Genomic DNA, 72,089 nt, shown 5'->3' on the forward strand with positions numbered 1-72,089 from the left:
CCCGGGTTCGATTCCAGCCTCGGACAACTGTCTGTGTGGAGTTTGCACATTCTCCCCGTGTCTGCGTGGGTTTCCTCCGGGTGCTCCGGTTTCCTTCCACAATCCAAAGATGTGCAGGTCAGGTGAATTGACCATGCTAAATTGCCCGTAGTGTTAGGTGCATTAGTCAGAGGGAAATGGGTCTGGGTGGGCTACTCTTCGGAGGGTCGATGTGGACTTGTTGGGCCTAAGGGCCTGTTTCCACACTGAAGGGAATCTAATCTAATGAATGGGAGTCGGTACAAGTTCATGTACAAAGACACTGAAGCAACTCCCTATCTATTTGTACCCGAGAGTAATGCTTTGGATTTCAATCCTTGGTGGTTTAAGATCACTGAAGCAAGAGGCACATTATCATTTGACCTGGACATATTACTGAGCAAGTCTTACTTGAGAAACCAAAGAAAAGTGTGTGAGAAACGTATGGCACTGTACAGTCAGGAAGTGCTAATTTTGAAGGAGTAGCATACAGAGGACAGTACCCTGCACCTCACTTTGTGATATCTCAGCTCAGTGCTGTCTCTGAGCTAAGAAAATGCACCATTTCCCCTCTCTTGTACCTTCCAGCAAAGTTGAGAGTGTCAATGTTGGTGAGTGGAACTCAGCATCCAGTTCAGTTTTGAGCGATGTCAATCTTTAGCTAGACCACCTTTGGAGGAGTCTGCCCAGATCCTGCCGCCACATTATATAGAGGCAGCGGTGAAGGTGCAAGTAAAGGTTTATATGTACAAAACAGAGCTGACAGGTTAAATATAGAAGGAAAGTTACAACTGCATGGGACTCTTATGGGACTCAATGAGGCAGAAAACTCGGAAAGAGATCATGCTGTAAGGTTGAGTGAAATAGGGGTTGATGGGAAGGGTGAGAGCAGTAACAAATTAAAAATACTATACATGAATGCACGAAGCATTAGACATAAGATGGATGAGCTTGAGGCTCTTTTGGAAATTGGCAGATATGATATTGTGGGGATAACTGAGACGTGGCTTCAAGTGGACAGGGTCTGGGAAATGAATATTCAAGGCTACACATGCTATTGTAAGGACAGACTGACGGGCAGAGGGGGTGGGGTGGCCTTGTTGGTAAGGGAGGATATTCAGTCCCTTGCGCGGGGGGACCTAGAGTCAGGGGATGTAGAGTCAGTATGGATAGAGCTTCGAAATACTAAGGGTAAAAAGACCCTCTTGGGAGTCATCTACAGGCGCCCAAACAGTAGTCTGGATGTCGGATGTAAGTTGAATCAGGAGCTGAAATTGGCCTGTCGCAAAGATGTTACTACAGTTGTTATGGGGGATTTTAAAATGCAGATAGACTGGGAGAATCAGGATGGTATTGGACCTCAAGAAAGAGACTTTGTGGAGTGCCTCAGAGATGGATTCTTAGAGCAGCTGGTGCTGGAGCCGACCAGGGAGAAGGCAATTCTGGATCTGGTATTGTGCAATGAACCAGAATTGGTCAGGGACCTCGAAGTGAAGGAGCCATTGGGAAGTAGTGACCATAATACATTGAGCTTCAATCTGCAATTTGAGAGGGAGAGGGTACAGTCGGAAGTGACAGTACTTCTGTTGAATAAAGGGAACTATGGAGCTATGAGGGAGGAGCTGGCCAAAGTTCAATGGTGCAATACCTTAGCAGGGATGACCGTGGAGGAACAATGGCGGATATTTCTGTGTATAATGCAGAAGTTGCAGGATCAGTTCATTCCTAAAAGGAAGAAAGATCCCAGGAGGAGGCATGGGCGGCCGTGGCTGACGAGGGAAGTTAAGAAACATATAAAGTTAAAAGAGAAAAAGTATAACACAGCAAAGATAAGTGGGAAAACTGAGGACTGGGAAGCTTTTAAAGAGCAACAGAGGATTACTAAGAAGGAAATACGCAGAGGAAAAATGAGGTACGAAGGTAAATTGGCCAATAATATAAAGGAGGATAGTAAAAGCTTTTTTAGGTATTTGCAAGGCAAAAAAAATGGTTAGGACTAAAATTGGGCCCTTGAAGACAGAAACAGGGGAATATATTACAGGGAACAAAGAAATGGCAGAGGAATTAAATGGGTACTTCAGATCTGTGTTCACTGGGGAAGACACAAGCAATCTCCCTGAGGTAACAGTGGCTGAAGGACCTGAACTTAAGGGAATTTAGATTTGCCAGGATTTGGTGTTGGAGAGACTGTTAGGTCTGAAGGTTGATAAGTCTCCGGGGCCTGATGGTCTGCATCCCAGGGTACTGAAGGAGGTGGTTTGAGAAATCATGGATGCGTTGGTGATTATTTTCCAGAGTTTAATAGATTCGGGGTCGGTTCCTGAGGATTGGAGGGTGGCTAATGTTATACCCCTTTTTAAGAAAGGTGGGAGAGAGAAAGCAGGAAATTATAGATCAGTTAGTCTGACCTCAGTGGTGGGAAAGATGCTGGAGTCTTTTATAAAGGATGAAATTACGACACATCTGGATAGTAGTAACAGGATAGGACAGAGTCAGCATGGATTTATGAAGGGGAAATCATGCTTGACTAATCTTCTTGAATTTTTTGAAGATATAACTCTGAAGATGGACGAGGGAGATCCAGTAGATGTAGTGCACCTGGACTTTCAGAAAGCTTTTGATAAAGTTCCACACAGGAGGTTAGTGAGTAAAATTAGGGCGCATGGTATTGGGGGCAAAGTACTAGATTGGATTGAAAATTGGTTGGCTGATAGGAAACAAAGGGTAGTGATAAACGGCTCCATTTCGGAATGGCAGGCAGTGACCAGTGGGGTACCGCAGGGATCCGTGCTGGGACTGCAGCTTTTTACAATATATGTTAATAATATAGAAGATGGTATCAGCAATAACATTAGCAAATTTGCTGATGATACAAAGCTGGGTGGCAGGGTAAAATGTGATGAGGATGTTAGGAGATTACAAGGTGACCTGGACAAGTTAGGTGAGTGAGCAGATGCATGGCAGATGCAGTTTAATGTGGATAAATGTATGGTTGTCCACTTTGTTGGCAAGAACAGGAAGGCAGATTACTACCTCAATGGAATCAATTGAGGTAAAGAGGCAGTACAGAGAGATCTGGGTGTTCTTGTACACCAGTCAATGAAGGTAAGCATGCAGGTACAGCAGGTAGTGAAGAAGGCTAATAGCATGCTGGCCTTCATAACAAGAGGAATTGAGTATAGAAGCAAAGAGGTGCTTCTGTAGCTGTACAGGGCCCTGGTGAGACCACACCTGGAGTACTGTGTGCAGTTCTGGTCTCCAAATTTGAGGAAAGACATTCTGGCTATTGAGGGAGTGCAGCGTAGGTTCACGAGGTCAATTCCTGGAATGGCGGGATTACCTTACACTGAAAGACTGAAGCGACTGGGCTTGTATACCCTTGAGTTTAGAAGAATGAGAGGGGATCTGATTGAGACGTATAAGATTATGAAAGGATTGGACACTCTGGCAGCAGGAAACATGTTTCCGCTGATGGGTGAGTGCCGAACCAAAGGACACAGCTTAAAAATACGGGGTAGACCATTTAGGACAGAGATGAGGAGAAACTTCTTCACCCAGAGAGTGGTGGCTGTGTGGAATGCTCTGCCCCAGAGGGCAGTGGAGGCCCACTCTCTGGATTCATTTAAGAAAGAGTTGGATAGAGCTCTCAAAGATAGTGGAATCAAGGGTTATGGAGATAAGGCAGGAAGTGGATACTGATTAGGAATGATCAGCCATGATCATGTTGAATGGCGGTGCAAGCTCGAAGGGCTGAATGGCCTACTCCTGCACCTATTGTCTATTGTCTATTGTCTATTATCTATTGTCTTTTATTGAAGGAAGAGAAGGCAGGGATTGTGTGTTAAAAGTCTTTAAACATATGAAAGTATCTAACAAAGTAGTTGTGGGGAAGATTTTTCCATTTGTTCAGGTTGTAAATCCAACTGGAAAATTGAAGAGCCTTTTCTTTGTAACTCCAGAGAGTGGTGAGCATCCAGAATGTACTACCATTTGGAGTGAAGGACAGAGAGAAACTTGAGAGGGATATCCGGACTCATGGAGGAGAAAGAAATGGAAGATCCAACTGATAGATTGAGAGGAAGAGGAGGATTGCGTGAAGCATCCAGACAGGGCAGGCCAAATCTTCGAATACCTACAGCCCATACCTCCACCCAGACCCACACCTCTACCCTATCTCTGTAACCCTGCATTTCCCATGGCTAATCCATCTAGCCTGAGTATCCGTGGACACTACAGGCAATTTAGCATCGCCAATCCGCCTAACCTGCACATCTTGGACTGTGGGAGGAAACCAGAGCATCCAATGGAAACCCACGCAGACACAGGGTGAATGTGCAAACTCCACACAGAATTTACCCAGGGGTAGAATCGAACCAGGCCCCTGGCACTGTGAGGCAGCAGTAGTAACCACTGAGACATCGAATCACCTCAGTCTGCTGTAGCCGGCTGTAAATTCGATGTGGGAGTGGACATTTGTTCTGCTCCCAGTGTCTCAGCAGTTGTCAGATTATAAAGCAAATCCTGACTGCCACCATTAATAATCAGGGTCCAAGAATGGCTGTCTTATCAGCCAGTTACAGGCTGGGGCTCCTTTCCTTGTAAGCAGCCGGTGTGTAAAGTGATCTGACTGCAAGCAGCAGGGGTGGGGTGTGTGAAAGGATTCAGCCCAGCACAGAAAGAGTACTGTGATTCCCCCTTCTCTCCTGTGCTTGGATCCTGGGAAAAGAATGAATGATTGTGGCAGTTTGTGCTGAGGCTGATTGTAACGGAGGCCAGTGTTTTCATTCCATCCACCTGTCACGCTCCCCCTGCCCCTCACCCTACAAAATCCTTTCCAAACAACACATTGCCCGAATAGCTCGATCATAACTGAAATGATGTGAAATCACAGCGAGGGCTCATATTGTGGCAGATCTTTGGCCCAGCCGAATACAGAAAGCATTTCTGCTTCTCTCAGTTAACGTGGTAATTAACAGCTGGTTGTTGAAAGACACTTGTCCAGGCTACATTTCTTTATACTTCAATGTTTTCGCTATCTCTGGGGAGAAGTTAGATTAGATTCACTTGACTAGCAGCCTCAGTTAACTCTGTCCCTTTTTAGGAAGGGTCTGTGACATTGCAATGCAGCCCTGGAGTGGTCGGTGCAATAAGAATGCAGTGTAACAAAAAAAAACAGAAACTGCTGGAGAAACGCAGCAGATCTGGCAGCATCTGTGGACAGAGAAAGCCGAGTTAATGTTTCGGGTCCAGCAACCCTTCTTCAGAACATTCTGAAACCCAGCACCTGTCGTTTGTTGGTTTTTTTTGAAATATAGTCTTTCCTGTTTCTTCCCCCATTCAGACAGATTGTGGATGGTTTTTACAGCCTTTTTCCACTCTGCTCCTTAGAGGAATGTTTCCCAAACTACTTTGTTCCCCTATAACCCTGTTTTGAGGCTTTCAAGTTGTGGTGACTCCTGGGCAGGATCTGTGAGAGTCTGCTGTAACTCGGTCAGAGTTCCAAGGGGACATTGCTACTGTACTGATCGTAATCCCAGGTCACCCACCTTCCCACTTTGGGAAGACCTGCCTTAACCCTTAACACCTGTGCTTCACAGAGAAACAAAACTATTAGTCACAGATCTAAGCAACTGTCATCAATATCCTTTAATGAAAGAGTTTCGGATTTTCTGCCATCCTTTGTCTGTAGACCTGCTTATTGAAATTTACTGTCACCAGCTACTGCTGGACCTCCTGGCACTACTGCTTGAGCTCCCCTGCTTGGTGTTCTCTCTCACTGTCGCCACCTGGTGCCACTATGCCATAAAATTAGATTAAAATAGTTAGGTGCTTGGGTTTAACCTGTGAAGAAACAATGAGCTGAAGGATCTTTCCTCTGTGCTGTGGAGCACAAAGACTCTATGACTTTGTACACTTACTTGATTGAAACTTGCCCTGCTACACATTGTGCACAGTGACTGTTTATAAACCAGTTACATGATTATGCAGCTTAACTGTGCCAGGATAGCTGGAATACTCAAGACCACACTTGTGGCAGCACTCACTTCCTGTCTCACCAATCTGGGCAAATAGTAAGGGTCAGGATGAAATGCAGTGTTCACCCGAAAAGATCTCCTCAGTCTCATACCTGGTCTGGTACCTTACCTGGGGATCCAGGCTCTGTGACAGGTCGCCCATGTTGTGATCTGGACTGACCAAGTTTTCAGGAGGCATATTATTGACAGCATTCGCTGTTCCAGTTTCCAGTTTCCAGGTGGTCAATTCAGCTCCATTTTCCTGGGCATGTGTCGATCTCCCGACACTGGATGTGGATTCACAATCTACAGGTCATTCCAGGATTCCACATCGCTATCAGCCAAGCTGTCACACACTGACATTTCAGATTCAACAACTCCACCGAGTGAGCTGCTTGCCCCAACATCACCCACCACAGTACTGGCCTCAAGCAACTCGCTTCCTCTGTGAACTATTTCCTGTGGCCGTTCCCCAGTTATTGGCTCAATATTAATGTCCCCTGCTACTTGAAGACTCTGTGAGGTTCAGGGTTCCACCCATCCTGGACCTTATTCCCACTCCTGATATTCCCATTTCAGAGGAATCCCCTGGTGCTGATTGGGAGCTCAGTTCTGTCTGTCTTACCATCACTCAATGGTTTTCTTCTCAACATTTCTTGGCCAGTCTATTGGACTCCATCTTGAATGGCTAAACGTCATGTGATGCTCAGCTCTCCACTCATTGAGCTGACCATTTCCAACAGGGAGCCTGAGGAGATGGTCCACAGGAAGGACCGGGACTTGTGCAAAAACAAGATCATGTGAAGAACACTCTGTGGGTGAGTGTCGGGGTACTCCTATAAACATAAGAAAGTACTCAGGCCAATTTTGCTTCCTCTCAGGAGGTAACTTGCCAGACTGTCACGCAGACTATGATTAAGTAGTTCACACAGTCCATTCCCCTCTGGGTGAAAGATATAATGCAGCTCTTGGCAATGCCTAAACCTTGTAGGATCCTGTCTTCCAGGCTGTAGTCCCTGGTCACTGTGAATCCGATATAGAACACCAACACAGACAAACCAATCACACGCTATGCACTCCGGCCTTTTGGCACACGTGGGAACAACTTGCATGAACTTGGTGAAGACACGTGGGAATGTGCTCAGTCCTGTTATTACAAGGGCCAGGGACCCTGAAATCCATTGCAAAGACCTTTAGATATCTCTAGTAACCAGGGATCCAACGCTGAGGTGAATCACTTTGCTGCTTTACCAAAGGACAACCCTCACAATTTTGACAGCAGCCATCCTGGGCCAGTAATACCACCTTCTGTTCAGGGAGTTGTCTTTTCCATCACTTGATGCCCTGCTTGACTATGAACTCCGACCAACACTTGACACTTGAGGCTGTTGGGAAGGATAAGTTGCTGAACCTCCTTCCCTCCTTGTTGTGAACCAACTGATAGATGACTCGATTCTCCTCCCTCTTCCAGCACCTTCAACCGTTCCCACCCCGGGTTAGACTCCCTCACCAGTTGATGCTGGGTTCATAGACATTGGACCTGCCAGTAATGGTGCAGTCCAGCAATGACCATGTCAATCTGCTGAGGCTAGCTGAGGTCCTCTTTTGAGATAGATGGCAAAGCTGAAACCACATCTCATTCTACCTGTCTGGACCTGGCTTGTATCTCACTCATAAGCACATTAGACACATTCTGCTGAATCTTTGTCTGATTGGCTTTGAGAATTGGGGTCAGAATTCTGAGTTTGACATGGGGTTTCCACAGCCCCCTCCAGATGGGAAGGGGGTAAGTTTCTTCCAGTTGTCAGTCTGTCAAGTAAGGGCATCAGTATTATTAATACCTTTGCCCAGCCTGTGTCAGATTTGGAATCGAACATGTTTGGGTTCTGCAGCCCCAATGGGCCCCCGTTGCTCCAAAACTGGTCATGTACAATCAGAGTTGTCTCTGAACTTTGGAGAAGTAGCCAACCTGAAAGTGGAACGTTTGACTTTCATGCTGGAGTAATTCACCATTTCCCTCTTGTCTTGGTTTGCGGTTCCAACTGACGTAAATGATAACCATTCTGCTCTTCTTTTGAACCTGTGACGCTCTGCTCCTATACCAAGACACTCTTAGTTTCCAGAGAGAAAGGACCTTGGAGATCTGGACCTTCCAGGATAGGTGCTTAAAAAAGCTTTTGTTCCAAGGTATAAAAGGAGTCTTCACGTGCTGGGCTCCAATTCCAACCACCCTCCATCTGGCCCTCACCCACCTGGAGAAGAAGGACACCTACATCAGATTACCATTCATAGATTTCAGTTCTGCATTTAACACAATCGTTCCTCAGCACCTGATTGGAAAGCTGAGTCTGCTGGGTGTAAAGACCTCCCCATGTAACTGGATCCTGGACTTCCTGACTGGCAGACCTCAGTCAGTCTAGATTGGGAACAGAATCAGCAACACTGAGCACGGGGTCCCCCGCAGGGCTGTGTGCTCAGTCCACTGCTGTTCACCCCACTGACACACGACTGTGCAGTGATGCACAGGTCAAATCACATCATCACGTTCGCTGATGACACGACTGTAGTGGCTCTCATCAGCACGAGCGGGGAATCAGCATACAGAGAGGAGGTGCAGCAACTAATGGACTGGTGCAGAGCCAACAACCTGACTCTGAATGTGGACAAGACGAAAGAGATGGTTGTTGACTTCAGGAGGGCACGGAGCGACCACTCTCCGCAGGACATCGACGGCTCCCTCGTGGAGATCGTGAACAGCACCAAATTTCTTGGTGTCCAGCTGGCGGAGAATCTCACCTGGACCTTCCACACCAGCTCCATCGCCAAGAAAGCCCAGCAGCATCTCTACTTTCTGCTCAGGTTGAGGAAAGCCCACCTCCCACACTTTCATCCTCATCACATTCTATAGAGGGTTCATTGAGAGCACACTGAGCTGCTGCATCACTGCCTGGTTCGGGATTTGCACCGTCTCAGATGGTAAGGCCTTACAACGGATAGTGAGGACAGCTGAGAAGATCATCGGGGTCTCTCCTCCCTCCATTACAGACATTTACACCACACCCTGCATCCAAAAGGCTGAGAGCCCACATACCAATCACTCAAAGTCTTCTCCCTCCTGTCATCTGGCAGAAATACCGGAACATTCAGTCTCTCACAGCCAGACTGTGCAACAGTTTCTTCCCCCAAACCATCAGGCTACTTAACACTGTATTATCCGACTCTTGCCCATATGAAATTCTTTGCACAACTTCGAATTGTTGCTAGAAAAATGTCTATTATTTATCATTCTTCCATAACTTGTAATGTTTTGCGCTTCTTATGCACTTTATTCCGTGTACGATTGTGTAGTTTGTGCTGTCCATGTAGCACCCTTGGTCCTGGAGGAACGCTGTCTCGGTTTTACGGTATCAGTTGCATTTAGTAGAAGTGACAAATAAAAGCTACTCTACTTTACTCTACTCTACTCCAACTCCCTGTCATGCTCTTTGAAGTATCACACCTTATTTCCCAACATCATCTTTAGCTGTCTCTGATTTCCTCAGCAAATGTGGAGTGGGGCAGCCAACTGTATAGAGCCTTACCCAGGCCCCCAATGGTAACCAGCTAGTTGCAGTTCCATCCCTGCCTTAGGCCGAAGTCACTCCTCTATTCACGGATTTTCTCATCATCTGGAACAATGAAGTGCCCAAAGTACAATACCTTTGCCCAGAAAAGTTGGCATTTGTCTGGTTTGACTTTCAAATTAAACTGCAACAAATGCTTAGTCTTACAAGGGTCCACCCAAATATTGAGCCAGAGATGGCACAAGGAAGGTTTGGAAAATAAGGTCACCAACAGACTTACTAACACATGGGTGAAGGTGACAGGGGCATCACAGAGGCCATACGGCATTCTTGTATCAGGAAGTAAAATCCCGAGGTGCCTGTTCAGAATGTTGTCTTTCCAATGATCTTGTTTAGCAAATAGCTGGTTATAAATGCGGGCTAACTTGAGACTTCAGAAATATTTTGTACCTTTGAGAACCTGCAATGCTCCCTCAATCCTAGGTAAAGGGAATGATTGTTATAAGTCTTTGTGGAGAGCACCTGATAATCAAAACAAATCATCAGTTTTCGGTCTTTCTTTCTCACATGACTCCCTTTCTCTGATGAATCTCAGATTGCATTTCACTCCAAAGACTTCTGCACGTGGCCCCAGACATCCTGTCAGTGATGGGATGAGATTCTGGAGTGAATAATTTTTACTGGATGGTCATCTTTAGTCACAAACCTGTGGCTTAGTAGTTCACAATACACAATTCAGCACCACCTTCACGGAAAGTTATGTACTTGGTGACAGTGCAAACAAGATACCTTCTCCAACTCACCATTGCCCATTCTGGAAATTACATTTGCAGTGTCTCTCCCAGTCAATCCACTAACTGTGCAAGGTTTACTGATGTCTACTAGCATCCTTGGTTGGAGATAAACATCTCTGTCACTGAGATTGACAATCCAAATGGGACCCTCCCCTTTTCTACCGAAGTCAGGGCAACTCCCACTGTTCCACCAAGTGGATACTCTGCGGCACGTGCCTGATATTGACCAGTTGAGACGGCTGATATGAAGTTTTAAGAACAGTGATTCCCCACTACTCAAACAGTTCCAGGGTTGCATACAAGCTGATACGTCTGAATGTGTGGAGCAAGGAGAAAGTCTCCACTGTCCCATCAGCCAATTTTGGTCACCGTACATGTTTTGCAAGGACACCCAGATATCTCTTAACACATTTGATGCCAACACCTCTGTATTCCCATTATCCTTGATTCCACTGGAGTCGGGTCACAGATTATCAGAAATCTCAAACTGACAGATTAAGGACAGATAGTGAGGGGAGAAAGTGAGGACTGCAGATGGTGGAGATCACAGCTTAAAATGTGTTGCTGGAAAAGCACAGCAGGTCAGGCAGCATCCAAGGAACAGGAGAATCGACATTTCGGGCATGAGCCCTTCTACAGGATTCCTGAAGAAGGGCTCATGTCCGAAACATCGATTCTCCTGTTCCTTGGATGCTGCCTGACCTGCTGTGCTTTTCCAGCAACACATTTTCAGCACAGATAGTGAGGGTCCAACATGGCCATGAGAGGGATTGTACAACCCATGTGAAACAGAGACATCAATCAGCTCACACTCCTCAGTCAGATGCTCATGGAGGAAGTGATAAGAAGTGGTTGATACCTCCGTTCTACATCAAAGAGGCAGGGTGTCTCTACCTTGTCGAATTCCACCCTCACTGCATGGCAAGGCCCTGGCACTTCACAGAAAACAGAGCTTCTTCCTCAAGGAGCCTGAACTCACCCACCTGGCTCTCAGTGGGAGGCCCAGTCAGTTTAACATCTGGGAAGGACAGAAGGCTGTTACACTGAGTGAGTGCCCAATGACAGTGGTAGCTGCCTTTGTTGAGAGCAGTCTTGCTTCAAGTACCCAGTCCTCTCACAATTCCAACAACAACTTTGAGCATTTCCTGGGTGAGGCTGACTGTAGAGATCGGACGGCAAGGACTGGATTGGTGCTTGCTGTACAACAATGTGCCCTGACTGCTACCTCAGGTGGAGATCTACATCCCTGTCCAAGCCAACAGTTACCTCCTTCCCAGTCTTGGGAGTCCAATCTTTCCAAACAACCTAGAACATGGAACATAGAATGTTACAGCGCAGTACAGGCCCTTCAGCCCTCACTGTTGCACCGACTTGTGGAACCAATCTGAAGCCTGTCTATCCTACTCTATTCCATTTTCATTCATATGTTTATCCAATGACCATTTAAATGCCCTTAAAGTTGGCAAGTCTACTGCTGATCTGAATGATGTGAACCCACACTTCTGAGAAATATGAGTTCAGTGCGATTGAACCTCTTCTAACTTGTCTGGACATTACCATCCGTCACTGCTTCTGCAAGGCCTTCCTTCACTATCCTGTATCAGATCAGAAAGCAGAATCCAGAAGGACAAATGTGGGTTGAACAACATCACCAACACCATGGATACAGAAACCAGGCTTCTCCCTTCAGCTGGCTTGTCACTTAAAACCTCAGCTGAAGTTGTGAAGGGGCTGAGGACCGAGATGAGGAGAAATGTCTTCACCCAGAGAGTGGGGAGCCTGTGGAATTCTCTGCCACAGAAAGCAGTTGAAGCCAAAACATTGAATGCTTTCAAGCAGTTATATCATTCTTCGGGCCAAAGGGATCAAAGGGTATGGAGTGAAATCAGGTACAAGGCATTGAGTTGGATGATCAGCCATGATCATATTGAATGGTTCAGCAGGCTCAAAAGGCTGAATGGCCTATTCCTACTCCTTTGTTTTTATCTTCCTATACAACTCCTTCACATTCACTTTATCTCAGCCAGGTGCTTTTCAATCGTGTCTATCATGCCTTGACGCCTCTGCCCATGAAACATTCCGCTATGCTAGAAACCTAACATGAGATTTGAACACATGGAAGTCCCAAACATCCCATATTTTGATTCCACTGGCATCAGGTCCTTTCAAACATGAAGAGAAATTATGTTAAACAAGGAAGTCTGACAGTATACACATGGAGTGAAACCTGTAGGTTACAGTGGATTGAGGAATCATTTGTCTGTCTATGCCTCCTTTCCAAAAGACATCTACCTTTTCAGTTTGACAGATTTAGTTGCACCCCCCCTCACTGTCAACACAAGTAGGTAGACATTTGTTGCACTTCAAGATCTCATAGAATCCCTACAGTGTGAAAACAGGCCATTGGGCCCAACAAGTCTACATGGCCCTCTAGAGGGTAACCCACCCAGACCCATTCCTCTACATTTCCCCTGACTAATGCACCTAAACCACACATCCCTGAACACTATGGGCAATTTAGCATGGCCGATTCACCTAACCTGCACATCTATGAATGGTGGGAGGAAACCAGAGCACCCTGAGGAAACTCACGCAGACACGGGGAGAATGTGCAATCTCCCCATAGACAGTTGCCTGAGCCTGGAATCAAACCTGGGTCCCTTGTGCTGTGAGGCAGCAGTACTAACCACTTAGCCACCTCTTTCCCTTTTGCCAAACCAATGGCCTACTTTGGAGTCAGGATTTGTTCTGAAGTGGTTGATAGATACTACCAAGCTGGCAATCAGATGTGCAGCTGGGGTCAGAGAGTGTTAATATTTCACAGCATTACAGAATGTTTATAGCACAGATCAAAGCCTTTTAGTCCATCAGTATATGTATTGGTGTTTTTACTCAACACAAGCTTTCTTCAGTTAACCATGTAGCACTAGGGTCTTGTAGCACAGTGTGAGTATCCCTACCTCTGGGTCAAAGGGCCCAGGTTCAGTTCCTGCCTGCTCTCGAGATATTTTAGAACATTTTTGGGCAGGTTGATTAAAATGATGAATTAAGCATGTGTTTCTCTATCTGATATCTCTAATTGCAGTTATACCATTCACCTCAACCACGTTCTATGGTAACAAACTCCTCACTCACTCATTGGGTATAGCAATTTCGGCAGAATTCCCTATTGGTTTCATTAGTAACTATATTACGGGAAGATTGTTTTGGTTTGGACCTGCACACTAGTGTCAAAACAGCTTGACATCTGCCCTGTCAAAGTCGGCAACATTTAAAGAATCTTCATTTCAACCCAGACTTTCGCGTTTTTTCTGGTTGAAAGCCCTGTGACCTGTTCGGTTACAACATGTCAGTTTTATTGTCCTGAGACAACTGTTTCGCTTCTTTTCTATCCTTTCTATAATCTGCAGCAGAGCGCTTCACAGTAGCTCAAGTGAAGTCTTACCAAGACTCAATCCAGGTTTTGGCAGACGAAATCTAAGATGAAACGGATAACTGACTTCAGTATACCTTCATGCAGCTTGTGTTAGACACTGCATTAGCTACATGTCTCGGTCCCACAAGGAGAAGGGACAAGTAGCTGGCTTGGTTCAGAGAGCAGGCTGTGCAGTGCAGTGAGTGCACTCTTGTTTCTGGTGATATTGTTCTATTGGGTAGGATTGGTTCCCAGGCTGAACTAATTCTGCAGCCATAGCCCCACTGGTGTCTATCAATGCAACACTGAGCCAGTCTTGCCCACAGAGGATTACATTTCTCATGGCATGCCGTTAACCTCAAGGTGTTATTGTGGCTAGTGACAGAAGTCCAGGAAGAGCTGGTAACAAGAAATGTCACAGATTTTCAATGGGAGGGGCCTTGGTACTGCCTGGGACAGGAGTGAGAGAGGCATGGGCTGGAGTGGGAGGGGCCTGGGTAGAGAGGGAGGGCTTTTGCCCAAAACGTCGATTTTCCTGCTCCTCGGATGCTGCCTGAACTGCTGTGCTTTTCCAGCACCACTCTAATCTAGAGTGGGGGAGGCTTGTGACTGGAGTGGGGGGTGCCTAAGTGGAGTGGGTGGATTGTTTAACCTGTTGGGGTTATAGGGCTGGAATCGCAGGAGTTTATCACTGGAGTGGGCGAAGTCTGGGTGGAGTGGATGGAGCCTGAATGGAGTGTGGAGGTCTGAAACTGGACTGGGAGGAGTTTGTCACTGATGTTGGGGGTCATTCACTAAAGTGGAAGGGAGCGGGGTGGGGGGGAGTGTTGGCTGAGGTAGGAGGGGCATTGGGTGAAGTGGGAAAGGCATGGGGCATGAGTGGGAGTAGTCTGGGACAAAAATGGGTGGGGCCAGTTTCTGGAATACCTGAATCTTGAAGCTCATGTGGGGGGAGCCTAATGGTAATAGTGTGAGCAGCCGGAGGCTGAGGTGCTTCCAGAGGTGGAAGGAGTAAAATCTTCCGATTGCCTAGGGTTTGGAGCAGCTACAGGCTGGAACAGGTACAGGCTGGAATAAGATATCACAAGATTAACACTTGGCCTCAGAATTACAATTAAGAAAATCAATAATCAGAGATTAACAACATGAACACAGAGAAACCTCAATTATCCAGCATTCGATTATCCGGAATCCAATTAACCAAGGGAAATACTGCCCGCCCATGTCCTTCGGATAATCGAGGTTCCCCTGTACATCTATGAGGAAAAACATCCTCATACACTCATCATAGATTGGACAAATCATCCTTCAGCTTTGTCTCAGAATATGCAAAGAGCCTTAGCTCTGTGACCCAGACCTACACGGGATACCTCTTGGCCAACTTTGCCCTGTTTGGATTGTTACTCCTTGTTGCTGGAGCTTTCCAGAGAAACAGAGACAATGGAGAGCAAGCTGCAGTGCCAACAGGCGGTGTCCAACATTGTCATCAGCAGTGACATTCCCATCTATTTACGGCGAGACCAGGAATCTAAGAAAAACTCGTTCACATTTACATTGTAACTATCACAACCTTAAATCAGAAAACACTGGGCCTGGATTTCCCAAATAGCCCAATTTTTGTTCCTGAAACATTCCTTGGTGTTGTGCAGGGAAGCCTATAGAATATTGTCATAAGCGAGTTTGAAGGAATGAAGATACACTGGGCAGAATCTCAAAGTAACTACTTAATTTGGACAATTTAGAAATTTCTGCAGGGGTTATGTAAGCAATTACTCAGGAAAGGTTAGACAATTAAAATCCTCGCCTGCATCCTGCGTAACATCCAACTAACTTCCTGAAGGTAGCATGTGCAAACCCAACAACACCATCCCGAGACCCTGCACACACACTGAACCCTAACCCAATACCCACAACCAGGCGCTGGACCTAACACTCATCACACCCACCTGAGCCCCCCCAACCTGGCATCCACTCCCATCCAAACCCAATGACAACCCACACCCCTCCTGAACCCAAAATTGCTTCACCCGCCCATCCCCTCCCAATTCTACCCACCTTGCAGCATGATGTTCCCCCTCCCAACACCAATTTTAAATCTCACACCCACCCTGACCTAACTTAAATGCTCCACCCTTTAGCTAGTTCTCTAGCTACCTTACCCCTGGCAGCCTTCTCAGATGGCACTTGACCCACCTGGCACCTTACGTCTTGCACTCTATCCCTGCCACCCTACTTTACCGACCTGGCACTTTCCCCCCCTCAATTCACTGAGCAACCTACCTGCCTGGCAAACTAGCTGCTTGGAAGTGGAGGTGATGGCCTAGTGGTATCATCACTGGATTATTAATCCAGAGACGCACGTAATGTTCTGGGGACCTGGGTTCAAATCCTGTCATGGCTGATGGTGAAATTTGAGTCCAATTAAAGTCTGGAATTAAGAATTTAATAATGGGGTGGCACAGTGGCTCAGTGGTTAGCACTGCTGCCTAACAGTGCCAGGGTCCTGGGTTTGATTCCCATCTTGGGTGACTGTCTGTGTGGAGTTTGCATTTTCTCCCTGTGTCTGTGTAGGTTTCCTCCCACAATCCAAAGATGTGCAGGTTAGGTGAATTGGCCATGCTAAATTGCCCATAGTGTTAGGTCCATTAGTCAGGGGTAAATATAGGGGAGCAAGTCTGGGTGGGTTACTCTTCGGAGGGTGGGTATTGACTTGAGCTGAAGAGCCTGTTTCCATACTGTAGGAAATCTAATCTAATCTTGCTCAGTCATATCCTTCAGGGAACACAATTGTTATCTGTACCTGGTCTGGCCTACATTTGACTCCACACCCACAGCAATGTCGTTGCCTCTTAACTGCCCTGTATTAAAAGATGGCCAATAAGTGCTGGCCTAGCCAGTGATGGCCTCATCCTGTGGATAAATTTAAAAAACCAACGCATACAGGAACTGTTTAAGGGGTAAGTCATAAAATACAGCAACTCTCTGCTGTGAGGAAAGGGGCGTGGCCAGTTATCCCTGACTGTTGTGTGTTATGAAGGACCTGTCAGAATGGAAGTATGGCTCTACATTTCTGACAGAGCCCTGCATGAGATTGCTACTCCTTGGAATATCCAGCCAAATAGTTACAGTCTAGCTTGCATTTATATCACAACCTCAGGACTTCATCAAACCTTCCAAAGCCTATGAACTGCAGTCATCTTTCTTTTTATTTCAAAAATATTCTTTATTCATAACAAAATATCTTTATATGCATACACAGACACTAAAGCAGTTCAATTCTGTACAGGAGCACATGAGAAAACAAACACACATTGGGGTTTGATTCTAGCCAACAAACAAGCCAATGGCTTCTCTGACTTAAACCAAACCATATTCACACGCATTTAAGGCACTGGGAGGGTCCGATAACTGAACAGAGCTGTTCTCGTTCTCATTTCTCATCTGATTTTGCTATGCAGGGGCATGGACCCTGGCACCAACCCCCCTCTCACCTACGACTCTTCTCCAGTTAAGATCAGCCTAGCTAATGCAGTATCAGCTGGGGATGGAAATTGGGTCCTTGAAGTTCTGTTTAGTTGATGTCACACTGGGTCATGAGCCATTTAGTGTACCAGGTCCATATCTCCCTCTCTCAACCAACATCAGAACATACAATCTGATTTATCTCATTGCTCTCCATGACAGCTGACTGTGTGAACATTATTTGCCACATTGTCTACAATACAGCAGTAACCAAAGTCCTGGAGGATTCAGCCTCAGAGTCATAGAGTCATAGAGATGTACAGGACAGAAACAGACCTTTTGGTTCAACTTGTCCATGCCGACCTGATATCCCAACTCAATCTAGTCCCACCTGCCAGCACCTGGCCCATATCCCTCCAAACCCTTCCTATTCATATACCCATCCAGATGCCTTTTAAATGTTGCAATTGTACCAGCCTCCACCACTTCCTCTGGCAGCTCATTCCATACATGTACGACCCTCTGCATGAAAAAGCTGTCCCTTAGGTCTGTTTTATATCTTTCCCCTCTCACCCTAACCCTATGCCCTCTAGTTCTGGACTCCCCCACGCCAGGGAAGAGACTTTGTCTATTTATCCTGTCCATGCCCCTCATGATTTTATAAACCTCAACAAAGTCACCCCTCAGTCTCCAATGCTCCAGGGAAAACAGCCCCAGCCTGTTCAGCCTCTCCCTATAGCTCAAATCCTCCAACATCCTTGTAAATCTTTTCTGAACCCTTTCAAGTTTCACAACATCTTTCCGACAGGAAGGAGACCAGAATTGCATGCAATATTCCAACAGTGGCCTAACCAATGTCCTGTACAGCCGCAACATGACCTCCCAACTCCCGTATTCAATACTCTGCCCATTAAGGAAAGCATACCAAACGCCACCTTCACTATCCTATCTACCTGCGACTCCACTTTCAAGGAGCTATGAACCTGCACTCCAAGGTCTCTTTGTTCAGCAACACTCCCTAGGACCTTACCATTAAGTGTATAAGTCCTGCTAAGATTTGCTTTCCCAAAATGCAGCACCTCGCATTTATCTGAATTAAACTCCATCTGCCACTTCTCAGCCCATTGGCCCATCTGAGCAAGATCTGAGGTAACCTTCTTCGCTGTCCACTACACCTCCAATTTTGCAGTCATCTGCAAACTTACTAACTATACCTCTTACGTTCACATCTAAATCATTTATATAAATGGCGAAAAGTAGTGGACCCAGCACTGATCCTTGTGGCACTCCACTGGTCACAGGCCTCCAGTGTGAAAAACAACCCTCCACCACCACCCTCATCTTCCAGTCGAACCAGCAACTTCAGTTACAACCAGGATCAGAGAGAGACAGTTCCAACGTGAGGTTTGCAAGGCTTTGTTCCATATTCTCTTCTTCTTACAGAGACATCTACTGATACACAACAGTGAACAAATTTTCTAATATATTATATGTGATAAAGCCTTTGAACCTCCATCTGTGTTTAAGAGACATGATAAGCCACATACTGGGATGAAAGAGAAGATTCCTCCATATTGTGGCCAGAAGCTGCCTTGTAATGAAACATTACATGTGCACATTTGGTGAACATCCCTTCACTGTCCCTGTTGTGACAAAGCTTTCAGTAAGAATGGATTAAAGATGCAAATTAGAACAATCATATGTAAAAAGCCTCATTGTTGTTCAGAATGTAGTAAGCTTTAGTTATAGAAGGGGTCCAGATAAAAGAATGAAGACATGAAGGTGATGGACAATGGATAAAAGGGACAGTAACAAAGTGTGTATAAAATTGGTTCAGTGACAGGAAACAGAGTGTAATGGTTAATGGGTATTTTTAGGGTTGGAGGTAATGGAGGTCCCCAGGGGAAGGTATAGGGGCCCTTGTTTATCCTATGTGTAAATGATGTGAAGGCATAAATTTGAAGCTTGCAGATAGCTCAAAAATGGAAAGAATTGTAAAATGTGAGAAGGACAGTACAGAATGTCAAATAGACATTGACAAGGGGTAACTCAAGATGGAGGACTGAAACAATTGTGACTGTAAGAGCTGTTCCTTGAGGTATTTTAAGTGTTGGAGGTGGTCTCCTCAAACTCAGGAGCAGTAATGGCTGGTTTATAAGCTGCTGCATTGTTGTGTAACTTTGAGGAAAAAAGGATCAAACTAACGGCACTTTAAACAGATAGAGAGAGACAAAGGCAGAGGCCATATGGTCAGTGAATCGAACCTACACTGCTGTCTGACACAGCAGTGAATCTGCACAGCTCCTGCCTTTGCTGTTTGAGTTCAGGTATCTCTGGACATCAGAGTGCATCAAGGAAAAATTAACAAACAGCAAAATTCACAACTGACCTTGGAGGAACTTGTGTGGGAGAACGCACAGCATGGGAGCAGTTAAGTGCATGGTTTTTTAAGTGTATCCTTGCTGTTCTTATTTTTTTGTAAATCTATAATACTGAGTAGAGTTGGTTCTTTTATGACTATAAGTTTTATTGAGCTCTGTCACTTGATTAAATTTAAAAAATATAAAACATAGGTACAAAGTTAGCAGTGGAGCAGCGTTTATTAGAGAAGTAAGACTGTCATTTTCTGGGTCTGTAGATTATTAAGGAGCAAAGATGGCCTTTTGTAGAGTGATGCGTTCTTCCTATGAGATGTGGAAGTTTAGGGAGAGTGTCCATGTTACTGATGATTATGTCTGCAGGAAATGTGTTTTGTTGTGATTCCTATCAGATCACACAGATAGGTTGGAACGGCAGTTAGAGGTAATGAGGAATTTACAAGACCTAGCGGGTGTGATGGATGGCAGTTGCAGGGAGGGATAAGAACCACAGATAGAGTCAGGTAGATGGGTTACCTTCAGGAAAGGTAGGAGAGGGAGGCAGGTAGTGCAGGAGTCCCCTGTAGCTAACCCCATCTCAAACAGGTATGATGCTATGCAAACATAGAGAGTGTAGCACGAACACAGCTCTAGGACTGGCTTTAATAAAATGTGAGGTACGTCAGGTTCCAAGCGATTGATTGTGTTAGGGGACTCTCTAGTCAGAGGCACAGACAAACATTTCTACAGTCAATAGTGAGACATTAGAATGGTGTGTTGCCTCCCTGGTGCCAGGATCAAGGATGTCTCAGAGAGGGTGCAGAATGTTCTCAAAGGGGAGAGGGATCAGCAGGAGGTCATAGTACACATTGGAACTAACGACATAGGAAGGGAAAAGGATGAAATTCTGAAGGGAGAATTTAGGAAGTTAAGCACGAATTTAAAAAGGAGGTCCTTGAGGATAGTAATATCTGGATTATTCCCAGTGCTATGAGCTGGTGAGGGTGGGAATAGGAGGATAGAGCAGATGAATGCATGGCTGAGGAGCTAGTATATGGGAGAAGATTCACATTTTTGGATCATTGAAATCTCTTCTGGGATAGAAGTGACCTGTGCAAGAAGGACAGATTGCACCTGAATTAGAAGGGGACTAATATACTGGCAGGAAGATTTGCTAGAGCTGCTCAGGAGGATTTAAATTAATAAGGTGGAGGGGTGGGACCAAGGGAGATAGTGAGGACAGAGGTCAATCTGAGACATGTACAGTTGGGAAATGAAGTGAGTCAAACAGTCAGGACAGGCAGGGACAAAGCAGAGAATGAGGTAGGACTAATAAATTAAACTGCATTTATTTCAATGCAAGAGGCCTAACAGGGAAGGCAGATGAACTCAGGGCATGGTTAGGAACATGGGACTGGGATATCACAGCAATTACAGAAATATGGCTCAGGGATGGGCAGGACTGGCAGCTTAATGTCCCAGGGTACAAATGTCTCAAGAAGGATAGAAAGGGAGGCAAGAGAGGAGGGGGAGGGGCATTTTTAATAAGGAATAACATTACGGCTGTACTTAGGGAGGATATTCCTGGGAATACATCTAGGGACGTTATCTGGCTGGAATTGTAGTCAGTGGGAAATTGAGAAACAAATTTGTAAGGAGATTTCCGTTATCTCTAAGAATAATAGGGAGGTTATTGGAGGGAAATTTAAGTTTCCAAACATAGACTGGGACTGCCACAGTGTTAAGGGTTTAAATGGAGAGTAATTTGTTAAGTATGTAGAAGAAAATGTTGTGATTCAGTATGCGGATGTACCTACTAGAGAAGGTCCAAACCTTGACCAACTCTTGGGAAATAAGGCAGGGCAGGTGACTGAGGTGTCAGTGGGGGAGCACTTTGGGGCCAGCGACCATAATTCTATTTGTTTTAAAATAGTATTGGAAAGGATAGACCAGATCTAAATGTTTAAGTTCTAAATTGGAAGAAGGCTAATTTCAATGGAAATAGGCAAGAACTTTCAAAAGCTGATTGGGTGCAGATGCTCGCAGGTAAAGGGACGGCTGGAAAATGGGAAGTCTTCAGAAATGAGATAATGAGAATCCAGAGACAGTACATTCCTGTCAGGGTGAAAGGAAAGGTTAGTAGATATAGGGAATGCTGGATGACGAGAGAAATTGAGGATTTGGTAAGAAAAAGAAGGGAAGTATATGTCAGGTGTAGATAGCAGGGATCGAGTGAATCCTTAGAAGAGTATAAAGGCAGTAGGAGTAGACTTAAGAGGGAAGTCAGGAGGGCAAAAAGGAGACATGCGATAGCTTTGGCAAATAGAGTTAAGGAGAATCAAAAGGGACTTAATAAGTCTATTAAGGACAAAAGGGAGAGAATAGGGTTCCTCAAAGGTCAGCAAGGCATCCTTTGTGTGGAGCCACAGGAGATGGAGGAGATACTAAATGAGTATTTTGATCAGTGTTTACTGTGGAGAAGGACATGAAAGATATACGATGTATGGAAATAGATGGTGATATCTTGAAAGATATCCATATTACAGAGGAGGAAGTGCTGGATGTCTTGTAACACAAAGTTGGATAAATCCCCAGGATCTGATCAGGTGTACCCTAGAACTCTGTGGGAAGCTAGGGAAGTGTTTGCTGGGCCTCTTTCTGAGATATTTGTATCATTGATAGTCACAGGTGAGGTGCCGGAAGACTGGAGGTTGACTAGTGTGGTGGCACTATTTAAGCAAGATGGTAAGGACAAGCCAGGGAACTGTAGACCAGTGAGCTTGACGTCGGTGATGGGCAAGTTGTTGGAGGGAATCCTGAGGGGCAGCATGTACATGTATTTGGAAAGGCAAGGACTAATTAGGGATAGTTAACACGGCTTTGTGTGTGGGAATTCATGCCTCACAAACTTGATTGAGCTTTTTGAAGAAGTATTGAAGAGGACTGATGTGGGGCGAGCAGTGGACGTGATCTATATGGTTCCTCATGGTAGACTAGTTAGCAAGGTTAGATCATATGGAATACAGGGAGAACAAGCCATTTGGGTATAGAATTGGCTTGTAGGTAGAAGACAGAGGATGGTGATGAGGATTGCTTTTCAGACTGGAGGCCTGTGACCAGTGGTGTGCCACAAGGATCAGTGCTGGGTCCACTTCTTTTCATGTAAATGATTTGGTTGTGAATATAGGAGGTATAGTAAGTTAGTTTGCAGATGACACCAAAATTGGAGATGTTGTGGACAGCAAAGAAGCTTACTTCAGAGTACAATGGGATCTTGATCAGATGGGCCAATGAACTGAGGAGTGGCAGATTGAGTTTAATTTGGATAAATGTGAGATGCTGCATTTTGGAAAGGCAAATCAGGGCAGGATTTATAAACATAATGGTAAGGTCCTAGGGAGTGTTGCTGAACAGAGGCCTTGGAGTGCAGGTTCAGAGCTCCTTGAAAGTGGAGTCACAGGTAGATAGGATAGTGAAGAAGGCATTTAGTATGCTTTCCTTTATTGGTCAGAGCATTGAGTACAGGAATTGGGAGGTCATGTTGCAGCTATACAGGACATTGGTTAGGCCACTTTTGGAATACAGTGTGCAATTCTGGTCTTTCTGCTATAGAAAGGATGTTATGAAACTTGAAAGATTTTCAGAAAAGATTTACAAGGATGTTGCCAGGTTTGGAGGGTTTGAGCTATAGGAAGAAGCTGAATACGCTGGGCATGTTTTGCTTCAAGCATCAGAGGCTATAAGGGTGACCTTATAGAGGTTTATAACATCATGAGGGGCATGGATAGGATAACTAGACAAGGTATTTTCCCTGGTGGGGGAGTCCAGAACTAGAGGGCATAGATTTAGGGTGAGACGAGAAAGATTTAAAAGGCACCTTAGGGACAACTTTTTTCATGCAGAAGATGGTGCATGTATGGAATGAGCTGCCAGAGGAAGTGTTGGAGGCTGGTACAATTATAGCAATTAAAAGGCATCTGGATGGGTATATGAATAGGAAGGTTTTAGAGAGATATTGGCCAAGTGCTGGCAAGTGGGACTAGATTGGGTTGGGATATCTGGTTGGCATGGGTGGGTTGGACCAAAGGGTCTGCTTCCGTGCTGTAGTACATTTCTATGACTCTATGACTGTAAGTGGGCAGATAGATAACGGATAGTAGTTCAATATGATGAAGTGTGAGCTGATACGTTTTGGTATGAAGAACATTGAGAGACAGTATAAAATAAAGGATAATATTCAAAAGGGAGTGAAGGAGAAGAATGTTTATGTGTGTCAATGCTGTCAATAAAGTATTCCAGGCTTTATTAACAAAAATGCATGGAATACAAGAGCAGGGAAATTATGCCGAATCTATATGGGACCCTGGCTGGACTTCAGCTGGAGTTTTGTGCACTGTTCTGTGTATCACACTTCAGAAACAATGTGAATGCACTGGAGACAGTGCAGAAAAGGTTTATGCAAATATTTCTAAGGGCAAAGACTTTCAATTTTGAGGATAGATTGTAGATGCTTAGATGGTTTTTCCATAGAGAGGGGAATGCTGAGAGCAAATTTAGAATTTTTCACAATTTTGATGGGTCTGGAGAAACTGTTCCTGCTGATAAAATGTTGAAAACCAGAGGGTACAGTTTTAAACCGTTTCGCAAAAAAAAAGAATGTGGGAGGAGAAAATAAAATCTATTTTTCACACAATGAATGATCAGGGTTTGGAAAGCACTGCCTGGAGTATGGTTGGGGCATTCAAAGGGCATCAGGCAATTATCTCAACAGAAACCCATGTTGAGTTCTGGGGAATGGCAGGAGCTTGGCACTAAATGCTCAGACAACCTGTCATGATGGGCTGAATAGCCTGTTTCTGCACTGCACCAATTCCGTGATGGCACCATACAGACAATAGGCCATAACTTCAACAGCCACAGACCTCTCCTAAGCCATTGACAGTCAATGAGAATGCCAGAGTAGGAGGAAAGGAAATCACGAAGCATCAAGAAAAAGCAAATATATTCATTGACAATTGCCCAGATACAAGAAACCACCACTTGAGGTTGAGACTGGGTTCCAATCAAATGGACAATCACAAAAGCAAATTTTCATTATTACTACCACATCCAAAGAAGATCAAGTGAAGTTTGATACGCTGAACCATTTGCTGTCAAACAATTTGCATTTCACAGGATGTTATCATTCAAAAGGTAAGCTTCCAAACTCTCAATCTTTTCCTTCTAAAAGGGCAAAGGCAACTGATAAATAGGAACACCACCACCTTCAGGTTTCCCTCCAAGCCACTTAGCATCCTGACTTGGAAATATATCACCGTTCTTTCACGATTGCTGAATCAAAATCCTAGAATCACACCCTCACCAAGGCATTGTGGGCCAACCCACAACAGGAGGACTGCAGAGGTTCAAGAAGGTAACTCACCACCATCTTCTCAAGAACAACATTGACAGGCCAGTCAGTGATGTCCACATCACACAAACAAATTTTTTTGAAAACTGGGCCTGTAATATCGAGAGTTTTGAAGAATGAGAGTTGAACCGACAAAGTACTGAAAGGGACCGACTGGGGATATATAGGCATAGTGGTTACCCTGGCTGCAGAGTCTATAACCAACGGGTATAATTTAAAAATATGGGGATGCCATTTAGGACTGAGATGAGGAGATGCATTTTTACAGAAAGAGTGGTGACCCTTTGGAATTCTTTAACCCCAGTGGGTTGTGGAAGCTTAGTTCCTGACTGTATGTAAAGTAGAGGATGTTAGATCACTGATCACCAAAGTCAAAAATCATTTAGGGGCTGCGATGGCCTCGTGGTATTATCACTGGACTGTTGATCCAGAGGCGAAAGTGAGGACTGCAGATGCTGGAGATCAGAGTCGAGAGTGTGGTGCTGGAAAATCACAGCAGGTCAGGCAGCATCAGAGGAGTAGGAAAAGTGATGCTTTGGGCAAAAGCCCTTCAGTAGGAAAGCCCTTCCTGATGAAGGTCTCTTGCCCAAAATGTCAATTTTCCTGCTCCTCAGATGCTGCTCGACCTGCTTTGCTTTTCTAGCACCACACTCTCAACTGTTAATCCAGAGACTTAGGTAATGTTCTGGGGACCTAGGTTTGAATCCCTCCACGGCATATTTTGGAATTTCAATTCAATAATAAAAAATTCGGTGACCGTGAATCCATTGCTTATTTATGGAAAAAAAGCCATCTGATTCACTAATGTAATTTAGGGAAGAAATCTGCCATCCTTACCTGGTCTGGCCTACATGTGACTCCAGACCCACCGTTCTGTGGTTGACACTTAACTGCCCTCTGGGCACTCAGGGATGGGCTATAAATGCTGGCCTAACCAATGACACCCACATCCTGTAAACGAATAACAAAAAACAGTTACAGGGATAGTCCTGGTAAAAGACATTGAAGTATTTGATCAGCCATGACCATTCCGAATGGCAGAGCAGAATCAAAGAGGTTAATGGTCCACTCCTGTTCCTATATCCATCACTTTACCATTATTATCGGATCAAGGGATCGACCCTAGACAATAGACAATAGACAATAGGTGCAGGAGTAGGCCATTTGGCCCTTCGAGCCAGCACCACCATTCATTATGATCATGGATGATCATTCAAAATCAGTATCCTGTTCCTGCCTTATCCCCATAACTCTTGATTCCACTATCTCTAAGAGCTTTATCCATCTCTTTCTTTAAAGTACCCAGAGACTTGGCCTCCACTGCCTTCTGGGGCAGAGCATTCCATATATCCACCACTCCCTGGGTGAAGAAGTTACTCCTCAACTCTGTTCTGAATGGCCTACCCCTTATTTTTAAAAACTGTGTCCTCAGGTTCTGGACTCACCCATCAGTGGAAACATGCTTCCTGCCTCCAGCATGTCTAATCCTTTAATAATCGTATACGTTTAAATCAGATCCCCTCTTATCCTTCTAAATTCAAGTGTGGCCAAGCCCAATCACTCCAATCATTCAACATATGACAGTCCCACCATTCCGGGAATTGACCTCATGAACCTACGCTGCACTCCCTCAATAGCCAGAATGTCCTTCCTCAAATTTGGAGACCAAAACTGCACACAATATTCCAGGTGCCGTCTCACCAGGGCTCTGTACAGCTGCAGAAGGACCTCTTTGCTCCTATACTCAATTCCTTTTGTTATGAAGGCCAGCATGCCATTAGCTTTCTTCACTGCCTGCAGCACCTGCATGCTTGCTTTCATTAAGGAGATGATCCCTCAATAGCCAGAATGTCCTTTCATTGCAGTGGAGAGTACAGGAGGACATGTCAGGAGCAGCATCAGGTACACCTAAAAATGACAATGCTCCAACAAAACTAGTTGTGTGCTAAACAGAGTAAACACCAAGTGATAGACAGAGCTAAGTGATTTCATAACCAACGGGGTCAGATCAAACTCTTTAGTCCTGCAACGTCCAGGCATGAATGGTGGAGGACAATTACACAACTCACTGGAGGAAGAGGCTCCACAAATATCCCCACCCTTGATGATGGAAGAGTTGAACACACCAATGCCAAAGCTAAGGCTGACGCATTTGCAACAATCTTCGGCCAGAAAGGCTGAGTGGATGATCCATCTTGGCCTCCTCCAGTGGTTCCCAGCGTCACAGATACCAGTCTTCAGTGAATTTAATTCATGCCATATGATATCAAGAAACAGTTGGAGACACTGGATACTGTAAAGGCTATGGGCCCTGACAACATTCCGACAATATTACTGAAGGCTTGTATTCCAAAACCTGTTGCTCCCATGACCAAGCTGCTGCAGTACAGTTACAGCACAGCATCTACCAGACAGTGTGAAAAACTGGCCGGGTATGTCCTGTTTAGAAAAAGCAGAATAAATCCAACCCAGTCAGTTTCCAAGGCCTTTTCTCAATTATCAATAAAGTGATGGAAGTGGTCATCAATTTATTTCTCAGCAATAACCTGCTCGGTGACGTCCAGTTTGGGTTCTGCCAGGGCCACCCAGCTCCTGACCTCATTACAGCCTTGCTTCAAACATGGAGAAAAGAGCTGAATTCCAGCGGGGAGGGGAGAGGGACAGCCCTTGACATCAAGGCCACGTTTGACCGAGTGTGGCATCAAGGAGCCCTAGCAAAACTGGAGTCAGTAGGAATTGAATAAACCCTCAAGTGGTTGGAGTCATCCTAGTCAGCCCAGCTCCAGGACATCTCTGCAGGAGTTCCTCAGGGTAGTATCCTCAGCCCTACCATCTTCAGCTGCTTCGCCCACAACATTCTCTCCATCATAAAGTCAGAAGTGGGGATAATATCAATAGAAAGTATATTCTCCACTAACTCTTCAGCGCTCCATCTGGAAATTTCCCCCCCACTTTCACACAGCTCAGTTAAAACTGCACTCCCCATACTGATAAATCTGGCTGCTGCACAGGAATAGTTGCAGAACCTACACATTCCATAATCTGCATTTCTACATCAAGCTACGTGTTTAGTTTCCACCCTACAGCGATATAGCAGACCTGTTCTCACACTTCTGTTCAGTACTGAATAAGTGCCACAGCGATTGCCTCTTTCAGTTGACACTATTGTTCTCCCACTAAGATGTGAACGATCCTATGGCACTGCTCTGAAAAAGGCCAGTGGAGATTGTCTACTGGGATATTGTCCAGGTTTCCTGACTATTAATTATCCTTCAACTAACTTCATTAAAATAAATTATTCAGTCATTATCACTTTGCTATTGTGGGACTTTGTGTGAGTGAATTGTCTGTCAACTTTTCTGTATTACAACAGCTTTGGGAGGTCCTGGGATTGTCAATGGTGCTATATAAATGCACTTTCCTTTGTTTCAGTAGTTTGTCTCAGATGTTGATCTTGGGTATCTCAAAGTGTTGGTCTGTTAGCAAGCACAGAATATTGTCTAAACTCACTTACTTAACAGGAAGAACAGAGGGGGATAAGGGGGAAGGAGCAGACATTCCTGTAGACGAAGCAGCATTGGTATAACCGGCTGAATGGCCTCATTGTGTGCTGTAATTCCTCTGAAAAGAAAAAAAAAGCATTGATTAAAACATTAAAACATCTTCCTGTCACCTGTCCCAATGGATCCTCATTTTGCAGAGAATAAGGAAAACCGGAGAGGTTTGGAGTCAAATTTAAACCCAAAAACGTTCTGACTCCAATACGAAGTGTGGTAACCTCTGAGCCAGAGGGGATATATTTAAATATATGAGTTTCACCATTGGTTTTTGTTTTGAGAATGAAGTGTTAAAGTGAATTGGTTAAGTGTGTCTTCTCTAAGAATAACTCTGACCTTTCAATGTGAAAACTGGATCTCTATTGCTTCTGAAAGGATTTAAAAGAGTGATAAGCTTTTGTCACAGGCACAAAAATATTTGTTTAGCTCCTTTAAGTGACTTCCCATTGTGAGGGGACAGAGAAGCTAGCAAGGGACTCTACTAGTGTCAGGCTGACTGGACAGGCAGCAAGATCATGGGCTGTAGGAGAGGCACATTTTTATGAAATGTGAGTTGCATCAGACATCCCCAAGAAAGCACTAAGGAACAGCAATCATTTTCAGATTAAAAGGGTTTTTGTCTCAATCTAGTGTGGGGAAATGTGCTGAACTGATGTTGAGACTGGGGCTGAACAGCATTGCGGTAGGGCAGTGAGTGAATGACACACTCAGCTCATAACACATACATAAAAAGCCCAGAGATGCAGAAGGATGGGTCAGGGTTCATGGCACCTGACCCCACCCCCTTTGACACTCCAATGCAAGCACAATAGCTACCATCAGCTGGGCGCAGTTGTCTCCTCATGAAAGCACAAAACATTCTGTTTAACTTGGAAAAGTACACCCAATAATAACCCTAAAACCGCGGATAAACGCTGCTGCACATTTTCAGGAGTCTGTGTGTAACTTCATGTGCATGTGCCTGCCAACATGTCTGTGTGTGTCTTTCTAAGTCAGTGTGTGTATCTGTTAGTCAGTATATGTCTCTGCCAGCCTGTGTGTGTGTCTATCAGTGTACGTGTGTCTCAGTCATTGTGGGTATCTGTTAGTCTGTGTATGCTTCTATCAGGAGAAAGTGAGGTCTGCAGATACTGGAGATCAGACCTGAAAATGTGTTGTTGGAACAGCGCTGTTCCAGCAACACATTTTCAGCTATGCTTCTATCAGCCCAGTGTGTGTCTCAGGCTGTGTGTGTCTGTCTATCTGTCAGTATGTGTGTGTGTATGTCTATCAGTCTGTCAATGTGTGTCTCGGCGCATTTATATGTGTCTGTGTGCCAGTGTGTGTCTGTCTCTGTGTGTGCGTCAGTGTGTGTCTGTGTCAATGTGTGTGTCAGTGTGTGTATGTGTGTCAGTGTGTGTGCATCAGTGTGTGTCTGTGTCAGTGTGTGTGCATGTGTCAGTGTGTGTGGGTGTGTGTGTCAGTGTGTGTCAGTGTGTGTATGTGTGTCAGTGTGTGTGCGTGTGTCAGTGTGTGTGGGTGTGTGTATGTGTGTCAGTGTGTGTGCATCAGTGTGTGTCTGTGTCAGTGTGTGTGGGTGTGTGTATGTGTGTCAGTGTGTGTGCATCAGTGTGTGTCTGTGTCAGTGTGTGCGGGTGTCAGTGTGTGTGGGTGTGTGTGTCAGTGTGTGTATGTGTGTCAGTGTGTGTATGTGTGTCAGTGTGCGCGTGTCAGTGTGCGTGTGTCACTGTGCGTGTGTCAGTGTGTGTTTGCAGACCCTGAACTGAAACCGTTGCTAATCCAAAGAAGCTCTTGTTATAACAACCTCTCAATGAAACTCCTTCAGGTTTCTGCTCAGAGCTGAAAACAAACCTGACTCTCTTTATAAAACTCTTAACACTTGCGCCATCCGCTGCCCATTCCTGCCAAAACCACTCATGAGCCTCGCTCCTGCCCCATCTGTGCTATGTCACCCTTGGTTGTTGTTGAGGAATTCACAATCAGCCTGCCTGTCTGATCCCCCTGCTCAGCCATTATGTTATCAAGAGGTTTAAGCTTCAAGTACACAATGGGCAGAAACACTGAAGGGTAGGTCTGCACTGACATTAATTTAGTACAAAAAGACCACATGGGGACTGCCTTCCTAAGAGCCTGAGGTCACGGTGAAGAGCTCCTTTCTCATGCTGATTGGCTTCTCTAGGAACCCTCATTCCACAGAGATCAGATCATAGCCCAGCGGCTCCATCGCCCACGATAAACGTGGACGATCAACAACCAGCCTCTCACAGCAAGGAGACCTCCCTCAATAGGCAGCTGAATTGCTTGCAAATCCTTCCTGGTGTCACTGAAAATTAATTTTAAGATTGTCAGACTACAGGAAGGGAATGCCTCGCAACCAATTTTCCCCAAAATTCTTTATTTTCCCTATCTCCTCATCACTCCCGGCCACTTACCATCCCCCCCATCGCCACTTCCCACTCACCATCCCACCCCTGATTACCCCCTCACATTCCCACCCTGTCATCACTGCCTTCCCCCTCACCATCCTCACCCTCTCACATTTCCACCCCCTCATCTCCTCCTTATGGTCCCCAACCCTCATCGCTCCCTTCCCTCTCACCAACCTCATCCCTTCACACCCCACCTCCTCATCACCCCCTTACCATCCACACCCCATCATCATGCCCTTCCCCCATCATCATCCCCACCTCTTCATTGCCCCCTCCCCCCTCACTATTCCCACCCCCTCATTGCCCCATTCCCCTTCATCATCCCCAAATCATCACTCTCCGCCCCCTTACCGTGCCCACCCCTCATCTCCCTCAACCACTTGTTTTCCTGCATCTCAGAACTGCCCCAAACAATTTGACTACACACTCAAGTCATTTCCCCCTCATCATCTCCACTATCCAAATCTCACCCACCCTGTCATCATCTCCACCTCAACTCCCACCAATAGTTCCCCTATTGTCCTCAGTCATTCATTCCCTCAACCGTCCCCTTATGAACCCCAACTCCCTAGTTATCCACACCCCTTCATTTCTCCATCCCCTCATTCCCCAACCCCCTCACCTTTCCTATTGCTACCCTCCCATTCCAACTCGTTATCTCTTCATCCCTTTATTCCCTTATTCCCCTCAGCCCATACACCCGCTTGCACCCATTCGTCTCCAACCTCCTTAACTCCCTGCCACTTGTACTCTCCCAATCCAATCTCCATCTCCCCTCATCCTGTCTTCTAACTTGTCTTGCCTCTTGAGCAGCATGATGGCTCAGTGGTTAGCTCTGCCCCTTCACAATGCCAGTGACCAAGGTTTAATTCCACCCTCAGGCAATTTTCTGTGTGGAGTTTGCATGCTCTACCCAGGTTTGTATGGGTTTCCTCCGGGTGCTCCAGTTTCCTCCCAAAGTACAAAGATGTGGAAGTTAGGCGGATTGGTCATGCCAAATTGCCTGGTGTGTCCAGGGATGTGCACCCTGATTATCCATGGGAAATGCAACGTTACCCGATAGGGTAGTGGGGACCGTCCAGGTGGGATGGTCTTCAGAAGGTTGGTATGGACTCAATAGGTTGAATGGCCTGCTTCCATACTGTAGGGATTCTATTGTCTCTTCCCATCTCACCGTCCTCACAATCCTTCCCACCCCCACATCTCACTCCCCTGCCTTCTCTCCCTCTGCTAACTCTCCACTAATTTTCCTCTGACACCCTCACCACCTTCTTAAATACTTACTTACACCCTTCTCACTGCTCTGACTCACCCCAACACTTCACTCAGTAACATGATCACTCTTCCTATTCTCTGACTTTAAATCGAGAAATTAATGAATTGCTGGAAAAAAACAGAATGGAATTTAACCCTCCAAAGGAGGCTCAGTAAAAATCTGTTAACTCCCCTCCAGCCTCACTGTCTATGGATGAACAGAGGCAATACGAGCGGTCAGGGATGGGGACTGCTCCTTCACTGTGACACCCAAACAAATGGTAAAAAAATAATGTTTCACTTGTTATTCAGCTGTGGACACTTTACTCACACCATCTGATCACCTGCAAAGACTTGTTATTCAGCCTGATGGCACTACATTTACAGCATTTGTACTTATCTGTTGACACCTTTAATTATCTGGAATTATCTTGCCATTGTCTGTCAGTGTCTACATACTGTGCATTTCCCTCCACTTCACCCGATGAAGGAGCAGTTTAGGGTCTTTTACATGGGTTGACATCTTGGTGAAAATGTCCCAAAGGAGGGATTTTGCACAAGAATTTGTTTGTAATAAACCAAAGTATGGTTGAATCTCAAATCGTGATTCAAGGTAAGGAGCTGTCATTCAAAGACAGCTACAGGTGAAGATGACCCCATTAAAGGAAATAGCTTCTCCTTTTCTATCTGATCAAATCTTTCTTACTGTTGTAAACAGTCCAATTAGGTCATCCCATTAGCTTCCTGAACATGAAGAAGTACAAGATAATCTAAGATATTTTCTTTGCTTTCATAGAATCCCTACAGTGTGGAAGCAGGCTATTCAGCCCACACCAACCGGACTCACCCCATCCCTGTAACACTGCATTTCCTGTGGATAATCCACCTAATCTGCACATCTTTGGACTGTGGAAGGAAAGCAGAGCACCTGGAGGAAACCCATGCAGACACAAGAAGAACATGCAAACTCTACACCGATGATCACCCAAGGGTGGAATTGAACCCAGGTCCCCCCCTCCCCACCCCCTCTCCCATTTATCTCTCGCCCCCTTGGGCCACAAGTCTCATTCCTGATAAAGGAATGTGAATTCTCCTTCTCCTTGGATGCTGCCTGCTTGGCTGTGCTTTTCCAGCATGCCACTCTTTGACTAGTATACACGGGTACCATGAGCACACACAGACCAGGGCTTTAGTAAGTGCTAACCACTGAGCCACCATGCCACCCACCATGTTGGGCTTTGTCACTGCCTTCATTATTTGCCATTGGAATTTTTTTAAAAGATCAGTTTGACATTCTTCCAAAACAGAACCCCTTAATTTGAACTCCACCTGTACAGATTCATTCATTTTTCTGTCTATGTCACTTATCATAAGCAGCCTATTGTAGGTTACATTTAATGGATTGTATCATGAGGGTTCAAAGGGGTTTGAATACCTTGGGCTGTGTTCTTGATCTCACTTGGTCATGTTTCCTAGTTCCAATCTAATCCCCAACTGGAAATATCTTCTCCATGCTTAACTTTAGATAATCATAAAACATCAATGGGTTCTCCTCTCAGACTCCTGTTTCCAGGAAAAATGATTATTCTGTCTTCATGGTTATCGCATCTCGCCCTTACTTTTAAACTGTGACCCCAGGGCTCACCCATTTCAGACAGAGGTGAGGAGAATTTCTTTCTCACAAAAGCTCAGGACTCTTTGGAACTTTGGTCTTCAGAAGTGATGGAAGCTGTTAAGGTGACAGATCAGAAACCGAAAGTACTTTGGACATTTTAATTTCTAATTCCAAAGTGTGTTCTCCAACAAACTTGCTACACACAAAACAAAAACACACTGCAGGTGTGAATTCAGTGATGTCTGTGTGGGACTCATGAAATATCACATTTGCAGAGTGTCAGGGAAAATTCAAACCAAGAGAAAGGGAGGCCTATCAGAAAAAGACATCAATGGGGCTATCATTCACACCTCTTTGCAGAAAAACACTTCCTGGAGACACCTTTTGGACTCAAAGTTTGTGCGAAGATTTGTAGCTGTAGTGGTTGGTATACTGGGTCAATGTGTTTGTTGATGGAGTTTGTGGATGAATGCCATGCCTCTAGGAATTCCCTGGCTGTTCTCTGTCCGGCTTGCCCTATGATAGTAGTGTTGTCCCAGTCAAATTCATGTTGCTTGTTGTCTGTGTGTGTGGCTACTAAGGATAGCTGGTCGTGTCGTTTCGTGGCTAGTTGATGTTCATGTATGCGGATTGTTAGCTGTCTTCCTGTTTGTCCTATATAGTGTTTTGTGCAGTCCTTGCATGGTATTTTGTACACTACATTCGTTTTGCTCATGTTGGGTATCGGGTCCTTCGTTCTGGTGAGTTGTTGTCTGAGCGTGGCTGTTGGTTTGTGTGCCGTTATGAGTCCTAGGGGTCGCAGAAGTCTGGCTGTCAGTTCCGAGATGCTCCTGATGTATGGTAGTGTGGCTAGTCCTTTTGGTTGTGGTATGTCCTCGTTCTGTGGTCTTTCTCTTAGGCATCTGTTGATGAAGTTGCGCGGGTATCCGTTTTTGGCGAATACCTTGTATAGGTGTTCCTCTTCTTCTTTTTGCAGTTCTGGTGTACTGCAGTGTGTTATGGACCTTCTGAATAGTGTCCTGATGCAGCTTCGTTTGTGTGTGTTGGGGTGGTTACTTTCATAGTTTAGGACTTGGTCTGTGTGTGTGGCTTTCCTGTATACCCTTGTAGTGAATTCTCCGTTTGGTGTTCTCTGTACCATCACGTCTAGGAATGGGAGTTGGCTATCCTTTTCTTCTTCTCTCGTGAATCGGATTCCTGTGAGTGTGGCGTTGATGATCCGGTGTGTTTTTTCTATTTCCGTGTTTTTAATGATTACAAACGTGTCATTGACATATCTGACCCAGAGTTTGGGTTGAATTTGTGGTAGGACTGTTTGTTCTAACCTTTGCATAACTGCCTCTGCTATGAGTCCTGAGATTGGTGATCCCATGGGTGTTCCGTTGATTTGTTCGTATATCTGGTTGTTGAATGTGAAGTGTGTTGTGAGGCACAAGTCCAGTAGTTTAAGTATGCCGTCTTTGTTGATAGGTTCAGCGTCCTGTTTTCTGTTCTGTATGTCCAGTAGGTTGGCTATTGTTTCTCTGACTAGGGTTTTGTCAATCGAAGTGAACAGTGCCGTCACGTCGAATGATATCATGGTTTCTTCTTTGTCTATGTGCACATTTCTGATGATGTCCAAGAATTCCTGTGTTGATTGTATAGAGTGTTTGGATCCGCTGACCAGGTGTTTCAGTTTCTGTTGTAGTTCTTTGGCCAGTTTGTGTGATGGTGTCCCTGGCAGTGATACTATGGGTCTGAGTGGGATGTCTGGTTTCCTCCGGTGTTTATAGTGGTCTGTCCCTGCCGCTTCCGGTTGTCAGTTTCAGCTGTCCGCTGTAGTGGTTGGTATATTGGGTCCAGGTCGATGTGTTTCCAGGAGGAAACATCAAAGAAGCGCTTCGCAGGAGGCTCCCAAGCACTGATGATGTCGCCTAGCCAGGGAACGAAACGTTTGCAACAAAAATTCCAGCTCGGCGAACAGAACCACAACAACGAGCACCCGAGCTACAAATCTTCGCACAAACTTTGAACACTTACGGGCGAGAGACGCTGAGACAAGCCAGGAAATGGGAATCCTGCGCTAACTGACTAAGCGCCACATATGAACAACTCCGGTTCCTGCATGAATGCCAAAAGAATCGAATCCTTCCACCAAGTGTCAGATACAGACCACCAGTCAACAACCCACAAGCCAGGGACACAGCCAAGCAGAACGGATTCAGGATGATCCAGGTAATGATCACAGACGCGCACAACAGACTTCACAGATACAGACATGAAATTGCGCGCCAAAAGTCGTTAATTTCAAAAACCACGAATCAGGAATGGACCCGGACCATAGAACAGGCTGTCATCATAGGACAGAACAGGACCACACACCGCAAAAAAACGGCACTGAAAGAAAAAATGGCCAAACTAACACACAACAAAGAGGACACTACAACACACACCTGGGTTAAAAACCTCTCCCACAGACAGCTCACAGACACGGAAAGAACAATACTGGCCAAGGGACTCAACTACAACCACAGGGATGCCAAGACAGCAGACTTCCTAGCAGCACTAGAATGCACACTCAGGAACAATGGACTGACAGAAGAGACACAACAAACAGTGAGACAAACTGTCGTACCTATGATAATAAGGAAAAGACAAACACATAACCTCAACACCAAGGAGAGGGAAGCACTAAAATCACTAAGAAACGATAAGAACATAATCATACTACCAGCAGATAAAGGCAGAATGACGGTCATCCTAGATAAATCTGATTACATCCAAAAAGCACAACAACTACTTGCAGATATCAACACCTACCAAATGAAGGAATTTGACCCCACACCACAACTCACCAATAGGATAAATAACACACTAAGGAATCTACAAAAAAACGGACAGATAACCAGAGCTGACCTACAAAGAATGAAACCGGAAAGCAACAACACCCCCAGATTCTATGGATTACCTAAAGTACACAAACCAGACATCCCACTCAGACCCATAGTATCACTGCCAGGGACACCATCACACAAACTGGCCAAAGAACTACAACAGAAACTGATACACCTGGTCAGCGGATCCAAACACTATACAATCAACACAGGAATTCTTGGACATCATCAGAAATATATACATAGACAAAGAAGAAACCATGATATCATTCGACGTGACGGCACTGTTCACTTCGATTGACAAAACCCTAGCCAGAGAAACAATAGCCAACCTACTGGACATACAGAACAGAAAACAGGACGCTGAACCTATCAACAAAGACGGCATACTTAAACTACTGGACTTGTGCCTCACAACACACTTCACATTCAACAACCAGATATACAAACAAATCAATGGAACACCCATGGGATCACCAATCTCGGGACTCATAGCAGAGGCAGTTATGCAAAGGTTAGAACAAACAATCCTACCACAAATTCAACCCAAACTCTGGGTCAGATATGTCGATGACACGTTTGTAATCATTAAAAACACGGAAATAGAAAAAACACACCGGATCATCAACGCCACACTCACAGGAATCCGATTCACGAGAGAAGAAGAAAAGGATAGCCAACTCCCATTCCTAGACGTGATGGTATAGACAACACCAAACGGAGAATTCACTACAAGGGTATACAGGAAAGCCACACACACAGACCAAGTCCTAAACTATGAAAGTAACCACCCCAACACACACAAACGAAGCTGCATCAGGACACTATTCAGAAGGGCCACAACACACTGCAGTACACCAGAACTGCAAAAAGAAGAAGAGGAACACCTATACAAGGTATTTGCCAAAAACGGATACCCGCGCAACTTCATCAACAGATGCCTAAGAGAAAGACCACAGAACGAGGACATACCACAACCAAAAGGACTAGCCACACTACCATACATCAGGAGCATCTCGGAACTGACAGCCAGACTTCTGCGACCCCTAGGACTCATAACAGCACACAAACCAACAGCCACGCTCAGACAACAACTCACCAGAACGAAGGACCCGATACCCAACATGAGCAAAACGAATGTAGTGTACAAAATACCATGCAAGGACTGCACAAAACACTATATAGGACAAACAGGAAGACAGCTAACAATCCGCATACATGAACATCAACTAGCCACGAAACGACACGACCAGCTATCCTTAGTAGCCACACACGCAGATAACAAGCAACATGAATTCGACTGGGACAACACTACTATCATAGGGCAAGCCAGACAGAGAACAGCCAGGGAATTCCTAGAGGCATGGCATTCATCCACAAACTCCATCAACAAACACATCGACCTGGACCCAATATACCAACCACTACAGCGGACAGCTGAAACTGACAACCGGAAGCGGCAGGGACAGACCACTATAAACACCGGAGGAAACATCAAAGAAGCGCTTTGCAGGAGGCTCCCAAGCACTGATGATGTCGCCTAGCCAGGGGACGAAACGTTTGCAACAAAAACTTCCAGCTCGGCGAACAGAACCACAACAACCTTTTGGACTTTTTCCTTCCATAAATATACTAAACAAAGGGATTGAAACTTACTAAAGCCCTGGTCTGTGTGTGCTCATGGTACCCGTGTATACTAGTCAAAAAGTGTGGTACTGGAAAAGCACAGCCAGTCAGGCAGCATCCAAGGAGCAGGAGAATCGACATTTTGAGCAGAAGCCCTTTATCAGGAATAAGACTTGTGGCCCAAGGGGGCGAGAAATAAATGGGAAGGGAGGGAGGGGGTGGTGGTGTGTGTGGTGGGGTTGGGGGGGAGGTAGCTGGGAATGTGATTAGATTAGATTACTTACAGTGTGGAAACAGGCCCTTCGGCCCAACAAGTCCACGCCGACCATCAGAAGAGCAACCCACCCACACCCATTCCTCAACATTTACCGCTTCACCTAACGCTATGGGCAATTTAGCATGGCCAATTCACCTAACCTGCACATTTTTGGACTGTGAGAGGAAACCGGAGCACCTGGAGGAAACCCACGCAGACACTGGGAGAATGTGCAAACTCCATACAGACAGTTGCCCGAGGCAGGAATTGAACCCGGGTCCCTGGTGCTGAGACACAGCAGTGCTAACCACAGTGCCACCGTGGACAGATGGGACAGTTCAAGAGGGGCGTTCCGAGTTGGAAGATTGATCTGGCATACAGAGGGGGGAGGGGAGATTTAGAAACTGATGAAATCCACATTGATCCCAGGTGGTTGGACAGTCCCAACGTGAAAGATGAGGCGTTCTTCCTCCAGGAATTGGATGGTAGGAGGTTGGCAGTGGAGGAGGCCTAGGATTTGCATGTCTTTGGCGGAGTGGCAGGGGCAGTTAAAGTGTTCGGCCACAGGGTGGTGGGGTTGGTTGGTGCGTGTGTTCCAGAGATGTCCTTTGAAATGTTCCGCGAGTTGGCGTCCTATCTCCCCAATATAGAGGGGACCACATCTGGAGCAATGGACAGAGTAGATGTCATATGTGGAAGTGCAAGTAAATCTCTGTAGGATGTGGAAGGATCCTTTGGGCCTTGGACAGAGGTGAGGGGGGAGGTGCAGGGGAAAGTGTAGGGAGGGGAGGGTGGGTTAGTGGGGGGAGTGGGGGGAGCGTGGATATAATAAGGGAGTTGTGGAGGGAATGGTCTCTCCGGATTTGGGGAGGGAAATATATCCCTGGTGGTGGGGTCTGTTTATGGGTGGCGGAAATGGCAGAGGATGATGCGTTGTGTATGGAGGTTGGTGGGGAGGAAGGTGAGTACTGGGGTGGGAGGAGAGGAGGGGTTCTGTTCTTGTTGCAATCGGAGGAATGGGGTTCAAGGGTTGATGGGTGGGAAGTGGAGGAGATGCGCTGGAGGGCATTGTTGACCACGTGGGAGGGAAAATTATCACCTTTGAAGAAGAGGCTATCTGGGATGTCCTGTGATGGAATTGGTCCACCTCGGAGCAGATGCAGCGGAGGCAGAGGAATTATGAGTAAGGATTTTTACAGAACGCAGGGTGAGGGGGGTGTAGGCCAGGTAGCTGTGGGAGTCCATGGGTTTGTAGCAGATGTCCATGTTGAGTCGATCACCAGAAATGGAGATGGAGAGGTCCAAGAAGGGGACGGAGGTGTCCAAGATGGTCCAGGTGAACTCAAGGTCAAGGTGAAAGGTGGTTGTGAAGTGATGAACTGTTCAACTTCCTCATGGGAGCACGATGTGGTGCCGATACAGTCATTGATGTAACGGAGGAAAAGATGGGGAATGGTGCTGGTGTCCACTTACTTGATGAAGAGGCAGGCATAGCTGGGGCCCATGTGGGTGCCTTTGGTCTGGAGGAAGTGGGAGGATTCAAAGAAGAAATCGTTAAGAGTGAGGGCTAGTTCAACCAATCAAATGAGAGCGTGAGTAGAAGGGTACTGTTTGGGTCGGCAAGAGAGGAACAAATGGAGGACTGGAAGGCCCATGTGTACAAGCCTGGGTTTGCGTGTTAGTGTTCTGTCAAAGAACTGCTCACTTGTCAGCCCTGCATCGCAGGGAAAACTATTCTCTCACTAAGTTCTGCTAGCAAACCACAAAAAGATTTCAACTAATCTGCACAAGCATAGAATCATACAGTACGGAAGCAGAGTTCAACGAGTCCACACTGACCATGTTCCCAAACTAAACTAGTCTCACCTGTCTACACTTGGCCCATCACCCTCCAAACCTTTCCTTTTCATGTACTTATTTAACCACTGTAACTGTACCTACATCCCCTACCTCCTCTGGATATTCATTCACTAACCACCATCTCTGTAAAAAAGGTCCTTTTTAAATTTTTCTCCTCTCACCATAAAAATATACCCTTAGTTTAGCACTCCCCCAGACTAGGGAAAAGACCTTTGCTACTCACTTTATCTATGCCCCTCATAAGTTTATAAACCTCTATAAAGTCACGCCTAACCTCTGACACTCCAGTGATAAAAGCTCCAGTCTATCCAGCTTATTTTTGTCACTCAAACCTTCTATTCCTGGCAACATATCTGTCAATGTTCCACTATCTACTTTTCATGGAGAGGAACTGACTTATCAGTCTTTTAACTTTTGATCTTCATTTGAATTCACTCTGACTATCAATCTGTGTGTTACTGTGCTGTGTTACTAATCCCTTTCAGATTTAGTAACTCAATCTAACGCTTTTATTGGCTCAAGAAAGCCTGGTTACATTGGTCTGTTTTAAAAGATTAATTCATCTAGTCTGGGATTGGGAGAAAGCTTCCACAATTCCATTTAATTTGATTCAATCCAGCATAGGAACTGGCCTTCAACTCACCAAGGATATACCAATTCTAGTCCTTATTTAGACCCGCTACATATTTCCCATGCGTGGTTTCTATCCCTCTGTTCACCTCCCGTTCATGTGTCTATTAAGATAAGCCTTAAATGTTGCTAACATAGCTGCTTCTACCACCTCCACTGGAAATGCATTCCAGGCACCTACCACCCTCTGAGAAACATTTTCCCCACACTTCTCTCCTAAACTTTTACTCTCACACCATGAACCTGTTCCCTCTTGTAGTTGTCCTATCCACTCTGGGAAAAATCCTCTGATTCTCCACCCTATCTATGCCTCCCATAATTTTGTAGACCTCTATCAGGTTGCCCCTCAGCCTCCGTCTCTCCAGTGAAAACAATCTGAGTTTATCCAACTCATCCTCATCACTAAAACCCTCCAGACCAGTAAACCTTCTCTGCGCCCTCTCTGAAGCATCCATGTCCTTCTGGGAGTGTGGCAGCCCAGGCCCTGGCCATAACGAACCAGGGACTTTGAATACCGTAAAGGCAAAGGTAGATACATTCTTGATAAGCAAATGGATGACAAACTCTCAGGGGTAAGTGGGGTTATCAGATCTGCCAAGATCGTATTGAGTATTGGAGCATGCTGAAAGAGCCCAGTGATCTACTCCTGCTCCTATTTCTTATGTTTATGTGTTCAACAGCCTACAAAGGACAAACTTGTCAGAGGATCCGTTTCTAAAGAGGGGCTCTTGCCAAGACAGAGTTTGCATCAGGAGACTTAAAGAAATTGAATTTGGAGAATTCAATGGAAAGTGTTCTGATGTGGATTCTTTGGATGTTCACACAAGTGCAACCTTATTTCTAGGTGACATTTAAACAATGTACATGAATAAATGTTAATACATGATGGTAATATTACAGAGGAGCATGCTCATGTTATACAGACTCCTCCGAAAAGAGCACAAATACATGCTCTGAAGTCACAGTACAACACATCTTTCTTCAGACTAATTTACTTAACCATTAAAATCTATATTTATGACCCCTACCAAGTAGATTAGATTAGATTACTTACAGTGTGGAAACAGGCCCTTCGGCCCAACAAGTCCACACCGACCCGCCGAGGTGCAACCCACCCATTCCCCTACATTTACCCCTTTACCTAACACTACAGGCAATTTAGCATGGCCAATTCACCTGACCTGCACATCTTTGGACTGTGGGAGGAAACCGGAGCACCCGGAGGAAACCCACGCAGACACGGGGAGAACGTGCAAACTCCACACAGTCAGTCGCCTGAGTCGGGAATTGAACCCGGGTCCCTGGCGCTGAGGCAGCAGTGCTAACCACAGTGCCACCGTGCCGCCCACCAAGTATTTTCTCAATTTACAATATTAATAATTAAAAAATATGCTCTTAACATTACAGACTGAAATATTAAACTGAAAGCATTCTCATTTAGCTCCATGCATTTCCAATCTCACCATTTGTCCTTCAAAGTCTGTTGTTCAGTGGAGATCTCACAGCTCTCCCCGATCTGGTCATTAGAAATAAGGATGGAGGCTAATGACCTGAATGTGGTCCAGGCCACCAGACTTTCACCAACTTAAACAAAAAGAGTAGGATTAGTAACAGCATCTTAACGGTTGGCAATGGTGGCACAAGTGGGCCACTGAATCGGGCTGACAACAGATTGCTGCTCATTGAGTGGTTACCACTTGTACTTGACTGGATTCCAATCAGGTTTACCTCTGTAATGATGCTTTCCTATGAAGGCACGATTTGGTAGTGAAGACGTGCTGAGTGACGAAGATACGGCATCAAAGAAAAATGGAAACATGTCAACATTCAAGAGAAATAGCAGGCCAATAAGATTTCAGGGTTCTTGGTAAATCTTCACCCTCATTGTGCTTTGTACATGGTTTGCCTCTTACAAAAGCTGAGCTGTGTTCAGAGTACAATAACTCAGTAAGTCTGCAATTCAAATGGGCTCATCCCTCAATGCCACATCATCACACGAATTGGCCATATCATATAAATCCTCAATGGAGTGTACCAAGACTGTTGGCTGCTGGACTAAGTGCATTCAATAACAAGGCTTTCGGAACTAAGCATTGGACTGAGTGAAAATCTATTAAATCTGCACCTACATCTTGCCTGATAAAGATCTCTCTGGCAACGTGGCTGTTGCTGGTTTAAATGGAAAGCCAAGGCTTTATGATACCTGTGGACTGGGGATTCAACAACTGATGTTTAAGTTCTTCTATCAGTCTGCCAATAGCAACAAAGGGCATTGTTAAAGACAGGGACTGCTGAGCTGGAGCAAGTACGCTGTTACTTCAAAGCATACCTCACCTAAACTCACTTCAGCTAAACCTTCAAGTCACTATATTTAGGGAGATCTCATAAGGAAGTTTTCACATTGCCTCATGTTTCTTCAGATGCCAGTGAAAACACTGTCCATTTTCGACTTGTGTTTCCACTGCTGCTGCCATGCTTTATAATGGATCTTTATATGAGCTCCAGCCTGATCCTTGGAAAGCACATTTGTTAGCAGATTATACTTGAAGACAAGGCTACAAATGAGCATTCTCTGTGTTTTACTGGTTCCAACCTCTTAGCAGAGTCTTCACACATAACAACTGAGGTTATGGTTACATCATGGATTACAGGCATGTCAACATATCTATTAAATCCTGTTTCCACATAGAGTTAGTTAGAACAGTTAAAATGGAGATATAAAGTCAGGAGAATTAAAGGAAGAGTTTGAGCAGGAGAGAGTTAAAGGAGAGAGTTAGTTAACCAAGAATTAAGACAAAAAAGAGAGGCAACAATTAACAGCACCCACATGTGTAACCCAACAAAAGTGGACTGGAAAATTATAATTAAAATCTTAAAGCTATAAAAGTGTTTTCGTATATTACATTAAACTTATTAAGTCATGATACTATGTACTATACACTGTGCAATAAGTCAGTTAAGTAAAGTTAATAAGCGATCAGCCTTGAAGAACCTAGAAGAAACTAGAAGTCCTGAGACCAAACATTGCTTCATAAAGTGACTGGTGGCATGTTCAGAATCATTTTGTTGTCTGGCACAATTTGTTAGTTCATCCTTCTGCTTAGTGATTATCCTTTTTACTCATACACTCATTCACTGACATGAATTAACGAATCTCCGCAGAATAATAAGCTGTACACCACAAAAACAGACCCTTCGATCCAACTCGTCCATGCTGACCACATATCCTAAATTAATCTTGAGCCACTTGCCAGCATTTGGCACATATCCCTCTAAACTCTTCCTATTCATATACCCATCCAGATGCCTTTAAAATGTTGTAATTGTCCTCTGGTAGTTTATTGCATACATGCACCACCCTTGCGTGAAAACGTTGCCCCTTAGGAACCCTTTTAAATCTTTCCCCTCTCTCTTTAAACTCATATCCTCTAATTTTGGACACCTCCACCCCAGGGAAAAGACCTTGGCTATTCATCCTATCCATGCCCTTCATGATTTTATAAAACTTTACAAGGTCACACCTCAGCCTCTGACGCTCCAGGAAAAATAGCCCCAGTCTATTCCATCTCTCCCTTTATCTCAAACTCTTCAATCCTGGCAACATCCTTGTAAGTTGCTTCGGCACTCTTTCAAGTTTAACAACATCGTTCCCATAGCAGGGAGACCAGAAATGAACATGATTTTCCAAAAGTGGCTTAATCAATGCCCTGTACAATCACAACATGACATCCCAACTCCTATATTCAATGCACGGACCAATATAGGCAAGCACACCAAACGCCTTCTTCAGTATCCTGTCTACTTGCAACTTCACTTTCATGAAACTGCAAACTACGTGTGTCCATTGGCTGTAGGCTGAGTCACAATCTAAATAACATAATAGAGTCTTTAACACTGACCTACAGTGAGAAATATTGAAATGCTTTGCTATTCTTTTTGCCATTTCTTATATTGCTTTGAAAGTCAGCCTCAATCCAAACTCCAGTGAGCCTTTCCAGTCTACAAAAGCACTTGACTACAAGCCTCTGTATGGGCTGGTAGGTTACACGCCAAATTCCCCCTTAGCTCTCTACACTTCCTGATGATGAAGCAATGGACGAAGCTATACCTCAATTTGATATGGGTGCTCTCTCCCACTCACTGCACTGGGCTGCTGAGCACAGAAACCCTGCCTCTCTTATGATGCAGTGTGTCACTGTGTTGCCATGTCACACCTCGCCTCAGAATGATCACCAGAGCTTGCCTTTATGAAGAGCATCAAACAGTCACACATGAACACATCAAGCACAGCACAGAACTGCTGCTGTGACTTGGCTGCACTTTATTAGCTAGTTCTCAATTGATTCGGCTGGTTAACAAGGTGAAGTCAGCAAAGGCTCCTGAGCCTGCAGAGTTATTTACAACAAGGCCTCCACATCCTCTATTTATAATCCAATAAACAAGGCCTGTTTCCAATCTGTGCACAGGAGGCTATTGCACAAAACTGCTGGAAGCCACAGATGATTGAATCAGGCCGTATATCTGAGCGCCTTATGACGCGCGTACATAATGGCCTTGGACACTCAAATAATGAGCCAATTACCGAAACCCAGGCGAGCTTTTCCAGATGTCTAATTGAACTGCTGTGGATGGGTCTACAAAAATTCTACTCAATGCTACCTTGATTACCAGCTTGGAAAATAGTGATAATGCTTAACATTCTCAGGCCTTAGTCTGGGTCACAGATATGTTATCAGAAAGGGATTTCTGTCAATTTATTTATTTTTAAATTTATGAACGCATGTATTATATTAACAACTATTAGCTCCTCTGACAAAGCTTTAAAAACCTCTGCACATTGAAGCCTCATTGTCCTGGACAGTTAAAAACCCTTTCCCCCTCACCATTTGCATCTAGCCAAAGATCAGCCCAACCCTTCACCCCCACCCCCTACCCCTCAGGCAAATGTTGCTCTCCCTCCCAGTTAGATGTTAGGACCATGTTTAATTTTCTTCCTGACTCCAGTCTTTGTGTTGTGCATATGTCCCTCAAATTTCAGCAGCTCTGACTTGTTTTGTTTTTAAAAGAAATTGCTTTGGATCTATGTAGTGACTGTCACATTCTCAGGAATTTCTATATTTGTGAAGTCTGCGCTGTTGTGATTTAAAAAGCATATCTGCACATGAGCACAAAGTAAGATCCCACTACAAGGACTAAGATATATGTGCATCTAATTTGCTTTTCTTTTATTTACTTAGGAGAAGTGGGCTTTGAAGGCTGAGCCAGCATTTTGCTATTGTTGGCTTAGTGACAAATATTGACCAGGATGGGTGCAGCTCCAACAAAACTCAAGAAGCTCGCTTGATTGGAACCACATCCATAAACATTAACTCCCTCCACCACTGACCCTCAGTCGAAGCAGTGTATGCTATTCACAAGATGCACTGCAGAAATTTACCAAGGCTCCTTAGCCAACACCTTCCCAACCCATGGCCTATCCATCTGGCAGGACAAGGGCAGCAGATACAAGTGAACACCACCACCTCCAAGTTCCTCTCCAAGCCACTCACTCTAACTTGGAAATATATCACCGTTCCTTCACTGTCGCTGGGTCAAAATCATGGATTTCTCTCCCTCAGGGCATTGTATGTCAACATACAGCACATGGAATGTAACGGTTCAAAAGACAGCCCATTACCACCTTCTCGAGGGCAACTAGGGATGGGTGATAAATGCTGGCCCAGTCAGTGACACCCACATTCCATCTTCCTCAATTAGTGCACTGAATCTTTAGTCTGGATTATAGGGTCACTCCCTGAAATGGAGCTCAAATATATAGTCTCATGATCCAGGGATGTCATGGTAACAGCTGAGCCAGCTGATGCTTGTTATCAAAGCAGCAAGTGAGGTGTGATCTGGAACCTTTCTAACTAACCTGGCTCAACATGCCATGTGAACAATTCTCACCACAGGCAGTGCTGCATGTGGCTGTTGGCATGTTTGCTCAGTATGGGGTAGATTTGCTGCCACTATTCTCTGTTAGTGTAAGATCTGCACAGCCTATTTTGTCTGGTGTGGCTGAGAAATGTCACCAAGTAGTCTAACAAACAGAGCCACTGGTCTTAAATAAAACATGTCATTGCATATTAACAATTAAGTATAATTTACACTGATGTTATTGACATTGTTACAGATACAAAGAAGAAGTCCAGGATGTTAGGTTCCATTCCTTTGTGATCTTAAGCTGTTCTGACGACAGGCCCATATTAATGAGTAAGGACCTTAGGATCCTGGAGCAATCTTATAATTATGTCAATGAGCTATACCTCTCTGGGTGTCAATAGCACAGTGTAGGAGGAGTAAGTTTGATAAATACGGAATGAAAGAGAGAGCCACATATCAAGGATCCTGCACTGGAGAAGAATTAGTATTAGTGAGTATAGATGAAGGAATGGTCTATCATATTGTAACAGTAAGATTAGAGCCTGGCATAGCTCTGATTACCATATATCATAGGTTTTGGTATTGAGATGCAATAAAAATTGACGACAAAGGGCAAGAAGGTTAGAGGGGATGTAAGGAAGAATACACAGAAGTTAGTGGGTATCTGGAACTCACTGACTACAATGGTAGTATGTGGGGGGAATGGACCCTCACAACATTTAACAAGTATTTAGATGATATTTAGAAGGACCATAACATACAATGTACAAGGCTATGGACCAAGTGCTGGTAAGTGGAACTAAAGAGGCTTGGGGCCAGTATGGACCTGATGGGTCAAAGGGCCTCTTTTGTGCTGTAAAACCCTATGGGTCGAAACATACTTATTAAGAAGCAAAGCCTGGAGGTAGTTCCTGCTTGCCATCTCTTGGATCTGTTATGTATGTTCCACCATTCAATATGATCATGGCTGATCTTGGGCTTCCAACTCCACTCCTGCCCACTCCCATATCCCTGAGAGAACAAAGATCTCTCTGCATTAAATATAGTCAACAATAGAACATTCACAGCTCTCTTGAGATAAAGAATTCACAACGCTTTGATTGAAATCATTTCTCTTGAATTCATTCTGAGATGATTGGCTCTTTTCCCCCAGTGCTTCAGGATTCTCAACCAGCAGAAATAATCTTTCAGCATCTACCCTATCAAGCCCCTTCAGGACCCTGTACATCTCAATGAGATCACATTTCATTCTTCTAGGGAACAAAAATTCAATTTGCTCACATCGTACGACTGCCTCTTCATCTTTAGAAACAGCTGAGTGAATCTTCTTCAAACGTCCCATGCAAAGATATCCTTCCTTAAATCGGGAGAGCAGCTCAGTTTCCTATTTGTCAGAAAATTTCTGGGAATGCAGATTTGCCTGAAAAGTCATCAGAGACAATGACCTCAGTTCCCCTCCTGATGAGGACAGTTTTACCTTTCTATGATTGGGCTTTTATCTGATCCTTAAACCAGTCACGTTTCTGTTTACAATCTGAGACCGTAAGCTTTGATTCCAACTCTCCCTCGACACACGGCATCTAACAATGTGCAAACAACTTGATAAACATCTTCTAGTAATTAACTTTCTAAATAAAACTCAATGCCTCACAAAGTCTCCCCACCTTGAGCAGTCTTCTCAAATCTTACATCTTGAACCCACATATGATCCCTCTCCTAAATTCTTCTAACAAAACATCCTTAGCTGCCTGTCATTGTGTAAATGCATTTTATTGCTAAAACTATCTGGGCTGAAGGAAGTGACTTTGGCCAAAACACATTGCCTCAATTAGATGGATAGTTGGCAGGGATTCTGAATGCAATGGTCTTCTTTTACAATAAGCAATATTCTAGCTTCCAAACCTCACAACAACTTGGTGTTTTTGAAAAAGGTCAGAAAGTAGGGTTCCTTGTGGGCCATCATCAGCAGAATTGTATTCAACCACAATCTGCCTGTCATCTTATAGCCCAGCAAATCCTTAAACAGGCTGCTCCAGTCGGGCTACAAGATGCACAATTGGTCAGGTATGACCTGTGCAAGAAAAACAGGTCAAATCCATTGTAGGCAATTAGCAAAGTGATGGAAGGTGTTATCCTTACTGCTGTCAAGCAACATTATATCAGCAAGAACCTTCTCACTAAAGCTCAGCTGGAGTTCCATCAAAGTCACACAGCTCCTGATCTCCTGGTCATAAAATTGATAGAACAGCTGATTCAAGTGTAACATGAATGTAATTTCCCCTTGACATCAAGGCCCATTTGACTGAATATGGCATCAAGGAGCCCTAGCAAACCTAAGGCCAATGAGAATCAGCTCTCTGCTGATTGGAGTCATACTCTGCATGAAGAAGAAGGTTTTGGTTGGATGTCAACACTAAGACAACACTGCAAAAGCATATCAAAGTAACATCCTAGGGAATGTTCTCTGAGCATTGCACCATTTGTGCTCCTCAGGTACTGATCTGGTCCCTATCCAAATTCAATAGCACCCACACAAAATTTAGGCTTGGTTTAATAAGTGGCAAGTAACATCTATGTCACAACAGTGTAATCAAGGCCAGTCTCCAACAAGACTCAAGCTTTTCCCTTTGACATTTACCACCATTGCTGAACAATCCTCAGGCCCAATATTAGTTCTGACAATTACCATTGACCATTGAAACTGAACTGAACCAGCCTATCAAATACTGTGACTACTAGAGCTGGCCAAATTTATGACGAGTAACCCAACCCCAAACTCCATTTACAAGGTTTGTCAAGATTGCAAAGGAATATTCTTACCTTCTGGATGAATGCAGCTCCAAGAACACCAATCAGGACAAAGCAGCCCACTTGATTGGCACAACATCACAATCTTCAACATTCACTCCCTCCTCCACCAACACACACAGGCAACAGAACGTACCATTGACAAGATGTACTGCAGTAACTCACCAAGGGTCCTTAAGAAGGACCTTCCAGACACATTACCTCTACCACCTGGAAGGACAAGGGCAGTAGATACATTGGAATACCATACCCTGCAGGTAATTCTCCAAGTCACATTCTATGAAGTAAAATGCAACATCTTTTGGGTATATGAAGCAGTGAAAAGTCTAGTGATGGCCCATGGGAGGATACATACTAAATAAGTTTGGTTATAATTTAGTTTTGCATCAAGTGGAATATTTTCCTCTGAATAATCCCCTTAAACCATTACATCGAGCCAGAGGTGCTGGAATCCTGCCTAAAATAAGAACAGGCCATTGTGACAGCACCAGTGTTGGCACTATTCCAAATCAAAACAGCAGGTGGATTATGCTTGGTGTCTTGGCTTATATTTACCCCTCACTCAACATCATAAAATCCATCAAAATAACATCAATATCTCCTCATTATCTCATTGCATTTTGGGAGAGGGGTTACTGAGCACAAGTTGGCTGCCGCATTTCCAACATCACAACAGTGACTACAATTTAAACAGCATGTGCTTTGAAGTGTCCTGAGGTTGTGAAAGGTGCTACATAAATGCAAGTCTATTGTTTCTTGTGGCATGCTATCCCAGCTTCAATGGTCAATGGTGGCAGACATTACACAGTATAGGGGCACTGGCCTTTGAGCAGAATCACGCTGGAGTGTGAGATATCAACACCATCAGGGCATGAAGGGAGAAAAATCCTTTATATTTATACTCAGTCCCTTTGTTAGTGTCTGAAGGAAGGTGTCGCATGAAAGGGTTAAATTTTCCTAAAACACAGCAATCAGAGGAAACCGTGGAATAGAAATCTGTTTTAAATTCACGAGGTCATAGACATTGCTGACACATGTCAAGCCATGGTTCTGGCTGTTAGATAGTGCCAGTCCACCACCAAACTTCAATAACGTGAAATCCACAAGGTCAAATGTTAATGAGACCCTTGTGGAGAGCACAGATTTATGGACTGAAACAAGTAATGGGGCCAATCCTAAAAGCCAGGGGTGGGGGCTGAGAATCTGCTCAAATCAAATTATTATGATTGTTAGCCACACTTTGACACTGGGTTTCTCCTGATAATTTCACTCTGATGTCCCATGGCCTTGGTTTAAGATGTCTTTCAACTCCATCAAGAAGCTTTGAGGACAAAACTCATGTTAAAAATATTAGTCAGTGAAAGCAGCAGTTCTAAAAATGTAATCAAATTGGTGTGTTTCCAGCAAAACTTGAGGGGGTCACTTTAGCTCAACCATGGTAACTAGGGCAACCGAGAGAACAACGTTGCTCACCCACTGTACACTCTATAAACACCAGGCAATCTCCTCCTGCAGGCTGCCTCAGGAACACTTGAAATCTGACTTCCCTGAGGCTATAAGGTGCAAGATTTACTACAAAGTAAGGGTGTGGTGCTATTTGGCCATTACTGTACAGTATACAAAGTAGATGGGATCTGCTCAGCTGCCTGATGTCCATCACACATGATATTCAGCCCCAATGACCTCCACAGGTAGCTGAGGCAACACCTTCATGATCTCCGTTGTTCGAGTTTAGCATTTTGTCTTTGCTCAGCTGCAGGCTGGAGCTGCCTCATGTGGATTTAATCATACAACAGGCCTTTCATAGGTATTCAATTCCTTGAGTCAACTTTCCAAAAGGAACACATATCAGGAACTGGAATGTTCATTACCAATGGGTGATGTTCCATATTGGGAGCTCAGGCAACAAGAAAACCAGCTTGTAGTCATTAACCACCTCCAATGCAGTAAAACATTGCCAAACACTTCACAAGAAAGCTGTCAGTTAAGTTGATCACCCAGCCCATATTAAGGAATAGTAGAATAACTAATCAAAAGCAGACTGAATGAGGTTAAGGTTTAATGAGACTATTAAAAGGAGAGTCAGAGAGAGACACACATAGAGGTTTTGGAAGGAAGTTTTAGAATAGCTCAGACAGCTAAATGAACGATGCTCAATGGTGCAGAGGGATGCAGCAAGTACCTGAATTGGTGGAGACGGAGATTTAAGAAGTTTACAATGCTCGAGGAGGTTAGAGAGATAGCAAGGCACATTGAGGAATTTGACCGAGGACTGTTCATGGCTATAAGTTGGCGAGTAAGGGTAAGAGAGCTGATGTCAACATAGGAAGTGACAGCGAGAAAGGTGACTTTGTCTGTGTGGAGCTACCCTCCCGAGAAGCAATGCTTAGAATATTATGATGATACATACAGGCATCTATTCTAATGCATGTGCTTGGATAGGATAATGAGATGGTGATGGGTATTATGCCATGACAATGAACCAGAATACCAGATTAAATATGGATGTATTGATTTTTTTTCTCTCTTAAAACAAAGACTGCAAAACCAAGCCTGATTGATAATCTAACTTCTAAAAATGGAATTCACTGACTGCTGAAAGATTTCCTGTGTGAAGCCTTGGAATGTCACACCTTGTAGTGTGTCAAAGAAGCTTCAAAGAAACCACTTCAACAGTAGAGATGCAAGGCATCTAAATACCTTCTGACAGTAGAAAAACATTTCCTGTGGATTATATTCTAGACTGTGGGCATGAGTCAAAAGACATGGATACCTTTTATCCTTTCAAGAATTTAAAAACCCAAAGGAATTTAAAATAAATTGCAAATCTTGCCCTATGTGTGTGTGATTGACTGATGCAGTAGTGTGGACTAGTGAGCCATAAAGGTCCATGAAATCACAGAATTGTTACAGAACAGAAGGAGACCATTTGGTCCATCATACCTACACTGGCTTGTTAAATGAGTATCATTACCTAGTGCCAATCTCCTACCTTTTTCCTATACCCTTGCACATGATTTCTATCTCAATAGTCATCCAATGCCCTACTTGAATGTCTCAGTCTGTTTCCACCACATTTCCAGGCAGTGCATTCCATACACTAACAACTCGCTGTGTGAAAAGGCACCACCGTTGTTTCTCTATCCTTCTCTTCCTATCCCTTTTACCAGCAGGGACAATTTCTCTCTGTCTACTCTATCCAGCCCACTCATGATTTTACAATATCAATCAAATCTCTTCTCAACCTTCTTCTTTGCAAAGGGAATAGTTCCAACCTCTTTAATTCATTTTCATAAATCAAGCTTCTCATTCCTAGGACCATTCTTGTTAATTGCTTCTGCATCTTTCCTGTAATATGACATCTGTAACTGTACACAATACTCCACCTGAGGACTGACAAGTGCCTTGTCCAATCTCACCTTCCTGCTTTTGCACTCTACAACCCTATGAATAAAGCTGAACACACTGTTTCATTCACTGCTCTTTCCACCTTTAATCCACACATATACCCAGGTCACTCATTTAATGAAAGAACCCCCACAGTATGGAAGCAGGCCATCTCAACCCTTCAAACAGCATCTCACACACCCTCTACCCCTGCATTTCCCATGGGGTGGCACAGTGGCTCAGTGGTTAGCACTGCTGCCTCACAGCTCCAGGGTCCCAAGTTCGATTCCAACCTCGGGTGGCTGTCTGTGTGGAGTTTGCACCCGTGTCTGCATGGGTTTGCTCCGGTTTCCTCCCACAGTCCAAAGATGTGCAGGTCAGGTGAATTAGCCATGCTAAATTGCCATGGTGATAGGTGCATTAGTCAGAAGGAAGTGGGTCTGGGTGGGTTACTCGTCGGAGGGGCAGTGTGGACTGGTTGGGCCGAAGGGCCTGTTTCCACACTGTAGGGAATCTAATCTCATCAAATCAATAATCCACCTAGCCTGCATATCTGTGGACTGTGGGAGTAAACCATGCAGACACAGGGAGAATGTACAAACTCTACACACACAGTCACCCAAGCCTTGAATTGAACCCTAGACCATGGCACTACAAAGCCACCTGGTAATTGAAGTCAAATTTCACCATTTGCTGTGGTTGGAATCAAACCCATCACCCCAGAGCATTCACCTTCATCTTCACTCTGGAGTTATAGTCCAGTGTCATTACTACTGTGCCACTGCTTCCCTTTGTAAGGGGAAGCCCAGAACAGGTCACAAGGTACCACCTGAGACCAGATAGCCCTCTCTCCAATGTGCAGAATGCAAGCACAATTCAAATGACAATTTCATGGCAACACAAAAGTTGGCATCAAAATGGAGAATTTGATTTAATCATAATTTAGTGCCAGGTACAATGAAATCTGCAGACTTCAAAAGAGTTAAAAAGAATTATTGTAAGTTTTGTACATGAATAGACGAAGCCCTGTCACTGTTCCTTCTGTAGCCATTCGAAGACCCTCAAATAGGCTAGCATTGGGTGATATGGGCAAAATTTCAAAAGTGTCAAATGGATTGAGTTTGGCAAAGGTCAGAGAGACCAGGCTGGTAGGTTCTCTTTAAAGTTGAGCTGGTTGTTGATGACAGGGGGCTAAAAGGTATCTCTGCAAATTTCAAATCCATCTGAAAGGCATTTGATATCTGTTTCAACCCAAAACAAAATTCGAGCAAGCGTGATTTAACCAGACATCCCAAAGTCCAAGGAATCTATTGAATCAATTCATACAGATCTCTCAGGGCATGCCAATTGTTGTAGTTATGAAGCATGGAAAGGTCAGACATGAACAAATAAACTTACAGTATATAATGCAAAAGGAGTGAATATAAGCTATCATGAATTGAGTGCTTGTCAGAATCCATGGCTATCAAATCTTTTATAGTCAAAACAAGACTTCACACTTCAATGAGCAATTCAGTACACTACCTGGTTGAAGTCAGAGTGCAGAATCTGGCTACAATCTGGGAAGGACTGAGGCTTGGGATAAATCAGTTCATTGGGTAGGCCAAAGGAAGGCACATCACCCCCACCCCTCAACCAAACCCCTGGTGAAAATGGGGGAAGAATGAAAGACAGTACAGCAGGCGGTTTTGATGCCTTCATGTTATGGCGCTCAGCAAACAGACGTTCCCAGCAGGGGAGTGCTGTGCTGTCAATACAACGAGGCAGGACACTTCAAGTGGTCTTGCAGATCACAGAGTGCAGCAACAAGGGAAAAGGCAAGTGAAAATCTCTGAGCAGGGAATTCAAGAAAATGCAAATAAAGAAAATGAAGTAAAAACAGATTTCCTAGGGGAAAGCCAAGAGAGAAAAATAGAAATTCTGATCTGTCACATTACAGGTAAATATTTCATGGCTGAGTTAGACACTGGTACATGTGTTACAGTCTGGAGTGGCCATTTGCAGTGACTCAAAACAGTCAACGTTCAGTCATCAAAAACTAAATGACAAGGTTTAGGGCCTTCAAGTAAAAGATCAGATCATTCCCTCCCTTAACCACAAGGGCAAGATAACAAAAAGAATCTCTACATCTTAAAGAACCAAACAGCATTTTCATTGAGGAGAATTGGATGTATGCAACGAAGTCTATCGGAAGGAGTAGACCAAGTCCCATGGAAGGACAATGGGGCAATCTGCCCCCGGATCTTTCAGGGTTGAGGTTAGGTCAGGAAGGTAAATTCATATCACTTCAAGATGTGAAGCCAATATGTCCATACATTCTAAGAAGGATACCACACTCATTAGTGGAGAAAGGTAAAGATGATTTTGATAGAATACTGCACAGGGGAGTAATCTAAGCTGTCACACAGCCAACAAGATGGTGTTCAGGAGTGGTAACTGTCCCAAACTAAGTTAAAAATCACACAACACCAGGTTGTAGTCCAATGGGTTTAATTGGAAGCACTAGCTTTCGGAGCGCTACTCCTTCATCAGGTGGTTGTGGAGGACACAGTTGTAAGACACAGAATTTATAACAAAAGTTTACAGTGTGCTGTGATACAGTGATTTTTAACTTTATACACTCCAGTCCAACACCAGATCTCCCAATCAGTCCCAAACTAATTGGTGAGCTCAAACTATGTGAAGAGCTGACACAGTGAACAGTAGACATCCAGAGAGAGAGAGACCTGTCCAATGTTTTCAATGCACCAAATATTTACTAATGACATACTCGTTAACTTGACTGAGCAAATAGCCTCTTCCCTGGTCCCAAACTGATACTCCCAGATTTAAGTACGTGATTCGATATTTGTTTGATGGCCTGCCACATTGTGGATGTTGTTGTCCTACTGGATGAAGTAAACGGATATTAAAGATACCGCACCAATGAGTGACCAAGACTGGGTGTTGTCCTGGAGTCCTTGCCAAGATTCTTTCCTCAGCCAACAACACTAGAACAAGAACAGGTCAACTAGCTCAGAAATCTAGGCTCTCTGCCCACGTTTCTCTTATCCTATGTGCCAACAAGCTGTGGCTCCCCTATGAACCAGCCTATGATGTTAGCTTCACAAAATATTCCTTGTGGTATTGTCCAAGGGGTGAATTGGAATCACTCAGGATTCTGACAAGAATCCTGTGGTGTTCTCTATGTCTTCAAATAGCTCCAAGATAAACATCCCATCAGACGCTGACGCCCTGCCGAGAAAATATGGTACATGGTCCTTAAAGCAGAAGCTTATACGGTAGATTTACATAATTCCAGAACATTTTAATGGACCACTCTTAAAATCATTATTGCTGTATTCTCCATAACTCCATCCTCTCCAGATTAAAAAGGGACGTGAGGAGCAACTTTTTCACACAAAGCGTGGTATGCGAGCTGCCAGAGGAAGTGGTGGAGGTGAGTACAATTACAACATGCAAACGACAGTTGGCAGGTACATGGATGGGAAAGATATGGAGGAATATGGGTCTACCGCAGGTAAAAAGGACTAGTTCAGTTTACAAAACCTTGTCAGCATGGATGAGTTGGGCTGAAAGGCTTGTTTCCTTGCTGTATGACTCTATGGCTCATTGTGAGGGTACATTTACCAAACAGTCTGCAATGGTTCCAAAAGAAGGTGGTTTATCACGGTCCTGCCATAGTCAACCAAGGAACTGCAATATATCCAGCCCTGGCAACAACACTCATACCCTGAGAATGAATGCAAGAAGTACATAAACAAATTACCAACTGGGTAACTCACTCAATTGGAATGACCATGGAAGGGCCCTCTGCTACCATGGTCCAGTCTGCCCTTTGTGTCTGCTTTGTTTTGTCCCAGTCTCGATTGTGACAGTTCAGTTCTTAAACTTTGCTTCACTATAGCAGTAACCTTGATTTAGACAGAGTCAAAGTAATTCCAACCTTTTATTCACATGGTGTACTGTCTTGGTTAGACGCATGTCTCTATGAGTTCAGTGTTTCTTTTGGGATGTCAGCTTTGGTTCAAATACTTTGGTACCTCAACCATTTGATGTCCTTGGGGGTGCTTTTGCTGACACTGTTGGGGAGAGTTTAAACTAATGTGGCAGGGGGATGGGAACCAAATGAGGAGGTTAATGGACAGTAAGGAGGTAGTAACTAAAGCCTGGAAGGAACTAGATAATGAAGTCAGTGTGACTAAGGGGAAGAGTAGGCAGGGAGCAGAGGATGAATGCAGAGGGACTGGTGGTCTGAGGTACATTTGTTTTAATGCAAGAAGTACAGTAGGTAAGGCAGGTGAACTTAGGGCTTGGATTAGTACCTGGGAGTATGATGCTATTGCTATCACTGAGACTTGTTTGAGGGAAGGGCATGATTGGCAACTAAATATCCCAGGATATCGATGTTTCAGGTGCATTAGAAAAGGAGGTAAAAGGGGTGGAGGAGCTGCATTACTGGTCAGTGATGATATCACAGCTGTGCTGAAGGAGGGCACAATGGAGGACTCGAGTAGTGAGGCAGTATGGGCAGAGCTCAAAATAGGAAGGGTGCGGTTACAATATTGGGGCTGTACTCCAGCCTCCCAACAGCGAGCATGAGATGGAGGTACAAATATGTCGACAGATTATGGAAAGATGTAGGAGCACAGGGTGGTGGTGATGGGAGATTTTAATTTTCCCAACATTGACTGGAATTCACTCAGTGTTAGAGGTACGGATGAAGCAGAATTTGTGAGGAGCATCCGGGAGGGTTCTCTCCAGAGCAGTATGTAAATGTCCAACTCGGGAAGGGGCCATACTGGACTTGGTGTTGGGGAATGAGCCCGGCCAGGTGGTTAAAGTTTCAGTAGGGAATTACTTTGGGAATAGTGATCACAATTCCATAAATTTTAGAATACTCATACGAGCATGGTCATAAAGAAGGAGCGCTAGACTGGGGGAAGGCTAACTATAGCAAAATTCGGCAGGAGCTGGGAAATGTGGTTTGGGAGCAGCTGTTTGAAGGGAAATTCACATTTGATATGTGGGAGGCTTTTGAAGCGAAGTTGATTAGAGTGCAGGAGAGACATGATCCTGTGAAAATGAGGGATAGAAATGGCAAGATTAGGGAACCATGGATGACTGGTGAAATTGTGAGACTAGCTCAGAGGGAAAAGGAAGCATACATAAGCTCTAGGTAACTGAAGACAGACAAAACTTTGGAAGAATATCAGGAATGTAAGACCAAGAAACGAGGAATTGAGACGGCTAAAAGGGGTTATGAGATATCCTTAGTGAGCAGGGCTAAGGAAAACCCTAAAGCCTTTTAATCATATATATGGAGCAAGAGGGTAACTAGGGAAAGGGTAGGCCCCACTCAAGGATAAAGGAGGAAAGATGCGTGGAGTCAGAGAAAATGGGAGAGATTCTTAATGAGTACTTTGCATCGGTATTCACCGAGGAGAGGGACATGACGGATGTTGAGGTTAGGGATAGATCTTTGATCACTCTAAGTCAAGTCAGCATAAGGAGGGAGAAAGTGTTGGATATTCTAAAAGGCATTAATGTGAACAAGTCCCCAGGTCCGGATTGGATCTATTCCAGGTTACTGAGGGAAGCAAGAAAGGAAATAGCTAGGGCTTTAACAGATATCTTTGCAGCATCCTTGAACACGGTGGGGGGGGAGGTCCCGGAGGACTGGACAATTGCTAATGTTGCCCCCTTGTTTAAGAAGGGTAGCAGAGATAATACAGGTAATTACAGACCTGTGAGCCTGATGTCAGTAGTGGGGAAACTACTGGAGAAGATACTGAGAGCTAGGATATATACCTATTTGGACAAAAATGGGCTTATCAGTGATAGGCAGCATGGTTTTGTGCAAGGAAGGTCATGTCTTACAAACCTAATGGAATCTTTTGAAGAGGTGACAAAGTTGATTGATGAGGGAAGGGATGCAGATGTCATATACATGGACTTTAGTAAGGCATTTGATAAGGTTCCCCATGGTAGGCTGCCGGAGAAGCTGAAATTGCATGGGCTTCAGCGTATTCTAACTAGATGGATAGAGAACTGGTTGGGCAACAGGAGACAGAGAGTAGTAGTGGAAAGGAGATTCTCAAAATGGAGACCTGTGACCAGTGGTGTCCCACAGGGATCTGTGCTGGGACCACTGTTGTTTGTGATAGATGTAACTGATCCGGAAGAAGGTTTGGTGGTCTGACTAACAAGTGTGCAGATGACACTAAGATTGGTGGAGGAGTAGATAGTGAAGGGGACTGTCAGAGAACACAGCAGAATATAGATAGATTGGAGAGTTGGGCAGACGGCAGATGGTGTTCAGTCCGGACAAATGTGAGGTGTTGCATTTTGGAAGATCCAATTCAAGAGTGAACTATACAGTGAATGGAAAGTTCCTGGGGAAAATTGATGTACAGATAGATCTGGGTGTTCAGGGCCATTGTTCCCTAAAGGTGGCAACGCAGATCAGTAGAGTGGTCAAGAAGGCATACGGCATGCTTTCCTTCATCAGACAGGGTATTGACAACATGAGTTGGCAGATCATGTTACAGTTGTATAGGACTTTGGTTCGGCCACGTTTGGAATACTGTGTACAGTGTAGACAGGGTGGATAGCAAAAAGGTTTTTCCCAGAAAGGAAGTCTCAGTTACTAGGGGTCATGAGTTCAAAGTGAGAGGGGAAACATTTAGGGGAGATATACATAGAAAGTTCTTTATGCAGAAGGTAATGGGTACCTGGAACATGTTGCCAGCAGAGGTGGTGAAGGCGGGAACGATAGTGTCATTTAAGATGTACCTTGACAGATACATGAATGGGCAGGGAGCGAAGGGATACAGATCCTTAGAAAATAGGTGACAGATTTAGATAGAGGATCAGGATCAGCACAGACTGGGAGGGCTGAAAGGCCTATTCCTGTGCTGTAGTGTTCTTTGTTCTTTGATAATATGAAATAGAAATGTGAGCTCTAGAAGCAGGTGCAGTGCTATATCACACACACTCACTCACTCACTCACTCATCCACTCACTCACTCACTCTCATCTTTTTCTATCTCTCTCTCTTTCCCCACCTGCTTGCAAAAGATGTAAGATTCGACCAATATCATTTTGTCATTTTGGGGTTTCTTCATTGTGGCCAATGTCTCACTGAATGCCTGTAACATCACAATGAAACCTCCACAGATTTTGTCCTCCAATTTGCCAGCTACCAAGACCAGTTCACCATTGACCCTCTTCACTGTTGCTTGTGTAGGAGAGAGAACGCACATCACTGAGAGTATAGTAGGCAATGGACCAAGAGCAGGCAAATGGGATTAGTGCAGCTTGGTGCTTGGCTTTGACATGGTGGGATGACGGGCCTGTTTCGATGTTGTATGACTCTATGACTCACCCAGATTGCTTCTGAGACTGTTCTGGTGATATCATGTTGACATTATCAGTTGCAGATGGATTGAATTTCATTAACCCCTTTAGGCGATGCCCATTCTCTTAGACACATGCTCATGTTTATTGCTGCATTTTCATCGGGTTAAAAATGCTCTTAGTAGTTGATAGGACACTTGCTTCTGAGGCACAAGGGTTCAGATATAAATCCCAATGCAGGATGAAGCACAAGACATGACGGCTGGCACTGCCCTGCAGTACAGAGGGAGTGCTGCACTGTCAGAAGTTCAGTTTTTCAGATTGCTCATTAAATCAAGGCACTATCCATCCTCCCAGGGGAATGTGATGGATCTCATTGATTGTTTGAAAGAAAGGCATGAAATTTCTGCCTGGTGTCATGGCCAATACGCACCCTCCATCAACATTACAGATATTGATTGTCTGTGGCAGCTTGCTGTGCTCAAATTGGTTTCCTGTGTGCCTACACTTCATAAAAGTTCATCATTGGCTGTAAAATGCTTTGAAATGTATGATAGTTGTGAAAGGTCCTTTGAAAACAGAAGTCTTTCTTTTAAAGGTGTAGTCCAGGCCCACAGCTATGGGTAGGCACTCAGATTCACACTGGAAAGGCTACATGACAGAAAGAGGCCATTGGGCCTGTTTTGTCTGTGACAGCTCTCTGCAAGAGCAACTCAGCACTGACCATTGCCTCCTGCACGAGATCAAGACCAAGGCCTGGGATAGTGGAGGCGGGGTAGCTGTGTATGCGGGGTACATCAGAGGCCAATAAGTGGAGGCTGGGGCTCGGCTGAGCTCGGGTCAGGGTGAGGGAGCAGGTTGATGCTGGAGGCCCAGGCACGGAGGCATCAGGGGGTCTATAACATTACCCTTGCCCCTAGCTACGGCATGCTGACCCTCTGGATCCACCTGCCAGTCTTCAATTTACTGTTTCCTCTTCCTGTGAGAGAGTGAAGGGAATCACTGAATGCCAGCCCACAGTTTTCCTCATCTCCCTGAAAATGTTCTCCTTTATGCTATTTGTTCAATGAGCAATTTAAAATCACAATTGAATCTGCCTCTGGCACGCCCTCCAGTTTATTGTCACTCTTCTCAGTGTCTCGTTCTCTCTGTCCTCGTGCTTTTCAGTAGATCTCTCATCCATTCCTGACCATTACCATCACAGAGATATTTCTGGCGCTGAAGCAGATCATTTGGCAAATCAAGACCGTGCTGGTTCCCAGTCATACAATCCCTACAGTATGGAAGCAGGCAATTTGGCCCATCAAGTCAACACCCAACCTCTAAACAGCAGCCCACCCAGACACACCCCCTATCCTCTCCCTGTAACCCTGCATTTCTGATGGCTAATCCACCTAGCCTGCACATGTTTGGACTGTGGGAGGAAACCGGGGCACATGGAGGAAACCTACACAGACACTGGGAGAATGTGCTAAGTCCACAGAGACAGTTGCCCAAGGATGGGTCCCTCACGCTGTGAGACAGCAGTGTTAACCACTCAGTAACCATGCTGCCCAAAGGTGCAATCCACTCAGTTCCACTCCTTGAAATGGCTATCCAGTTTTATTTTGAAATCATTTAGTTAAGTCTATGTTGCATTCCCTTATTTCATAGCATCATAGAGTCATAGAGGTGTACAGCACAGAAACAGACCATTCAGTCCAACCTGTCCATGCCGACCAGATATCCCAACCCAATCTAGTCCCACCTGCCAGCACCCGGCCCGTATCCCTCCAAACCCTTCCTTTTCATATACCCATCCAAATGCCTCTTAAATGTTGCAATTGTACCAGCGTCCACCACTTCCTCTGGCAGCTCATTCCGTACATGTACCACCCTCTGCATGGAAAAGTTGCGTCTTAGGTCTCTTTTATATCTTTCCCTTCTCACCTTAAACCTACACCCTCTAGTTCTGGACTCCCCAACCCCAGGGAAAAGACTTTGTCTATTTATCCTATCCATGCCCCTCATAATTTTGTAAACCTCTATAAGGTCACCCCTCAGCCTCCAACTCTCCAGGGAAAACAGCTCTAGCCTTTTTAGCCTCTCCCTATAGCTCAATCCTCCAACCCTGGCAACATCTTTGCAAATCTTTTCTGAACTGTTTTAAGTTTCACAACACCTTTCCGATAGGTAGGAGACCGGAAGTGCACACAATATTCCAACAATGGCCTAACCAATCTCTTCTACCGTCACAACATGACCTCCCAATTCTGTACTCAATACTCTAACCGATGAAGGAAAGCATACCAAACGCCTTCTTCACTATCCTATCTACCTGCGACTCCACTTTCAAGGAGCTATGAACCTGCACTCCAAGGTCTCTTTGTTCAGCAACACTCCCAAGGATCTTACCATTAAGTGTTTAAGTCCTGCTAAGATTTGCTTTCCCAAAATGCAGCACCTCGCATTTATCTGAATTAAACTCCATCTGTTACTTCTCAGCCCATTGGCCCATCTGATCAAGATCCTGTTGTAATCTGAAGTAACCATCTTCGCTGTCCACTACACCTCCAATTTTGGTGTCATCTGCAAAACGTAATAACTATACCTCCTATGTTTATATCCAAATTATATATATAAATAATGAAACGTAGTGGACCCAGCACTGATCCTTGTGGCACACCACGGGTCACAGGCCTCCAGTCTGAAAAACAACCCTCCACCACCACCCTCTGTCTTCTACCTTTGAGCCAGTTCTGTATCCAAATGGCTAGTTCTCCCAGTATTCCATGAGATCTAACCTTACTAACCAGTCTCCCATGGCAACCTTGTCGAATGTCTTACTGAAGTCCATATAGATCACATCTACCGCTCTGCCCTCATCAATCCTCTTTGTTACTTCTTCAAAAAACTCAATCAAGTTTGTGAGACATGATTTCCCACGCACATAACCATGTTGACTATCCCTAATCAGTCATTGCCTTTCCGAATACATGTACATCCTGTCCCTCAGGATTCCCTCCAACAACTTGCCCACCACCATCAGGCTCACCGGTCTATAGTTCCCTGGCTTGTCCTTACCACCTTTCTTAAACAGTGGCACCACGTTAGCCAACCTCCAGTCTTCGGGCACCTCACCTGTGACTATCAATGATACAAATATCTCAGAGGCCCAGCAATCACTTCCCTAGCTTCCCACAGAGTTCTAGGGTACACTTGATCAGGTCCTGGGGATTTATCCACCTTTATGCGTTTCAAGACATCCAGCACTTCCTCCTCTGTAATATGGACATTTTTCAAGATGTCGCCATTTTTTCCCTACATTCTGTATCTTTCATGTCCTTTTCTACACTAAATTCTAATGCAAAATACTCGTTTAGTATCTCCCCCATTTTGGGCGGCTCCACACAAAGGCTGCCTTGCTGATCTTTGAGGACCCCTGTTCTCTCTCTAGTTACTCTTTTGTCCCTAATATATTTGTAAAAACCCTTTGGCTTCTCCTTAATTCTATTTGCCAAAGCTATCTCATGTCCCCTTTTTGTCCTCCTGATTTCCCTCTTAAGTATACTCCTACTTCCTTTATACTCTTCTAAGGATTCACTTGATCTATCCTGTCTGTACTTGATATATGCTTCTTTTTTTTTCTTCACCAAACCCTCAATTTCTTTAGTCATCCAGCATTCCCTATACCTACCAGCATTTCCTTTCATCCTAACAGGAATATTCTTTCTCTGGATTCTCGTTACCTGATTTCTAAAGGCTTCCAAAGCATTTCTAAAGCCGTCCCTTTACCTGCGAACAACTGCCCCAATCAGCCTTTTAAAGTTCTTGCCTTTCTCCAATTTAGAACTTCAACTTTTAGATCTGGTCTAACCTTTTCCATCACTATTTTAAAATCAGTAGAATTATGGTCAGTGACCCCAAAGTGCTCCCCTACTGACAACTCAGTCACCTGCCCTGTCTTATTTCCCAAGAGTGGTCAAATTTTGCACCTTCTCTAGTAGGTACATTCACATACTGAATCAGAAAACTTTCTTGTACACACTTAACAAATTCCTCTCCATCTAAACCCTTAACACAATGGCAGTCCCAGTCTATGTTTGGAAAGTTAAAATGCCCTACCATAACCACCCTATTATTCTTACAGATAGCTGAGATCTCCTTACAAGTTTGTTTCTCAATTTCCCTCTGACCATTAGGGAGTCTCTAATACAATCCCGATAGGTGATCATCCCTTTCTTATTTTTCAGTTCCACCCAAACAACTACTCTGGATGTATTTCCAGGAATATCGTCCCTCAGCACAGCTGTAATGCTATCCCTTACTAAAACCGCCACTCCCCCCTCCTCTCTTGCCTCCTTTTCTGTCCTTCCTGTAGTATTTGTACCCTGGGACATTAAGCTGCCAGTCCTGCCCATCCCTGAGCCATGTTTCTGTAATTGCTGTGATATCCCAGTCCCATGTTCCTAACCATGCCCTGAGTTCATCTGCCTTCCCTGTTAGGCCCCTTACATTGAAATAAATGCAGTTTAATTTATCAGTCCTACCTTGTCCTCTGCTTTGTCCCTGCCTGCCCTGACTGTTTGACTTGATTCTGTTCTCAGCTGTACCAATCTCAGCTTTATCTCTTTCCTCGCTATCTCCCTGGGTCCTACTCCCCCACCTTACTAGTTTAAATCCTCCTGAGCAGCTCTAGTAAATCTCCCTGCCAGTATATTAGTCCCCTTCCAATTCAGGTGCAATCCATCCTTCTTGTACTTCTACCCCAAAAGAGATTCCAATGATCCAAAAATATGAATCCTTCTCCCGTACACAAGCTCCTCACCAGCTTTTCCTCCAAAATGTATTGACTTGCATGTATCTGTATTAAGGTCCACCTGCCATATGATTCCTACTAGTCTCTCTCTATCCTGTCTCAGTTAGCAATACTCTCACTTTTTGCCTAAACTCCAAGTTTTATCTCATTGACAACTTTTTAAATTTTCCTCTTTCTCCAGCATCAAGCACTGGTCCTAGCACTGACCAATAGTGAACAGGACTGTCCACTCACCTCTAGTTGGAGAATACCCATTGACCACCAGTCACTCCTTTCTGTTCTTAAGTTAATTTTTATCCACTTGGACACTGGCCCTCCTATTTTATTTAATTGAGCTCCACACGTCCAACACACTGAATGTCTACTCCATTCCAGCCATTATCTCAGTTTGATTAGTTCATGGCAATTTTCCCATTGAACCCAGCATCTGCTTTGCTAAGCCTCCAACTCTTGTAGCTTCTGAAGTGCTGAGGAAGAGAGAGATACGCAGTTTGTGACATTGATTCCCAAACAAGATGTGAAGGGGAAGATTGTGAAAGAGATACTAGCATTGATTTGCATTCAATAATCCAACCAAGTGTTCATTCACCTGATGCAACAGCAAAGGGAATTTTCATAACAAAGAGAACGAGGTGTGTGATACTCTGAATCATGGCCATTGTCAGGAGCAGGATAGACCTTTGGTTCCTCTGTACTGTCTACTCCCATGGATTGGTAGAAGCGATGACAGCAACTGTCAAACCTCTGAAACAGAATCCAATTAACCTGCCTTCTTAAGAGCATCAAAGCTAGCATTAAAAAGGAGAGGGGGTCAGCTGTTTGTTGAAGTGCTTTGGTATTGAGCCACACTGACACATTTTTTAATTCAATCAGAATAGGCTTAGAATTGGACTCACATGGGATCAGAAGGAAGATAGAATTTAACCTTCCCCCCCCCAAGCACAGATCTTTCAGGGAGGACTTTTAACATGTTGGAAAAAGTTGAATATTTTGTTCACTACTTCCAGACATTCCCATCCCAGGACTTTTGTCTTTGGAATTGTCACCTGTCTGGATCTCTGTTGTCTATCCTCATGTCTTTATTTCTCCTTATATTCCTGATCTCGCCGCACCTCGTTATGGATCACAGAATGAAAATCCTTTCCAGTGACAGCTCCAAAGATTACTCAGCTGCTTTGAAGTGTTGCTGAGATAAACCTCACAAGGGGACATTATTCTGAAAGAAGCAAGTTACTGTCCTTGCACCATGAGTTGTGCATCTAAAGGATCCTGCTCAGTGATTTGGAAGGATTGTTATTTCAAATCAATCTTCTCAAAGGATATCGAAAATCTATATCATTGGTTCATCTTCTGATAATTGAGAAAGTACGAGAGAATATTATCATCAAATTATTGTCCTCTATATGTTGTACTCTGGTCCTCCATATGTTGTACTATGATTCGGAGGTAAATTGTTAAAATGATAGGAAGATGTCACTAGGAAAAGTTTCACATGCTGTTGACATAATCAAACTTGTTTTTATTATGCATTAGTTCAGCTGGGTCAGCATTCGTTGCTGATTCTGAGTTGCCCTTGAGAAGGTGCTGGTGAGCTTCCTTCTTGAACCACTGCAGTCCTTTTGTGTTGATTCAACCACAATGTTCTGGTCGGGATATAGTGCCAGGATTTTGACCCAACGAAGCAGAAGGAATGGCAACATATTTCCAAGTCAGGATGTTGAGCAGGTTGAAAGGGAATTTTCAGAGGATGGTATTCCCATGATGGTGCTGAGTTTGTCCTTCTAGACGGTAGGAGAACGTCCTTCTAGATTATTTGGAAGTTGTTGCCAAAGGACCTTTCGCTGAGTTTTTGCAGTGCACCCTGTATTGGATATACACTTTGTGTAATTGTTGAAGGGACTGAATGTTTAAGTTGTGAAGAGTCTGGGTGGGATGCTGCTTACGGGGTTGATGCAGACTCAAACTGACCGAACGGCTTCTTGCCACACTGTAGGGTTTCTATGAACCGCACACTCAATAACAATCAGCGAAAATACTTCAATATTTCAATTTACCTGAATACTTTATTTAATGTTTAAAAATGGTGTTACACTCAATAAGAGGGTGCTCTGATGGTGACCCTGTCTCTATTAAAGGATATTCTAATGATATCTCTCTCTCGAGTAATATTCTGATGGTGGCTGTCCTTGTATAAAAGTCTAATGGTATATATGGTAACCCTGTCTCTATAAAGGGATGTTCTAATGTTGTCTGTCTCTATAAAGGACTCTCCCCTTGATGTATCCGATCTTACAACTGAAAGTGCAAATTAACACACAATTGAACAGATACATATATGAATGAACATAAGACCATAAGATAGAGGAGCAGAATTAGGCCATTTGGCCCATCGAGTCTGCTCCATCATTCGATCATGCCTGATATGTTTCTCAACCCCATTCTCCTGCTTTCTCCCTGTAACCCTTGATCATCTTACTAATCAGGGATATGTCTGTCCTAAATAAACTCAGTGACTTGGCTGCCACAGCCCTCTCTGGCAATGAGTTCCACAGAGTCACCAGCCTCTCACTGAGGAAATGCCTCCTCATCTTAGTACTGAAAGGTTGTGCTTTCATTCTGAGGCAGTGCCCTTGGGTACTAGACTCTCCTGTTGGAGAAATAATCTTTTCCATGTTCATTCTATCTAATATTCTGTAAATTTCATTCCAACCCCCGTCGTCCTTCTGAATCCACTGGGTACTGACCCAAAGTCCTCAACTGCCCCTCAATGACACGCCCTTCAATGACAAGCCCTTCATTCCCAAGATTATTCGTGTGAACCTCCTCTGCACCCCCTCCAATAACAACACATTCTTCCTTAGATTTAGGGCCCAAAAGTGCTCACAATATTCCGAATACAGACTGACCAGAGCATTATACAGCATTAGCAGTACATCCCTGCCCTTGTATTCTAGCCCTCTTGAAATGAATACTGACATTACATTTACCTTCCTAACTGCCAACTAAGCCTATATGTTAACCTTAAGAGAGTCCTGAACTGGGACTCTCAAGCCTTTCCCCATTTAGAAAATAGTCTACGCCTCTACTCTTTGTACCTAAGTGCATAACCTCACACTTTTCTGCATCGTATTCCATCCGCCCCTTCTTGCTCACTCTCCTAGCCTGTCTAAGTCTTTCTGTGGCCTCCCCACTCCACTCCATCTATCTTTGTGTCATCTGCAAACTTAGCAACAATGCCCTCAGTTCCTTTGTCTAGATCACTAATGTACAATGTGAACAGTTTTGGCCCTAACACAGACCTTTGCGGAACTCTACTAGTCATCAGCTGCTTTCCTGAAAGAGACCCCACTCTGCCTTCTGCCAGTCAGCCAATCCTCTTTCCATGCCAGTACCTTGTCTCGAATACCATGGGCTCTTATTTTAATTAGAAATCTCCCACATGGCTCCTTACCAAATGGCTTTTGGAAGTCAAAATAGATCACATCCACTGGCTCTCCTTTGTATAACTTTCTCAAAGAATTAGATTAGATTAGATTACAGTGTGGAAACAGGCCCTTCGGCCCAACAAGTCCACACCGACCCGCTGAAGCGAAACCCACCCATACCCCTACATTTACCCATTACCTAACACTACTGGCAATTTAGTATGTCCAATTCACCTGACCCTGCACATCTTTGGACTGTGGGAGGAAACCGGAGCACCCGGAGGAAACCCACGCAGACACGGGGAGAACGTGCAAACTCCACACAGTCAGTCGCCTGAGTCGGGAATTGAACCCGGGTCTCTGGCGCTGCGAGGCAGCAGTGCTAACCACTGTGCCACCGTGCCGCCCACAAATTCTAACAGATTTATCCGGCATGATCTCTCCTTGACTAAACAGTGCTGACTCAGCCCTATTTTACCCTGCACTTCCAAATACTCTGCAATCTTATCCTTAATAATGGACTCTAAGATCTTACCAATGATCGAGAACAGGCTAATTTCCTACAGTTTCCTGTCTTCTGCCTCCCTCCCCTCTTAAACAGGAGCCATTTTTTGAGTCGTCTGGGACCTTCCCTAACTCCAGTGATTCCTGAAGGATAACAATCCCCTCAGCTATCTCCCTTCAGATCTCTGAGGTGTATTCCATCTGGTGTGAGTGATTTATCCACCTTTAGACCTTTCAGTTTCTCCAGCACCTTCTCCTTAATGATGGCCATGACACACACCTCTACACCTGACTCTCTTGAGGTTCTGGTATATTATTGGTGTCTTCCCTTATAAAAACTGATGATTATTCAGTTCCTCTGCCATTTCTTTGTTTCCCTGTTACTAATTATCCAGTTCCATTTTCCAGTGCTCTACAGTCCACCTCTTGCTGCTCTCCTACCTTTAACATAAAACGTATGAATGAACATATAAGTATATCAAAAAAAAAACAACATTTGAATGAACATCGAAGCATATGAATATACGAATGGCCATATGAACATGGAAACTAAGAACAAGAGCACGTAATTCGGCCCTGTAAGCCTGCTCAACCATTCGAAACGGTCACGGCAGGTCTGCCTTTAACATCAATTCTACAATCCTGCATACCCAATCATTTTTCAACTCCTTAAGCAAACAAGAAGCAAGAAACTCAATCAATATTTGTTTCATTTATTGTGTATATTAATTGTAAATTTGATTTTGTACTTCAATGCCTCCTGGGGAGTAACGCTCATTGACATAACTCCGCTGAGGCCAGTAACCCGTCACAGAATCACCCTTTTCTTTACACATGGAGACACTGCTCTAGCTCCCTCAGAGCCATCTCTCAAGGTGAACAGAATCTCTGAGCCTCCTGTTTATATCTGTCAGCCAGGGCTCCCTGATTGCACCAGGTTAAACAGCCCTAACCAGGGAACTCATATTCTATGTTACAATTACTACAGTCATAGGGGCCATGTTTCAGGAAATCTCTGGCCTCTTTGGTCCAATGCAAGACCAGCAATATAGAAACCTTTCAACAATTCATAGCCATGCAGCCTAGGGAATGTCACTGATAGCAAATAAAGCTGACAGCAAACATTGTGGAAATGATGACACTTGAAGGAATGAGTTTGGTATCTCTGCTCCAGTGAGTGACAGAAGGAGCTTGTGAGTCCATTGCTTGTGTCTAGAACTCCCCCCTCCTCGTTTCCATGAGATCAGCACTGAACTCCTGATCTGCAAGTATGTTTTCTTTATTTTACTAAAGTTTGTTCCAGCTGGCAGCTTGCAAATACTCTATAGCCAACCTGCAAACGAATCGTCCAACATAATCAGCCTCCTACTAATGTCAAACAGATACCAGAACAGGCACAACAGTGCTCCACTTCCACTGAGGAAGGAGCCGGCCAATACAGCCTGCCATCTACCAGAACAGCCAATCGTGGAACAGCCAAACCTGTGGAACTATTCTTTATATTGTTTCACCTCAATTCTTCTGTCAGGGGGTAGATGGTCAGGAGTGAAGTTGGAGGGATGTGGTTGGGAGCGGGGAGACTATTTGTCAAAATGCTTTCCTGGGATAATATATACACCCAGCAAAGACTTCACAGCTTCACTGACTGACTGTTCATTTTAACCCTTACTGAGCCAGGTAACTGTGTGCTCCTTCAGCCCCTCCGTATCAATACAATGTCCTGGGACAATGACAATACAGTCACTAAGATGGCCAGTGGACTAAGTGATAGGAACTATCTCCAGCTTATCCCATTCCCTCCTTGACACTATGCTAACTCCTTTCTAAACAGCTAATCTTTGACTCAGACGTCTGGTCCAAAATTGACATTAATCATACCAATGTTGTAGCTGGAAGGTTATTTAACCGTATCAGGCCTCATTGCCATTCCAGATCTCATCCCAGCAGCGCTTTGTGGAAAATAAGCAAAAGCACGATCTCTGGCTGGCGATGATAATACACACACTGTGGTGGAGCTGAAGACACATGCTCTGCTTTCCTTTCTGGCAGAACTCACCCGCAATGGAATTGGAGCTAGTTTTCCTTCACAGATTCTGGAGTGTGTGCACTCACTCTCAGCTCTCATCCCTGACTCTCTTTCTCTCGCGGGGTGCTGTCCCTTTCTCTTTCCCTTGTTTACCCCTACGTCTGCCTATTTCCTTTCTCAGTTATCATTTGCCTCTCTCCGTCTCTTGTTTTCTCATTGTTTCTATCTCTCTTTCACAGTAAAATTTCTATGCCTCTCTCTTTTATTCCTTATTTCTACTTTGCCTTTGTTTCTCTGTGTGTGTGTGCTATCTACCTCCCTTTTCCCTTCCCTCTGTTCAGTGACTGCTGTACACTAGTCTTGTAATTTACTTTATTCACTCATGGGATGCAGGCACTATTGAAAAGGCCAACATTTATTGGCCTTCCCTAATTACCAATGAGCTGAGTAAATTGCTTGGCATTTCAGAGAACTATTAAGGGTCGACCACATGGCTGTTTGGTCCAGCCTGAGTAAGGATGGCAAGTTTCCTTACCTGAATGGCACTGATGGTCCAGATAGGTTTTTATAACAACCGTGGTCTCATTGCTGAGAAAAAGCTTTATGTTCCAGATTTTATACATTAATTTTAAACTTCAGACTCTGAATTCCAGATTTTAATTAAAGCCAAATTCACCATCTGCCATGGCAGGATTTGAACACGGGTCCCCAGAACATTGGCTAGGTG

Source organism: Chiloscyllium plagiosum, unplaced genomic scaffold, assembly GCF_037043375.1.
Source record: "Chiloscyllium plagiosum isolate Xiang-an unplaced genomic scaffold, Cpla_swu_hap1 HiC_scaffold_29, whole genome shotgun sequence".
In the NCBI taxonomy this organism is placed as follows: Eukaryota; Metazoa; Chordata; class Chondrichthyes; order Orectolobiformes; family Hemiscylliidae; genus Chiloscyllium; species Chiloscyllium plagiosum.